Raw genomic sequence first — 72089 nt, 5'->3', positions numbered from 1 at the left:
CTTTGGGCTTTAGTGCCCAACCCCTCCTGTTGTTCTCCCTGTGCATGTTAGTGCACCTTTGTTTCCTGTCTTATATTCTAACAATGATAGCTTAGGTTTACCTTTTTCTTCTGTAGATGCTTCTACAGATATTTCTGGGTTTTATAATTTTACTGATTCAGTTTGTTTTAAGCTTGCTGGTTCATTTATTAGATGTTCTTACATTAAGCTTTATTTCCCTTGTGTTCAACTTTACTATGGAAGACATGCCGATACTTATTGGCTATAGCCAGAATTTGGATATGAATTAATATTTGCTGACCTTTGAGTTGCTGTTGGCTAGTCTAATTTAACTGATCATCCTGCTTTAGTAGAGTTGTCTAGTTGCTCTGAAAGAAGTATTTATTCTACCTCTATAGGTCGTCCTTGACCCTGGGTTTACTGTTTATCTCCTCATCAGCCCTTGCAGGCATTAAATAAACCAGGATTATGAGTCAGACAGCACACTGACCCTGTGGCTGTTGCTAACGGCATACCTATGAAGTATCCATGGATAATGGCCCATATTACTTATTTGGAAAGTTGAGTTGTGTGGATATTAGATCTCTCTGCTTTTTTAATATGACCATTGTAGAAAATGGTACTATGTGTTTTAATGTTATTACAGGCAACCTTTATCAGCAACTCCAAAAGTTAGTCTTACTCTTTCTCCTGCTAAGTTTTGTTTAAAACCACCTTTTTTCTAGTTAAAAGTCCATTGTTATCTGCAGAAATTAATTGTTCTATAGCCTCTTGCAGAATTTCCTCCTGTTGGAATATTACTTACCCCTTTTTAGGAGTTGTTAGAACACCTGCTAGCTTGTGGGTACCAGTTGTTTCCCCAGGTTATTGTCACAAAGTTGGACTTATGACTGTTACTAGATTTAAAACATATTTTGGCATTACTATGGCTGTTACAGCAGCTATTCTAGCAGCCCTCGCAGGAGGAGTTACGGCTGCGGTGGCTCTTCTCAGAATACCATTACTGCTTCAGCATTAAATCAGTTAGTTAATACCACAGCTACTGTTTATCAAACTCAGTTGCTTCTTAATAATCATTTTCATCAGGTTTTGCAGCAACAAATAGATTTGTTGTCTAAATAAACTGACGTAGTCAAAAGCATGTCTAAATATTCCTGTGATCCTCTTTATGGTAAATTCTATCTTACCCCTTTCCCTGTTACTAACATGTCTTTAACTAGACAACAACTTTCTACTCTTATTAAGGGCCAATGGGATTCAAAGTATGTACAATTAGCTGCTCAACTTGCTAATGATCTTACTAAGTTACAGGAAATTGTTGTGGAGCCACTGGATCTAGACTCTTCCCTTCTGACATGCATCTGGGAACATCTAAAGAAGCTTCTTGATCCATCCTGGATTTTCATTTATGCATGTTTGGCTGGTTTGGTACTATTCATCTTTATAATTGCCAGGTGTGTCCACTCAGCTTGACAGCGGCAGCTTAGATTTAATGATACCACGCACAAAGTCCTTTTGGCTATTGAACATCGGCATGCTGTAACTCCCTCGACCCAGATAGGGGTTTGGCTTGCCCAGCTCAAACATCAGCTTTAACCTCTCCTTTCCTGTGCATGGGCTGGTTAGTCAATGACAGCTAACAGATGATTGATAAGTACTCACCTAAGATGGGAAGTCCTCGTGTAAGTGGGATTCTTCCATGATAGGTACAGTATTTATTTAGAATTGCACCACCTAAGACAGGCACGGTCCTTTTGTTTTAATTTGAAAGGGAGGAATTGTGGCAGCCAGAGTAGATTTGATTAACCAAAATGGAGTGCATATTTGCTGTTTGGTGCAGAGCTTGAGTAGTGGTCTCTGGTAAATAAAGTTTTGCCTTTTGACTTTGGCAGTCAGTCAGCTTCTGAAAGACTGACCTTGGCAAGCTTTGCTTTAGGAAGCTCTGTTCGTGGGAACAAGATAGGCAAGCTCCATGCAACCCTGGAGCCAGATAGTGGGTTCTGTGCAACCTTGAGTGAATCCTCAGACGATCTGTCAGCTGATGCAGATGGATGTGCAGTGAGAAAGTTCCTTGTTCTCTCCTGCTTTTATATAGCTGGCTCTCCCTTCAATAAATTGGCACCTTGATCAAAGACTTGGTGTCCTTCTTCGTGTTGCCTTGTTCTCTCTCTCTCAGCCCTCTCTCAGGAGGTATCTAAGCTGCAGGCAGCGACATTTGATGTTAACCAAATGTCTGGTTTTATGTTTAGGTTTTTAATCCATTTGGAATTGAGTTTTGTGCAGGGTGGTAAATATGATCTATTTTTCTACATGTAGACTTCCAGTTATACCCAGCACCATTTGTTGAAGGTACTTTTTTTTTTATTTTTCCATTGTATAGTTTTGGCTTCTTTGTCAAAAAGCAAGTGTCTGTAGGTGTGTAGGTTTATTTCTGAGTCTTGGTTTCAATTCCATTGAGCAATGTGTCTGTTTTTATGCCAATATCACATGGAGTTTATTACTATTGCTTTGTAATACAAATTGAAATCAGGCTTATTGGTACTTCCAGAAGTTCTTTTATTGTATAGGATTGTTTTGACTATTCTGTGTAGGCTTTGATTTTTTTTAAACTTATTTTATTTGGGGTTCCTTAAGTCTCTACATATCTAACAACCTGCCAACCCTATGAAAGTGACAAAGAAGGTCTACAAGAGATGTTGATCTCTTCTGACAAAGGTCCTTGGGACAATTTCACTCTTCATTGTCAGAATATCCATCAGTTCAGCAATCCACAATCCAGCAGTTCAGCAAATCAGCAATCCAGCTATCCAGCAATCCAGAAAATCAGAAAGCCAGCCATCTAGCAATCCAAAGGAACAACAAGGAACAGCAGCAGTATCACAGGCAGCAGCAATCTCCTTGAAGTGTTCTCAGAAGACAACTGACTGATGCAAATCATCACTTCTTCACTAAAAACTCATGTAGAATGGATAGTTTTTGGTCAACTTAACATGTGCGATGGTCATCTGGAAAGAGGGAAACTCAAATTTGAAAATGCTTCTAACTGACCAGCATATAGTCATGTCATGGATATTTTCTTGATTAGTGATTGGTGTGGGAGGGCCTAGCCCAGTGCTGTTAGAGGTGCCAGCTCTGGGCAGTTACTCTTGGTTTGTATAGAAAAGCTGGATAAGCAATCCATGAGGAACAAGTTAGGTAGATGTGATCTTCCATGGCCTCTTTAGTTTTAAGCAGCCATCTATCCTTTTCCCTAGAGAGGCAACTATTTGTACTCTGTACTTGGGCAATGTCTTCTGCCTGTTAAATAGATCACACTAGAAACATATGTTCAGCTTGTATAAAAGTTGTTTAGCTCCAAAGAATACATCATCTGGAGCAAGCATGAAAAGGGCAGCCTTGGACATAGACAATTTTCTGAAAATGCTTCTTTCTCAATATAAGCTATGGAATGTTCCTGGTCAATCATACTCCTTCAGCAAAAAACTAGAGACTGGGTAGCACTAATATAGGTTCTTTGTTTTTTTTTGTTTGTTACCCTTTAACTTTTCTTTCTTCCTTCCTTCCTTCCTTCCTTCCTTCCTTCCTTCCTTCCTTCCTTCCTTCCTTCCTTCCTTCCTTCCTTTCTTTCTTTCTTTCTTTCTTTCTTTCTTTCTTTCTTTCATTCTTGCCTCCTGATTCCTGCCCTAACTTCCCTCAGTGATGAAATAAACCATTTCTTCTCTCAGTTGCTTTTGGTTGTGGTGTTTATTACAGCAGCAGAAAGCAAACTACATGTAACCTAGAGCTCTGAAATCTAACATTGACAACGGGTTGGTTGCTACTCTGGTTTGTTCTGAATTTCAAGAGCCTGATTACATGTGTTCCATTCACCAACCCCACATCTGACAGAGAGCTAATATCCAGAATATATAGAGAACTCAAGAAGTTAAACACCAACAAACTAAGTAATCTAATAAAAAAATTGGGTACAGAGCTAAACAATGAATTCTCTATAGAGGAACATTGAATGGCAGAGAAACACTAAATGAAATGCTCAATGTCCTTAGTTATCCAGGAGATACAAATAAAAGACAACCCTGATATTCTACCTTACACCCATTAGAATTGCTAAGATTAAAAACTCAAGTGACAACATATACTGGAGATGTTGTGGAGAAAGGGGAACTCTTTTTTTTTCTATTGCTGGTGGAAATGTAAACTTGTAGAATCACTTTGGAAATCAATCTGGAGCTTTCCCAGAAAATTAGGAATAGTGCTACCTCAAGATCTAGCTATACCACTCCCGAGCATATAGCTGAAAGATGCTCAAGTATACAACAAGGACATTGGCTCAACTATGTTCATAGCAGCTTTATTAATAATAGTCAGACTTTGGAAACAATCTAGATGTCCCTCAACTGAAGAATGGATACAGAAGTTGTGGTACATTTACACAAGGGAATACTACTCAGCAATTAAAAACAAGGAAATCATTAAATTTGCTGGCAAATGAATAGAACTAGAAAAGATCATCCTGAGTGAGGTAACCCAGAAGCATAAAGACACACATGGTATATACTCACTTATAAGTGTATATTAGCTGTAAATATAGGATAAACATGCTAAAATCTATAGTCCTAAAAAAGCTAAACAATAAGGAAGACAATAAGGAAGATGCTTAATCCCCATTCAGAAGAGCAAACAGGATAGACATTGGAAGTAGGAGAAGACAGGGAACAGGACAGGAGCTTTCTACAGAGGGCCTCTGAAAGACTGTGCCCATCAGGGTATTGAAGTAGATGCTGAGACTCATAGTTAATTTTGGGCAGATGGCAAGGAATATTATGAAAGAAGGGGGAGTTAGAAAGACCTGGAGGGCAGAGGAGCTCCAGAAGGAGACCAACTGAGTCAAAAAAATCTAGGCCCAGAGGAGCCTTCAGAGACTGATGACTCAACCAAGGACCATGCATGGAGAGGGCCTAGACCTCCTGTTTAGATGTAGCCCATGGGGAGGTCAGTTTCCATGGGAGTTCCCTAGTAAGAGGAGCAGAGGCAGTCACTGGCATGAACTTGGTTGCCTGTTCTTTGATCACCTCCTCCTGGTGAGGTGGCCTTACTAGGCCACAGATGAAGATTATGCAGCCAGCCCTGATGAGACCTGATAGGCTAGGGTCAGATAGTAGGGGAGGAGGACCTCCCCTATCAGTAGACTAAGGAAGGGACATAGCAGGGGAAGAGGGAGAGAGGGTGGGACCAAGAGATGATGGAGGGGGCTACAGTCAGGATACAAAGTGAATACATTTAAATTAATAATAATTATTATTATATTAAAAGAGAAAATATTAGATCTAGGATGTAAAAACAATTAATTAAAATAAATAAACAAACAAACAAATAAGAAATAATATGCATGGTTAGGGATACATTTCAGTTGGTGATATGCTTCTCTAGCATACAGGAAACTGAGTTCAATCACCAGGGCTGTACAAGGAAGATGCACTCCACATGTCTCTAATCTTTAGTAATCAAGGTGTGGAGAAAGGATGATCAGTAGTTGTTGGTTATCCTGGGTTATTCTGTGAGTGTGAGGCTAGGCAGGGCTGTGCAAAAACATCCCTCAAAAGAAAACAAAAGCAATGAAAACAACTTCTGGAATTCCACGTAAATATAGATTTTTGAAGATGTCACAAGAGACTCTCACTCACCTCTTGCTGCAATAGTGATTTCTCAACTTTATGCATACTGATAGTGTGTTTCCCCAGAGCAGAGAAGAAACATCCATAGAACATCAGAAAACATGAACTTGAACTTGAACATGTTAACCCAGGGGATAACAGACTTAGCTGACACCACTGGATCCATAAGAGGTCAGAATCTTGGAATAACTGAAAATCAGGACAGAGCAGAGTGTGGATTCTGGCATACCCTGGGTCAAGAGATACTGTGCAATACTGCTGTTGTTTGTCTTTTAAGTTACACAGTTTTTCCTGCACTGAGTGTCAGGAGCCGTGACTCAGTGGCCTGCTTTGATATTTAAATCTCGGCGGAGAGATAGCTTTTAGGAGGCCTTTACTAATGGCAGAGGAGAACTTGCAAGTCCATCTCCTTCTGTTTGTGACAACAGGTGGGATAGCTTGTGAGGGTTATACCTCTTCCTCAGGCTCCTTGTGCAAATTAACCTATTGTTCTGAGATGTTTTACTGGCTAAAGTAACTCCTCAAAAAATAAAGTGGTCAGAAGGCTGGAGGCAGAGGAGGCAGGCAGAGACTTGACACTTGCTGCTGGCACTGCTTGCTGCAGCAGTCTGCCTTTTGCTGTGGCTGTTGAGTCTGGACCTTTAAAAAGTTTCCTGTGTGCTGTGTGTTTATTTTATTAATTTTAATCTTCACACCCAACTCAAGAACCGTTAGACTCTGCCCGGCTGGCTCTGGCACCTGGGATCAAATTAAGGCCTTGAAGTTTCTCTGTCTTAAATCAAGTTTTTCAATTGCTTGCATAAATTTAGTAGCCAGCTGAGTCACTAAAATTAAAGTTCTCACATTACATGAGTCCAGATTCAATAACTTTCTTGTGACACAGAGGTACATTTTTTTTTTTTTTTTGCTGTTCTTAAGGAGAGAAACCCACAGTCCCTGTATGTTTCTCAAGAACTTCTCTCTTTGGATTCACCTGCAACCCTGTCCGCAGTCTTGGTCATGTTATGTGGGGATGATTTTGTAGACTTGTTTTTTTTTTTAAGGGACTGATAAAGTTGGCAAGATTAGAAAGAACTGGGATGATAGAAGAGGAACTATGAAGGAGGCCCATCCAAGATCATGTGGGCTCTAAAAGCTATTTGCCTAAAACTTTCTGCTACCTTGAGTTCTAAGGTCACCTCTAAACTCGAAAGGTATAGTTAGCCTTGGAGAGTGTTTGGATATTAATTGAGCATGGAGGAAGCCTGCTTTAATTTATGTATTTGTTAATTTTTGTATTGATGTGGACCAAGTCCTATTTTGTGTTAATAGGCACCAAGCTCTTAACCTCTAAGCCCACTGCATCCCCTTACTTGGGGATTTTAGGCATGTGTTCTACAATGAGGCAGGACCCTTCTTCTGGCTGGATCCCATGTAATGAATCTGCTACCAAATTAAATTCTCATCGCTGTTTGTTCTATTTGAGATAGTATTTCTCTAAGATTTCCAGGTAGATTTTGATTTGCCCTTTTCTTGCCTCAGTCAATCACACTGTTTTATTCTATCAGTCTATGACATTGCTTTTGTTGTTGTTGTTTGAGAGATCTTGTTTGTACCTCAGAGTGGTCTCTAATTACGACTTTGAACAATGTGTTGGGAATCATCTCTAGATAATCTTATCCTATTTAAAATGATAAACTTGACCTTGACTGAGAGAGAAGGGGTCCTTTTGCCAGAGCCTGGGCTAGAGTCACTTGTGCCATCAGATGGTAGGCTCAGGCTTATGACTGTCTTGGTCTGTCTGTGTTTTTCCAAGGTGTTCTGCTGGCTCTCCCTCCCTGGGAAAGGTACAAGTTTGACCTCTGATCATGTACCTTCATTTACCTGAGATTTAGGATTTAGCAATAGGGATTTGGCACATAGGGTGCTGGTGGCCCCATGAGCCTGCTCTTTTATGATAGGAGGAGGAGCAGGATTCTCATCATTTGCATCTCTTTTATCAGTGGGGTCTGAGCTCTTGAGCTGGTCAGCTTTGTTGGTACCTCTTCGGGAATCAGGCAGTTTGCAGTCTGGCTCTGTCTTGTGGCCATTTGTAGTTTTCACTACAAATTCAGGTGGGTTGGGTTCAGAGTGACTAATCCCAGCTTGACTCCCTGCCATGAGGGAAATCAGGCCAGCCTGCACAGAGCCAGCAGGGTCAGCCTGCACAGAGACAGCAGGTTGATGGCAGCTGCTGCCCACAAAAGAAACATCTGGGTGCAGCTGAAACAGTCCAAGTAAGTCAGGATCATGGTGTGGGATTACCAGGGCATGACCTGGGAAGTGTATGGTACCTCCTTGGACCCAGAGTCACTGCCTTCCAGAACCATATACAAAGACAAATTAGGGAACGTGAGCAGTTAGTTAAAACACAAAGTGGCCAGATTCGAAGATCTATTTCCTCGGATTCTCCTTCAAATAAGAAGCTCAAAGGGAGACTTCCGGGAGCCAAGGCCAGCTAGTGGAAAGTTACAGACAGCTGCAACAAGGTCGTAGGTGAGAGATTTACGTTTCTGGAACCTATGAAACATCTGTGTGTCAGGCTAGACATTTTGAGATATCTTAGCTGACATTCTTGTAGTATCTCTTTTAGTAAACGTTCTTGCCGTGTTCTGCATCACCATTAATCACCCTGTTATGTTTTGTAAACTATATTGCTGACACATTTTCCCTTCCTGCCTTCTCCCTATAAAGTTGTGTGAAATTTTTCAAATAAACAAGAGCGAGATCAGATTATAGACTTGCTCTCATTCTTTGTGTCTCCTTGTCTCTGCTTCATTCTTTTTGCCCCTCCTTAGGAACTTGTTGAACTCCTGCTGGATGGGACAGGAGACAGCAGAATGTTCTGCTAAACTTCCAGTGCCCCAACTGAAAGGGAACAGCACTGGTATATGAGTTGTGAAGTTCCTTGTGACTATCCATGCCAGAGCTTAGAAGTCTGAATTTCTGTTTTGTTTTGGGTTTCTTGTCATTGTTTTCTGAGAGACCTAGGAGTAAAGGCAACTATTAAGTTTAAGAGCTAGCTATTATGAATTATTGGCTCCTCCATAAATAAAATGCCAGTTTACCTTTATAGAAAGAACACAAGAGGTGAGGCAAAGCTTTCTGATGGTCTGTGTTTTACCCAATTCACAAGATGCCAAAAGATCACCAGGAGTCGAATCCATTGCAAAACACATGAGGATCTTTTTATTACAAGCTATAGCTTGGGTCTACACCTTCACTGCTGCACCAGTTAAGAGCAGAGAGCTTTATGCTCAGGTTAGGTGGTTGATTTAAAGACTCTGATCCCTCCTAGTGTGCCCAAGCAGGGGAATTTCTGCCTGGCAAGGGTCTATTGGTTGAAACACAAAAGGGGAATGTTGCATTTTGGCTATAGGAAGGCCCCCAAATCATTAATGGTCTAGTTTTCTTGTTTGGCTCTCCTAGGGGAAAGGGGTGATCTGGGCCAGTTTCCTAGCAACTGTATCTCTAGTGATCAGGAAAGAATGCAGTTAAGTTGGTGTCCTCCAGATTTACATTTCCACAATGGGATCTGAGTACCATTAACTGTATTGTTCCCAAGCATTTATTCATGAAAGCCATCAAGCAATTTAAAATACAAGGCTCACAGGTAAAAATCAAAATGAGTAGTGGTCCCATCAGGGTGGATATAAGGGTAGCAAGCCAAGGAGAACTGTTATCTAGCCTCTCTTCAGGATTTTTGTCCAGTTGCTGCTCCAACTAAGCAGGTCCCCAAGAAAATAGCTACTGTCAGGGAGCCCCTTTTGACTTAGCATTTCAGCCTGTTAGGTGGAATTATGGGTGAAGGTCTCTTCTTTGGAAACTGCTTCACTGTGACAATAGGACCATTGGCATCAGTAGTTAGGAGGGCCTGAAATGCCAGCCAAAGGCTGGGCAATGGGGCAGTCTTCAGAAGTGTCTGGTTAGTTGATACACCTGAAGAGGCAGGGAGCAATTATGTCAGCTTCCAGCAAGTTCAGACTTTGTCTTGAAATCCATAGCTGATCCCCAAATAGATTCTGTCAGCCAGGTGAAAATCTGCTGAGACAAATTCAGACTAGAGACAGAAGTTAAAATTTGTCTAGTAAATGAGAAAGTGAGGAATCCCAAAACCAAGAGAAAGACTCATCAGGAGTCTGTTTGAGCTATGCCAGATCCAGCTCTCATGACTTTTGGTTTCCTGAAATCCATATAAATTTTAGTTTACAAAAGAAAGTATATTAGTATCACCATTGTATTGAGATCCATACTTTAGAAAAAGCAGTTAACAAGTGTCTTCAAGACAGCAGAAATAGACTCATGACATTAAGACACAATCTCTAATTCTGGCATATTCCTTAAATGAGTGTTTTAGGACCATATCTATTTCAAGTAGATCTATATAGGCAAACTTTATAATTACCCATCCTAGGCTTAACCTTGAAAAGATAAACAAGAGACTAGGTAAAGCTCAATCTTGTAACCAACTGCAGTCATTAACATAACTTTAAATATCTTTTTGAACTAAAATCAACGCAAAACTTTCAATTGGATACAGTTCATAGAGGGGCTGGCAAATGTTGCTGATCCTGCCACATTGCATTAAGACTGAACAGCATAAAGCTTAAAGGACAGAAGTTGCACTTAGCACTAAACAGGGAACTGATCACAGCTGGCAGCTCTCAACAAAGATGGTGGTAAAATCATGGTTCCACCGTTTTTATCCCTGAACCAACATGGCAGCGTGGCTATGTGTTGTTACAGACTGTGGCTGGCAATTTAAAACATAGCCATTAGGTGTCGCTGGTGGTGTTGCCGCCTCCCATGGTATAACAGTGTGGAGCATTTACAATTTCCTGTACTAAGTTTTAACATTGTAATCAAATAAGCCTTAAAAATAACTGCACAATAGAACAGTATAGAACAATTTTAAACTGTACTTGAACTATTCTGGCCATACCAAAGCTATCAGCCAGAAAGAAACAGCATTATGTTCATTCAGAAACTGGCAGAAACACAGGCAGCCATGCACACACTTCAAATCAGCTTGTTAATCTCAATAGTCCTTTACAAACCAGGGCTGAATCACACATATAGCATGTTGCAAAAGCACAATCCTGAATTTTATATATATATTTAAAAAAATATCTGATAAACTTAAAATGTTTCATAAACTTAAACACATTTTTAAAAGAAATCTGTTATTGCAATATAAAAATAAAGTACCCTTTTAGGAGTGAAATCACAAAGCATAACCATAATTTTAACAGTCAAAATCAAATTTTACCAGTGCAAACAATCCAATGTCTAAAACCAATACCAATTAAAGTCTAATTAAAATCACATTTGTCTTCTTAGTCTAAAAGGAAATTATAAACAGAATTCATTACAACTAAGAGGTTCTGTAATTTTTCTTTTCCTTTGCTCTGCCCCACACCATGTGGCAATTTCAAGATGGTGGAGTCACATCACATGGCATGGCAGGCCACATGGTTGCTATTTAAAAACATTTGTGCTTCTATAGATCTTACAACACACATGCACACATATATACGTTCCAAACAAGAGTTTGAATTTAACCTTCAAACATATCCAATATCTGTTAACCTATAACCAAGACATATGGAGCATATTAACCATTTAAGATGAGTCAGAAATAAACATGTGATGGCCATACATACATTTATACAGACAGACAAAACTTTTCTTACTCCATCCAGCTGTAATTTCAAGCAATTTATTCCATCAGCCTGGGCAAGCTCCCTCAGCCTGCCCAGCTCTTGGCTGTTCTCTACCTGTCCCGCCCTGAGGCATGCTCCCAAGAGCAACCAAAAGTGCTCCAGTTTGTAACACTGGGAGCATGGGGCAGACAAAGTCACCATGGTGCACAGCTGTTTGGTCACCTGCCTACTGAGACCACCATAAACAAACAAACAAACCCACAAAAGAACAACACAAGAAAATAATGTACAAAAAAGATTCACAAATGCAAGGAACAAAACACGAAGGCAGACATGAACCATTTAGCCGTTCCATGATTGGAAACAGAAGTGGATCCAAAAGTTCAGACTCATGGACTTCCACTGTGGTTTCCCTGCCACAGAAACCAAAAGCAGCACAAAGAGAAGAGTAGGCGGTGGGATGCCACGTCCACTGAAAATCTCTCCAACTCGTGGGTGGGCTTTCCATCAACCACTTCAGGGGTGGGCTCTCCATCAAACACCCCAGAAACAAGGTGGGTGGGCTCTCTGTCAGTCACTCCAACCTCATCCATCAAAAACAGATGGGTGGTCTCTCCCAGATGGGCAAGAATTAAGTTAGGGGTTTAGAAGGAGTCTGTCCCATGTTATACGTTGTCCGAATCCCACCCAAAGAAATGAGAACAGTCACCACAGCCAGCCAGCCAGACAAACACAAAGCCAAACAACAGATTCTGCCAGGTGAGAGGGTAGGAACCCACCACTAGCACATTGGTGACACTCCTGTCAAACAGACTTGGGGCCCCATGTCCCTCACAGTGCTATTGGGGAGCCCTGTCCCTACTGGCCATCCCAGGTCCCCATGGCCAAAGTCTGCCAGCTCATCAGCTAGTATACTATCTATGTGACCACTCCTTGGCCACCCACTGTGTACCACCTTGAGATCTCAGATATACACAGAATGACAGAATAGAGATACAAAACTTGGTCAAGACAAAAGCACTCACCCAGGGTTCTGTTCCTCCAGCTTAGGAGTCCTGGGGGAGGGTTTGGGGATCCTGGAAGAGCCCCCAAGTATGTTGTGCCCGATTCGCAAGACCCCAAAAGACCACTAAGAGTTGAGTCCATTGAAAAACACATGAAAATCTTTTTATTACAAGCTATAGCTTGTGTCCACACCCTCACCGCTGCAGTGGTTGAGAGCAGAGAGCCTTGTGCTCAGGTTAGGTGGTTGATTTAAAGTTTCTGGTCTCTCCTAGTGTACTCAAAGCAGGGGAATTTCTGCCTGGCAAGCATCTATTGGTTGAAACACAAAAGGGGATGTTGCATTTTGAATTAATTGGCTATAGGAAGGCCCCCAAACCATTTACTGTCTGACTTTCCTTGTTTGGCTGTCCTAGGGGATAGGGGTGATCTGGGCCAGTTCCCTAGTAACTGTATCTCTAGTGATCAGGAAAAAAATGCAGTAAGGCTGGTTCCTCCCCACATGTGGCTGGGTATGTCTCCACCTGTCTGGCCTTTGTTCAGGTTTGTGCTTTAAACTTTAATTCAATAACTCAAAAAACTAATTTTTAATTCTTTGGTCTTTCAGTCTGCATCCCTAATTCAGAAGAAATAATCTCCACTGAGGTGTTTTAATACGTTATTGTTTATATACACATATTTTCATTAAACATTAGTCATTTGCTATTTTTACCTCACTCTGTCACAGGGAGCTATTTCCATTAAAACGTCCACTTTACATTAAAACTAGCCAGTACCTCTATTAGCAACACTGATAATTTCTGGTCTTACTGAAGGGGATGCTAATACCACAGAAGTTAAAATATTTTATAAACCTTAATGTAAAAAACTGATACAAATTTGATTTATTCTTGAGGCAAGTAAGATAAAATGAAAATATTCAAAAGTATATATAAAAGCAAATATCAATTGGCTGTAGGCATCTGAAGCTAAGCTTTTTTAAGTGAACAAGTTCTTGTTAGAAAAATTAGCTCCTAACGTGAATACTGCCTGCACCAAACATGAACTTATGTGTGTACATTTCCTGCATTGAAACCAAAGTGCCTCTCTGTCCTTCTGACCAAACTAAAATGTTATTTTCTTTTGGCTAAGTCTGGTGTGGTTCCTTTCGAACCAAAACCTTAAGAAGAAATATTTCAGAGATCCAAGATGGGGTTCTGAAACACCCCCCACCCCCCGCCAGGGTATCTGAACAGGGTGAGAGCAGGGTGAATGGTAGGCTGTACTGTGGACCCCAAAACCCTGATGTCTGTTTCTCAGGTGAGAGGAGAATCCACGGGGATACTTAAAGGTCCATCTTCCGGATCACCCAGCTAATACCGGAAAAAATTCCTGGGCTCCCACCCGGCACTACCACAGCCCTAGGCTACCCTCCCAAGCCCACCACTTGTTGAAACCTTTCTGGGACTAGCAGCACTCCCACTTTGCAGCCTTAGACCACCTACCCAAGCCCACCTTCTGTGAATACTTTCCTGGGACTTGTGACAGCACAGCTCCATTCTGCCTGCTCCCCACTCACCCAGGTCAGAATCAGCCAGCACAGCACAGTCAGCGGAGCTGAGCCTGGCTTGGGACCTGGGTTCCATTCCCCACCATCTTAAGGAGGCCTGTGGGGCACTGGATCAGCTCTAGGCACAGAGATCTATCTGCCCCAGCAGCCAGGCTCACATAGGACAGAAACAGTGAACCCAGCTTAGACAGAGAACCCAGCAGAGCTGAGCCAGGCACCTGACCCAAGTTCCATTGTCCTCCTCCTCAAGGAGGCCTGTGGGGCACTGGAGCAACTCTAGGCTGGGAGATCTTTCTGCCTGCTCACCTAGCCCACCTGGGTTAGAAACAACGCAGCCAGCACAGCCAATGAACCCAGAGGGCTGAGACAGGTGTGGGACCCAAATCCCATCCTCCACCATTTAAGGAAGCCTGTGGGACACTGGAGCAGCACTAGACCCAGAGCTCTTTCCACCTGTGCCCCAGCTACCTGGGACACAAACAGTGAGCCAGAAGAGATAGCGAATTCAGGGGAGACTACTCGAGAATCCAGAGACAGGTGGATCCAGTCTGCAGTACAGGCTCTAGGAATAATCAGTCAAGGCTACAGGCAACCAGATGGCTAGAGGCTGGCATAAGAATACAGGCAACAAAACCCAGACATCATGTTTTCACCAGAATCTCCAAATATCAATGGATATTCGATTTCAGCTGCAACACAGGAAAATGATCTTAAATCTATAATTATGCAGTTATTAAGGCACATAAAGAAGAAATGAACAAAAAAATAGAGACACATAAAGAGGACATGAACAAAAAAAATAGAGGCCAATGGACAGACGGAATACACATTCAAACAGAAGAAGGAAATGGTGCAAGATGTGAAAATAGAATTAGAATCAATAAAGAAAACACAAACAGAGAAAATCCTGGAGTTGGAGAACTTAGAGAATAGATCAGGAACCACAAAAGTAAGCATCACTAACAATACAAGAGATGGAAGAGAGAACCACAGGCACTGAAGATACAGCTGCAGAAATTGATACATCTCTAAAAAAAAAAATTGGAAATGTTCCAAACATAAAACATCCAAGAAATCAAAGACACCATGAAGAGATAGAATCTAAGAATATTAGGAATAGACCAAAAAGAAGATTCCAGGCTCCAAGGCCCAGAAAATATTTTTGAAAATGTCCTAGAAGAAAATTTCTGCAACCTTAAGAAAATGATGTCCATAAACATACAAGAGGCCTATAGAACACAAAATGGCCTACACCAGAAAAAAAAAATACTCCTCACATCACTTAATAATCTAAACACTAAATCTACAGAACTCATTGTATGGTTGTCAAAATTTAAGTTGCTGTAGGTGTGTGGGTTTATTTCTGGGTCTTTGGTTCTATTCCATTGATTTACCAGTCTGTTTCTATGCCAGCACCATGCTGTTTTTATTACTGTTGCTCTATAGTACAGCTTGAGATCAGGGCTGGAGATGCCTCTAGAAGATCTTTTTTTTAAATTGTTATTTTATTTTTATTAATTACAGTTTATTCACTTTGTATTCCAGCTGTAGCCCCTCCCCCACCCCCTACCAATCCCACCCTCCTTCCTTCTTCTTCTCCTATGCCCCTCCCCCAGTCCAATGATAGGGGAAGTCCTCCTCCCCTTCCATCTGACCCTTGTCTATTAGGTCTCATCAGGACTGGCTGCATTGTCTTCCTCTGTGGACTGGTAAGGCTGCTCCCCCATCAGGTAGAGGTGATCAAAGAGCCAGCCTATGAGTTCATGTCAGAGACAATCCCTTTTCCTAATTACTGGTGAACTCTCTTGGCCACTGAGCTGTCATGGGCTACATCTGTGCAGGAGTCCTAGGTTATCTCCATGAATGGTCCTTGTTTGGAGTATCAGTCTCACAAAAGACCCCTGTGCCCAGATTTTTGGTTCTGTGGCTCTGCTTGTGGAGCTCTTGTCCCTTCCAGGTCTTTTTGTCTTCCCCTTCTTTCAGAAGATTCCTTACACTCTGCCCAAAGTTTGGCTATGAGTCTTAGCATCTGCTTTGATATCCTGCTGGGTAGAGTCTTTCAGAGGCCCTCCTGTCCTGTTCCCTGTTTTTTCCCCTCTTTCAATGTCCATTCTGTTTGCTTTTCTGAATGGAGATTGAGCATCTTACTCAGGCTCCTCCTTCTTGATTAGCGTCCTTAGATGTACAGATTTTAGTATGATTATCCTATATTATATGTCTAATATCCACATATAAGTGAGTATATACCATGTGTGTCTTTCTGCTTCTGGGATACTTCGCTCAGGATGATCTTTTCTAGATCCCATCATTTGCTTGCAAATTTCATAATTTCCTTGTTTTTAATTGCTGAGTAGTATTCCATGGTGGATCAATGGAATTGAATGGAAAAGACCCATAAATAAACCTACACACTTATGGACACCTGATTTTTGACAAAGATGCCCAAAACCATTCAATGGGAAAAAAAAAAAAAACAAAACAGCAACAACAAACATCTTCAACAAATGGTGCTGGTCTAATTGGATACCTACATATAGAAAAATGCAAATAGGTCCATACTTATCACCTTGCATAAAAGTAAAATCCAAGTAGATCAAAGACCTCTACATAAACCCAGACACATTAAATCTGTTAGAAGAAAAAGTGGGGAAAAACCTTGAACTCATTGGCACAGGAGACAACTTCTTGAACAGAATCCCAACAGCACAGGCTCTAAGATCAACAATCAACAAATGGGACCTCATGAAACTGAAAAGCTTCTGTAAAGCAAAGGACACTGTCGTCAGAACAAAACAACAGCCTACAGACTGGGAAAGGGTCTTCACCAACCCCTTATCTGACAGAGGACTCATATCCAGAATATATAAAAAACTCAAGAAGTTAAAAAGCAACAAATCAAGTAATCCAAATAAAAAATTTGATACAGAGCTAAATAGAAAATTCTCTATAGAGGATTGTAGAATGGCAGAGAAACACTTAAAGAAATGCTCAATATCCTTAGTTATTAGGGAAATGCAAATCAAAATGACCCTGAGATTTTACTTTACACCCATCAGAATGGCTAAGATCAAAAACTCAAGTTACAACACATGCTGGAGAGGATGTGGAGAAAGGGGAACCCTCCTCCACTGCTGGTGGGAATGTAAACTTGTACAACCACTTTGGAAATCAATCTGGCATTTTCTCAAACAATTAGGAATAGTGCTACCTCAAGATCCAGCTATATCAATTCTGGGCATATATCCAAAATATGTTCAAGTATACAGCAAGGACATTTGCTCAACCATGTTCATAGCAGCTTTATTTATAATAGTCAGAATCTGGAAACAACCCAGACGTCCCTCAACTGAAGAATGGATACAGAAGTTGTGGTACATTTACACAATGGAATACTACTCAGCAATTGAAAACAAGGAAATCATGAAATTTGCAGGCAAATGGTGGAATCTAGAAGAGATCTTTTATTGTACAGGATTGTTTTAGCTATTCTGGGTTTTTTGTTTTTCCATATGAAATTTAGAATTGTTCTTTCAAGGTCTGTAAAGAATTGTGTTGGTAATTTGATGGGAATTGCATTGAATCTGTAGATTGCTTTTGGTAGGATGGCCATTTTTACTATGTTACTCCTACCCATTCTTGAGGATGGGAGATCTTTCCATCTTTTGTTGGTATAACATTCTTTTGAAATGTATACACCTTACTCTTGTTTATTCAAATGCTGATTTCTCTCTCCCACTATCTGGTTTCAATCAGGACATTGCATTGTGATGTTTATTATATGCATCACCTGTCTCAAGCTTGTGTAAACATGCCACCATTTGTTCTCCAATTTGTCAATTAAAACAACCAGCCACAATGTTGAGCAATGGAGAGGATAGGGTGGGACATCCTGGTTCAGGGTAGGAGGAGGGGAAGGAAGCAAGAGGAGAGGAAGGAATAAGAGGGGGAAGAGGAGCAAAAGCTGAGAGAGCAGAGCCTGGAAGAGACGTCTTGAAATGACGTGAAGAAATGAACCAGACCTAAGATATCACTAAAAGCAATATGATGTGCGAAATCTGAATGGTAAGAACTATGTGGACATGGAGGTTTAGGATGGAGTAACTATTGCCCAGTATTAAGTTCTAGGTTAACTAAATAAATCCTAGTCTCTGTGTGGTGATTTGATCTTACAGCTGTTTAGGTTTAACTGCAGCTTTACCAAAAGATATATCAATAGTAAATATATGACGTCAAATACAACAATCTTATGATATCTTCTTCAATTTCTTTCTTCAGGGACTTGAATTTTTATTTTATTTTATTTTCATACAGGTCTTTCACTTGCTGGTTTAGAGTTACTCCAAAGTACTTTATGTTATTTTTGGCTATTGTGAAGTGTGTTGTTTCCCTAATTTCTTTTTCAGCACTTTTTTCTTTTCTATACAGGAGGGTTACTGATATATATATATATATATATATATATATATATATATATATATATATTAGTTTATTTTGTATCCACCTACTTTGCTGAAGGTGTTTATCAGCTGAAGGTGTTCTCTGGTAAAAGTTTTGGGGTCACTCATGTATATTATCATATCATCTGCATATAGGGATACTTTTTTTTAAACTTATTTTTTATTGATTACAGTTTGTTCACTTTGCAACTCAGCTGTAGCCCCCTTCCTCATCCCTTCCCAACCCCGCCTTCCTTCCTCATCTCCTCCCATGCCCCTCACCCAGTCCACTGATAGGGGAGGCCCTCCTCCCCTTCCCTTGGATCCAACCATATCAGGTTTCATCTGGACTGGCTGCATTGTCTTCCTCTGTGGCCTGATAGGGCTGCTCCCCCCTTCATGGGAAGGTGATCACGTATAGTGATACTTTGACTTCTTCCTGTCTGATATGTATCCCCTGGATTTCCTTTAATTGTCTTATTGCTCTAGCAAGGACTTCAAGAACTACGCTGAAGAGATATGGAGAAAACGGGCAGCATTGCCTTATCCCTGATTTCAGTGGATTGATTTAAATTTCTCTCCATTTAGTTTGATGTTGGCTATAGGCTTGCTGTATATTGCCTTTACTATGTTTAGGTATGTGCCTTTTACCTCTGATCTCTCTAAAACTTTAAACATGAAAGGGTGTTGGATTTTGTCAAATGCTTTTTCAGTATCTAAGGTGATGATCATGTGGTTTTCTCCTTCAGTTTGTTTATATGTTGGATCACATTGATGGATTTCCATATGTTGAACCACCCCTGCATACCTAGGATGAAGCCTACTTGGTCATGGTGGATGATATCTTTGATGTGTTCTTGGATTCAGTTTGTGTTTATTTTATTAAGTATTTTTGCATCAATGTTCATAAGAGAAATCGGTTTGAAAATCAGACCAAATATCAAGGCGACCGTGGCCTCATAGAATGAGGTTGGTAATGTTCCTTATGTTTTTATTTTTTGAAATAGCTTGAAGAGTATTGGTATTAGCTCTTCTTTGAAGGTCTGGCAGAATTCTGTACTGAAAGCATCTGGCCCTGGGCTTTTTTTTTTTTTTTTTTTTTTTGATGGGAGACTTTTGATGACTACTTCTATTTCCTGAGGGGATATAGGACTATTTAATTTATTTACGTGATCTTGCTTCTGCCTTGGTAAATGGAATCTATCAAGAAAATTGTTCATTTAATTTACATTTTCAAATTTTCTGGAGTATAGGCTTTTGACATAAGACTTAACGATTCTTTGTATTTCCTCAATGTCTGTTGTCATGTTCCCTTTTTCATTTCCAATTTTGTTGATTTGGATAGTGCCTCTCTGCTTTTTAGTTAGTTTAACTAAGGGTTTGTCTATCTTGTTGATTTTCTCAAAGAATCAGCTCTTGGTTTTGTTGATTCTTTGATTGTTCTTTTTGTTTCTAATTTATTGACTTCAGCTCTGAGTTTGATTATTTTCAGCCTATTGTGCTGTTTTGCTTTCTTTGGAGATAGTCCATCATTCTGGGCATGCTATATATATCATATATCATATATCATATATCATATATCATATATCATATATCATATATCATATATCATATATCATATATCATATATCATATATATATATATCACCAAAAACAGGACACATGGGGATTTCAACTTTTAATAGTGGGGGAATGTGTGAAAATGTGCTTTTAATGTCACTTTAACACTTTGTATTCACTGTTACATTTACTACGAATACATTTGAATTCACTTTCCTTTAAAAAAAATCTATAAACTTGATTGTCAGCAGTGATAAACATAACTCAGAACAGAGACAGATACAATCTCACCATTAGATAACTATAGTCCAGTTTAGCATAGACTCTGGCCACACTGGCAGATACATGTTCTCCATACAGAATGAAAGTGAATTTCCTTACAGCATGCTAAACGACAACTGTCTAGTCTAACTAGCACAGAACAAACTCGAGTTTTACCCTATGATGAATGCATCAAGTACCAACACAGAGTCTGGGTTAAAGGGCCTAAGTACTCATGCGCATTAGCCAGGGGCCTCTAGAGGGACAGAAATTATTAAACGCATCTATACATTTTCCCAGATAGAGGCTATTTTAGAACGGCTTACAGGGTGCGGTCCATGTAGTCCAACAATGGTTGTCTAACAGTGGAAGGTCAGAGAATCTAGCCGGGATTTAGTCAATGACTCTGTATATGTCAGAATCTCAAAGAATTAGGCGCTAATGCCCGGGAGCTAGAGTGAGTCAAGCAAGCAGAGAAACAACTCCCTAGTTCCATATCCTTCATATAGGCCCAGATTAAAAGAGGGTTTTTAATTCTCAAAATATCCAGAGTTAAGATGGGTCTTCCCAATACAACTGAATTAATTAAGAAAATTCATTCTCAGGTGTATCCAGCAACATTGGTTTTATTTAATTCCGGATATGCTGCAGTTGACAAACAAGAATTGCTATCAGAAAATATCACTCTTATTCTGGTCATAGAATCTTTATTTGGGATGAGGAGGTGGTATATTTTTGTTTAACTTTTTTAGTTTTTTAGGGATTTTTTAACATTATGTTCTTTATGTCTAATGCGACAAAAAAGAAGTTGATTACAAGGTGAGGGAAGACGGGGAGGAACTTGGAGTAAAGGGAATAAGAAAACTATAATTATGGCATCTCATACAATGTTGTATGAGAAATATCTTTTCTCATACAATAAAAGATATATTTTCAATATAAATAATATTTTCAATAAAAGGAAAAATTAAAAAATAGTATATCCACTGTGAGTCCTGTAAATAATAGGTTAAATAATATCTTATTTCAAGAGGGAAGAACCAGGATACTGTCGCAATCTGAACACAGCAAAATCAAACTCCAAATCTGTTAATAACTCAAGGCCTTATCTGGTATTCTCTCACACTCTTCTGGCTCCTCCAAAACTATGGGTCACTCTTCAGGTATCCCCTCTGCAACACACATAGCTCATCTTCCAGGCTCTGTCAGGGTCCACTGTACTGCTGCTGCTGTTCTTTTCCAGGCTCTGTCTGATCTACGGCACTGCTGCTGCTGTTCTTGGTGGTCATTGCGTGGTACTAGCATTACCAAAATGGTAAAATATTCTGGTACACTAATAGACTTAATGGTGCCAATCCTCAGTCTCTCTGCATTGACCTCTTAAATCTTCTGCCTTCAACTGCCACTGAGTTTGCATTTTTGCCAATGACCTCTTAGAGCCTCTCACAATGCCAAGCCTTATCTGTTCCTCGTGACTTCCTCATGCCTTCAGATCCAGGACTACCTGGGTGACTCAGTCATGTGCGTAATTGGTAAAGATCTTTCCCACCTCTGTAGCTTGCTGCTTGGTCAATATAATGATTTCTTTCCCATAAAGAACTTTTTGAATTTCATGAGGTCTCACATAATTATTAGTTATTGTTCTTAGTGCCTGTGCTATTGCTGACTGGTTCAGGCAGGCTTTTTCTGTGATAATGAGTTAAAGACACTTCTCTATTTCCTCTTCCATAAGCTTTGGGGTATCTGGCATTATGTTGAGGTGCCCTCTATCAGATGTAGGGTTGTTGTGGGCTGCTCTTTGACATGTTGACAGTATCATTTGACTTACAGAAGATTTTTAGTTTCATGAAGTCCCATTTATTAATCATGTATCTTAGAGCATAAGCTGTTGGTATTCTGTTCAGGAAATTGCCTCCTGTGCCAATGAGTTTGAGGTTCTTCCCTACCTTCTAATAGATTTAGTGTATCTGGTGTTATATTTGAATTTTCTGCAGGGTGACAAATATAAATCTATTTGTATTTTTGTATATGTAGGTATCCAGTTAGACCAGCACCATTTGTTGAAGATATGGCCAATGGGAGACTTGGTCTCCATAATGGGCACCTGGCAAGTGGAGGGGAGCTGTTTCTAACATGGACTCTATTGCCTGCTTTTGGATCATGTCCCCATGGCAGGGCTGCCTTGTCTGGCCTCAGGATGAAGATATGCTCAGTCTTGATGTGCTGGGGAAGGTTGATATGAGGGAAGTGGTATCCCCTTTTGGGGTGGAAAGAGAGAGGGAAAAGGGAAAGCTGAGGAAGTGGGGGACTTGGAGGAGAGAATCAAGGGGGCATCCTTGGGACCTAAAGTAAATAAACGGAGAAAAAACCAACACCTACTACGGGGATTGTATGGGTGTGTGTGCATGTATGTATAAGTGTGCCAATGAGTTTGAGTTACACATATGTCTCCATGTTCAGTGATAACCAGGAGACAACTCTCTCCTTTCAACCATGACAATTTAGGTCATCATGTTGCCTGCAAACACCTTCACCTGTTGAGTCATTTCACTAAAATTTGATGCATTCCTGGATTCATTTAGAAAGTATTTTTGAGACATTTTACCTGTGTTCACTGTGGATAGCGGTACTTTTTTGTTGAATATTTGTCTGTTTTGTGTATCATGATGATAGGCAAAGTACACAAAATGGTGGTGTGCTTTCTTTTCCTTCCTTTATACAGTACTTTGAGAAGTTTGGTATTCTCTGATTATCTCATAAAATTTATCTGGGCCTGAACTTTTTGTTTTGTTTTACCTTTTTGTCTTTCTTTTTATTGATTTTTTAGCTTAGAAAATATTAAGTATTTTTGCAAAATCATTGCATTTTATAGGTCTGCCTATGTTTTATATTAAATACAGTTTATTCACTATTTATCCCAGGTGTAGCCCCCCCCTCTAATTCTCTCCCAATCCCACCCTCACTCCCTGATTTCCTCCCATACCCCTCTCTAAGTCCATTGATATAGGAGGTCCTCCTCTCCTTCCATCTGACCCTAATCTATCAGGTCTCATCAGGACTGGCTGCATTGTTTTCCCCTGTGGCCTGGTAAGGCTGCTCCCCAACTCAGGGGAAGGTGATCAAAGATCCATCCACTGAGTTCATTTCAGAGATAGTCTCTGTTCCCCTTACTACAGAAATTCACTTGGATACTGAGTTGCCATGGGCTACATCTGTGCAGGGGTTCTAGGTTATCTCTATACATGGTCCTAGGTTGGAGTATCAGTCTCAGAAAAGACCACTGGGCCCAGATTTTTTTTTTTTTTGGTTTTGTTGCTCTCCTTATCATGCTCCTGTCCCCTCCAGTTCTTTCTATCTCCTCCTTCTTTTATAAGATTCCCTGCACTCTGCCCAAAGTTTGGCTATGAGCCTCAGCATCTGCTTTGATACCCTGTTGGGTAGAGTCTTTCAGAAGCCCTCTGTCATAGGCTCCTGTCCTGTTCCCTGTTTTCTCCCTCTTTTAATGGCCATCCCATTTGCCTTTCTGAGTGAGGATTGATCATCTTACCCAGGATCCTCCTTCTTCCTTAGCTGTTTTAGGTGTACAGATTTAAGTATGTTTATCCTATATTATGTGTCTAATATCCACTTATGAGTGAGTATATGCCCTGTGTGTCTTTCTGCTTCTGGGATACGTCACTCAGGATGATCTTTTGGAGTTCCCACCATTTGCCTGAAAATTTCATAATTTCTTTGTCTTTAATTGCTGAGTAGTATTCCATTGTGTAAATGTACCGCAGTTTCTGTATCCATTCCTCATCTGAGGGACATCTGGGTTGTTTCTAGATTCTGGCTGTTACGAGTAAAGCTGCTATGAACGTTGTTGAGCAAATGTCCTTATTGTGTACTTGAACATACTTTGGATATATGCCCAGAAGTGGTATAGCTGGATCTTGAGGTAGCACTATTCCTAATTGTCTGAGAAAGTGCCAGATTGATATCCAAAGTGGTTGTACAAGTTTACATTCCCACCAGTAATAGAGGAGGGTTCCCCTTTCTCCACATCCTCTCCAGCATGTGTTGTCACTTGAGTTTTTGATCTTAGCCATTCTGATGGGTGTAAGGTGAAATCTCAGGGTCATTTTGATTTGCATCTCCCTGATGACTAAGGACGTTGAACGCTTCATTAAGTGTTTCTCTGCCATTTGATGTTCCTCTACAGAGAATTCTCTGTTTAGCTCTGTACCCCATTTTTTATTTGGATTAGTTGATTTGTTGCTTTTTAACTTCTTGAGTTCTTTATATATTCTGGATATTAGCCCTCTGTCAGATATAGGGTTGGTGAAGATCCTTTCCCAGTCTGTTGTTTTGTTCTGACAACAGTGTCCTTTGCTTTACAGAAGCTTTTCAGTTTCATGAGGTCTCATTTTTTGATTGTTGCTCTTAGAGCCTGTGCTGTTGGTGTGCTGTTCAGGAAGTTGTCTCCTGTGCCAATGAGTTCTAGGCTTTTCCCTACTTTTTCTTCTAACCGATTTAATGTGTCTGGATTTATGTAGAGGTCTTTGATCTACATGGACTTTAGTTTTATGCAAGGTGATAAGTATGGATCTATTTGCATTTTTCTACATGTAGACATCCAGTTAGACCAACACAATTTGTTGAAGATGCTGTCTGTTTTCCATTGTATGGTTTTGGCTTCTTTGTCCAAAGTCAAGTATTTATAGGTGTGGAGGTTTATTTCTGGGTCTTCTATTCAATTCTGTTCATCCACCATTCTGTTTCTATGCCAGTACCATGTAGTTTTTATTACTATTGCTCTGTAGTACAGTTTGAGATCAGGGATGGAGATACCTCCAGACTTTCTTGTTGCACAGGATTGTTTTGGTAATTTTGGGTTTCTTGTTATTCCATATGAAGTAGAAAAGCTTTCTTTCAAAGTCTGTAAAAAATTGTGCTGGTAATTTGATGGGAATTGCATTGAATCTGTAGGTTGCTTTTGGTAGGATGGCCATTTTCGCTATGTCAATCCTACTGACCCATGAGCATGGGAGAGCATTCCATCTTCTGATATCTTTTTCAATTTCTTTTTTCAGAGACTTGAAGTTTTTGTCAAATAGGTCTTTCAATTGCTTGGTTAGAGTAACACCAAGGTGCTTTTTGTTATTTGTGGCTATTGTGAAGGAAGTAGTTTCCCTAATTTCTTTCTCAGTCCTTTTGTCTTTCATATACAGCAGGGCTACTGATTTCTTTGAGTGAATTTTGTATCCAGCCACTTTGCTGAAGGTATTTATCAGCTGAAGAAGTTCTCTGGTTGAATTTTTGGGGTCACTCATGTATAATATCATATCATCTGCAAAAAGTGATACTTTGACTTCTTCCTTTCCAATTTGTATCCCATTGATCTCCTTCAACTCTCTTATTGCTCTAGCTAGGACTTCAAGAACTATGTTAAAGAGATACGGAGAGTGGGCAGCCTTGCCTTATCCCTGATTTCAGTGGGATTGCTTTAAGTTTCTCTCCATTTAGTTTGATGTTGGCTATAGGCTTGCTGTATATTGTCTTTACTATGTTTAGGTGCCTTGTATCCCTGATCTCTCCAAAACTTTAAACATGAATGGGTGTTGGATTTTGTCAAATGCTTTTTCGGTATGTAAGGAGATGATCATATGGTTTTTCTCCTTCAGTTTGTTTATATGATGGATTATATTGATGGATTTCCATATATTGAACCACACCTGCATGCCTGGTATGAAGCCTACTTGGTCATGTTGGATGATATCTTTTATGTGTTCTTGGATTCAGTTTGTGTTTATTTTATTGAGTATTTTAGTATCAATGTTCATAACAGAGATAGGTCTTAAGTTCTCTTTTTTGTTGGGTCTTTCTATGATTTAGGTATCAAGGTGTCTGTGGCTTCATAGAACGATTTTGGTAATATTTTTTTTCTGTTTCTATTTTGTGGAATAATTTGAAGAGAATTGGAGTTAGCTCTTCTTTGAAGGTCTGTGCTAAAACCACTGGCTTTTTTTTTTTTTTTTTGGAAGGGAGATTTTTCATGACTGCTTCTATTTCCTTGGGGATATAGGACTATTCAATCTATTTATCTGATCTTGATTTAGTTTTGGTAAATGGAATCTATCAAGAAAATTGTTCATTTCATTTAGATTTTCAAATTTTGTGGCCTATAGGCTTTTGTAGTAAGACCTAATGATTGTTTGTAATTCCTCAGTGTCTGTTGTTTTGTCCCCCTTTTCATTTCTGAATTTGCTGATTTGGATAGTTTCTCTATGCCTTTTAGTTAGTTTGGCTAAGGGTTTGTGTATCTTGTTGATTTTCTCAAAGAACTAGCTCTTGGTCTCATTGATTCTTTGAATTGTTTTATTTTTTTCTAATTCATTGATTTCAGCTCTGAGTTTGATCATTTCCAATCATCTCCTCCTGTTGAATGTGTCTGCTTCTTTTTTTTCCCCAGGGCTTTTAGGTCTGCTGTTAAGTTGCCTGTATGAAATGTCTCCAACTTCTTTCTGGAGGCACTTAGTGCTATGAACTTTCCTCTTTGCACTGTTTTTATTGTGTTTCATAAGTTTAGATAAGTTGTGCCTTCATTTTCATTCAATTTTAGGAATTTTCTAATTTCTTTTTTCATTTCTTCCCTGACCAAGCTGTCATTGAGCAGAGAGCTGTTTAGTTTCCATGTGTATATAAGCTTTTTTGTTATTTCTGTTGTTGTAGGTCTAGTTTTAGGCTATGGTGATCTGATAGTATATAAGGGATTATTTTGATTTTCTTTTATCTGTTGAGGCTTACTTTGTGCCTGACTATATGGTCAATTCTTGAGAAGGTTCCATGAGGTGCTGAAAAGAAGGTCTATTCTTTTTAGTGTGTGCTGGTTGCTGCCATTTTGGATTTGGGCCTGCCTATTTTTAAGCTTCATTTTATTTTATGTGTAGAAGTGTTTTTGCATGTATGTATGTATTTATGTATGTATGTTTGCTTTCTGTATGTCTGGCTCGTACAGAGGCTGGAAGAGTGTGTTGTTAGTTACCGTGTGGATACTGGAAAATGAATCCTGGTCCTCCAAAGAACCTTGAATACTTTTAACTGCTGAGCCATTTCTCCATTCCTATCTGTCTAATTTTTTAATGTTATCTTAGCTTTATTTTGATAGTTTTTATCTATGTAGATATTCATCCATATCTTTTAGATTTTTCAGCTTAGTGGAATATGTTTTAAAGTAAACACTAACAATTCTGTGAAATTCACCTGTCATAATGACTCCCTTGTCCTGTATTATAGTATTAATTTTGCCATTTATGCTTTCTTTTGTTTAATTTATCTAAAGCTTTGTCAGTATTGTTTATATTTTGAAAGAACCAACTCTGTTTCATTGACTAAGTATTGCTTTTGTTGTTGTTCTAGTTTGATAATTTCTATAATGATGTTACTTTTTTTTCTAGCTATTGATTTTGGGGTTTGGCTTATCCCCCGCCCCAAGTCCATAAGGTGAATCATTAACTAAACTTTTAGAAATCTGTTTGATTTCCTAATGTAGGTACTTTGAACTTTAATCTTCCCTCACAGGGCTGTTTTTGTTGTGTTTTCATTTGATTGTAGGAGTCTTTCTGTTCTACATTTCTTCAAAGAATTTCTTCAATAAACTGTTAGTAGTTTATTCTCCATGAATTTATTTACAACCTAGAGTTTCACTTACTGTTTATTAGTAGTCATTGCATTGTTGTCAGGTAGAAGATAAAGAATTATTTCAATTTCCCCATATTTGATAAGACTTTCTTCATGTCTTAATATATGATCTCTTTTAGAGAAAGTTCTAAGGGATGAGGACAAAGTGTATCCTTCACTGTTTGGATACCATTTTCTATAGATGTCTGTTGTCCATTTTATCTGTGATGCCATTTGATTCCGTTTATTTTCTATTTGGGATGGCCTGTCGGTTGTCGAGACTAAGACTATCATGATGTGTGTGTTAGCAGTAACTTTATATCCAGTAACTATTATTACTATTTTTTTTAGCACAACACAGTGGAACTATGTTCGGAATTGTAAAGTTTTCTCCAGGTTTGTCCTCTTACTCAGTAGAAAGTGACATTTACCATTACTTTCTAGATTTGATTTCAAGTCTATTTTGTCAGATTCAGAACAGCAACAGTTGCTTATGTTTTTGCTCCATTTGCCTGAAGCTCCTTTTTTTCCCCCACGTTTCATGGTAAGGTAACACCTGTCTTTTTTGACGAAAAAAATGCAACAAATATATTCACTCTACTTTTTGATCCAGTCTACTAGTCTTTTGATGAACAAATTGGCACCATTGCTATTTAGAGTTAGTACTGAAAGGTATCTATTAATTCCAGTCATTTTGATAATTTTTGCAAGGAGAAAAATCATCAGCAAAACTTGAGCTGTTTTTCTTTTATTTCTTGTTTAATTAGTGTGCCAGTTTACCTTTTGGTTGCTGTGGTCAAACATCTTGCCAGAAGCAGCATAGGGGAAAGAAAATGTTTCTCTGGCTTACATTTACAGGTCACAGCTTACCTACTGGCAAAATCAAGGGAGAATCTTGAAAAGGAGCTGAAGCAGCAACCATTTTACAAACTGGCTTGATAACTCACTCCTCGTCTCTTGCTCATATTAGGCGTTGCTCACTTGCCTATGCTGTAGTCTCTACCACATTAAACATCAGCCAATCAAACACATGATCAAAGAAAAATCTGGTGGTGGCAATCTCTCAACTGAGATTCTCAGACAACTCTGGGTTGTGTCAAGATAAATGCTGAAGCTAATTTTTATTTTTTTGTGTCCTTGTGGATACATTTATTTTTCTCCTCAATCTGAAAGTCTTCTACAAGTATATTTTGTAGAGCTGTTTTAGTGGACACAAATTCATTTTGCAGGTTTAAATGTATACTTTTTTTTTATTTTTATCTCCCTTATTTATGACAAACATCTTCCCTAGGCACAGCAGCCTGGGTTGGCAGTGGTTGTTTTCTTAGAACTTGAAATTCAGCATTGTAAATCATCTGGCCTTTTAAAGTCTCAGTTGACAAAAACTGTCAGACCTTCCTTTACATGTGACTTAGTGTTTCTCTCTTGTCAGTATTTATGTATAGTCTTTATTTTAATACAATATTATGAAGGGATGTTCTTTTCTGTTTTTTTTTTTTTTTTCTAAGCAGTGTCCTAATTTCTCATGTATTTGAATTGGCATCTGTTCTACAACAAAAAACTTAAAGGAAAAAGGTTTTGTTTTGTTAACAGCTCCAGGGTAAAACTTATTACTGAAGAGGAATAAGGAAGGAAGTTAAAACCCCACACTCGCAGTCAATCACACAGAGAGTAGATACGTAGACCCTAAGCTAGCTTTCTCCTCACTTACAGTGTTCTGCACAACCACCACCCTGAGTAGAGAATGGCGTTGCCCACCATGTGCTTCTTCCTCCTATCACATCAATTAACAGGACAATTTTTTTTCAAAGAGATTCCCACAGGCCAATTTGATTTAGATTTCTCATTAAGGCTTTTTCCAAGATAATTATAGATTATGTCAAGGTGACGGTAAAAACTAAGCAACACAGCACCTCTTTTTCTAACTATAGAAAGTGACTTAAAAATGTTTTCTGTGCCTATGAACTTTAGATTTAGTCTTTTCATTGAATTATTGACATCTTGGATTTCCACGTCTATCTTCTTATTATTTTATATTTTTTCTTGTTGAATTGTCCCAAGTCCCTTGCCTTAATTCTGTGATGTTTCTTTTTTCCTTTAAAGGATATTATTTCTTTTGATCTGGTGTAAATATGTGCATGAAGATACGTATGAGTGTTCACATATCACAGAACATCTGTGACGACCTGGAGAAAACTTTGTGACATCAGTTGTCTTCTTCCAACTCTACATAGTTTACAGGGACTGAGATCTGGTCATCAGCCTGTGCTAGTAACAGTTTTACCCCTCGTGCCTTCTCATAACTTACCATTACTTTCTGTATCTTTGTTACTTCATTTAATATTTTTTATATAGGTTGCTCATGCTAATTTCTTTTTTGTATAAAACACAAATATATTTTTATTGATCTCAGAATATATGTAACATTACTTATATATTTCTTTTTTCTTCTCTTTTTTAAATTTTTATTTTTATATTAATTACAGGTTATTTACTTTGTATCCCAGCTGAAGCACCCTCCCTCATTTCCTCCCAATCCTACCTTTCCTCCCTTATCTCTTCCCTGTCCCTCTCTAAGTCACTGATAGGGGAGGCCCTCCTCACCTTCCATCTGACCCTAGTTTATCAGGTCTCATCAGGACTGGCTGCAATCTCTCCCTCTGTGGCCTGGCAAAGCTGCTTCTCCCTCAGGGGTGGGGAGAAGGTTAAAGAGCCCACCATTGAGTTCATGTCAGAGACAGTCCCTGTTCCCCTTACTAGGGAAACCCACTTGGATGCTGAGCTGCCATGGGCTACATCTGTGCAGGGATTTTAGGTTGTTTCTAATTTCATTGTCCAGTAAAGTTCTTCTTGAATTTATTCTTTAAAAATTGGTCATTAGGGACTAGAGAGATGGCTCAGTGGTCAATAGCACTTGCTGATTTTTCAAACATGTGGATATACATACAAAATATCTCAAAACTTTATTTAATACCAGCTTCAAGAGAACTGACACCTCTTTTCAACAGTTAGTATACCAACCCTCCACCACACACATATGCACATTCACATAAAAATTGCACAAACAGAAACATAAAAATAAAATAAATATTTAAAAAATGATTCTATTACAATCAACTTCCCAGGGTCTTGCATTTCTTTGGAATATACAATTGTAAAACAAGCCATTCTTTTAATTGATCTTCAATACTTTTGTCTTGTTTCATTTATTTAGTTGAAGAAATAACGTTGTTTGACATTCATGCTGACTCTGTCATCTATCTTTGCATGAATTTTCTTTAAATATATCTTATTAACTTTTTGATAATTGCATCCATTGTATTTTGATTATATTCATTCTCCTACCACCTTCCTCCCATCTCCTCCTTTCATTCCAATGCATCCAGCTTTGTGTCCCTGAGTTTTTAAGATTTATTTTAATTTTCTATATAGGTGTGTTTGGCCTACGTGTATGTTTGCATGTACAACACCATGTTTTATTATTGTTTTATTTTTTACAATTTATTAATTTTATATCCTGATTGAAGCCTCCTCCCTCAATTCCTCCTGGTCCCTCCCTCCTTCTGCCCCCTATATCTTTTCCCTAGTCCACTGACTCTGTCATCTGACCCTAGCTTATCAAGTCTCATTAGAACTGCCTGGGTCCTCCTCCTCTGTGGACTGGTAAGGCCTCATTGCCAGGGGTAAGTGATCAAAGAACAAGCAACCAAGATCTTGACAGAGGCAGCCCCTGCTCCCCTTACTCAGGAACCCATATGGAGACTGAGCTGCCCATGGGCTACATCTGAGCAGTTGGTGTGGGGTGGTCTAGGTCCTCTCTAAGCATGGTCTTTGCTTGTGCATCAGTCTCTGCAAGACTCTGTGGGTCTACTTGTGAAGCTCCTGTCCCCTCCTTGTTCTATACCCCCTTCTTCCATAAAACTCCCTATGCTCTGCCCAAAATTTGGCTGTGAGTCTCAGCATTTTCTTCGATCACCTTTAGGGTGGAGCTTTTCAGAGGACTCTTTATAGTGGGCCCCCATCCTGTTCCCTCTCTTCCACCACTTCTGCTGTCTATTCTGTTTACCATTCTGAATGGGATTTAAGCATCTTCCCTAGGGTCCTCCTTAGTGTTTAGCTTCTTTAGATCTTTAGATTTTAGTATGGTTATCTAACATTATATGGCTAATATCCACTTATAAGTATATACCATATGTGTCTTTCTGATTCTGGGATACCTCACTCAGGATGATCTTTTCTAGTTCCATCCATTTGCCTGCAAATTTCATGATTTCCTTGTTTTTAATAGCTGAATGTATTCCATTGTTTAAATGTGTCACAATTTTCCTCCTTTGAGGGACATCTAGGTTGTGTACAAAATAAAGATGCTATGAAAATAGTTGAGCAAATATCCTTGTTGAATGGTGGAGTATCCTTTGGGTATTTGTCTAGGAGTGATATAGCTGGGTCTTTGTATAAACAGGACCCAACATTCTGCTGAATATTAGAGTGTACCACAATGTATGCATTACTATCAGAGGCCATAGAGGACATCAGGTCATCTGAAACAGAAGTTAAAAAAGATTGTGAGTCACTATGTTCGTTCTGGGTACTAAATTCAGGCCTTCTGCAAGAGTAGCAAGTGCTCTTAACTGCAGAGCCATCTCTCCAGTTCTTTTATTACATCAAGGCCATCCAAGCCAATTAATGCTTTCTTCACACTATAGAGTGTGTAACTATCCAGTGGAATTTTGTCAGTTACCAGGGACTACAGCCTTAGAGAAACTGAGTCACCTCAGGAAGCTATTAATCATCAGTATTTCATCAAAGATCTAACATAATTTCCACACTCCCCCTCTATTCCTAGATTTTGTCTGGTTTAAACTTGCACAAATCTTGTGTATATTGTCACAAGTGCTAAATTCATATGTGCAACTGCCCTAAAGCTTCAAGAAAACTTTGTTTTCATGTAGTCACATACCACATTTCACTTCTACAATACCCCTCCCTTTTTTTCCAAAATGAGCCCTGAAATTTGAAAGGGAAAGGGGTGATATAAATGTTCCATTTAGTGCTTCTCACTCTATAGTTTCTTATTGTTTGCCTATTTAACGCCTGTGGGCTTCTGTGGTAACACCATCTACTGCAAGGAGAAGTGATTCTTGTGATGGACAAGAAATACACTCACTTATAGGTGTAATGAAAAGTCATTATGAGTTGGCATCTATGGCACTTTTTAAAATGTCATTCTTGGAATAAATAGGACACCTTCAGGGCTTATGAGAATTACTCACACTGTTATTAATAGAATTATCTGCTTTTAGAACTTCAATTAGACTATCATTGGCTCCTCGTATGTCATTTTTCTGCTCTTGATTTACTTTTTCTTTTTTCTTTTTTACATATTTTATTCTCTAAAAATTTCCTTACTGAATATAATGTATCTCAATCTAATAGGCTTGCTAGTGCTGCCTCCAAGTCATTATAGGTGTCTGACACAACTTTAAATCCTTTTAAAAATACAACTGTGTGAGGCCGTCTATGACGCCTCCATGTGGGTGGAAGTATGTCCATCCATATGGACATGACAAATCTTACAGTGTTTTTATACCCACAGGAGAAAAGGACTCTTTCTCATCCATAATCCATCTACTGAAAATAGCTACTCAGACAGGAATGGGGCCTCAGGACACTGTTTTCTATCAAAGTTGGACTTCTTTTTCCATTTGGCAGATCTGTACTTTTAATTTTATTTTCACACATGGCTAGTACTCACTAGACTTTTTTTTGTACAACTATTCTTTTCTCAATTTTGCCTTCATTTTTTTCTCCTCACTCAGCTCATTCCCATCCTAAAGCATTATGAAGCATCTTACCAAAATGTGATGTGACTATTTTTAAAATTTATTTATTTTTATTCACTTTACATCCTGGTTGTCGCCCCATCCCACCTTGCCTACCAGGCCCACACTCTATCCTGCCTCCCTCTCCTATTTCTCAGAAAAGGGGATCCCCTTCCTGTCCACCCCCGAGCCCATCAAGGCAGTTGTGTCAGGAAGAAGTGATCAAAAGCTGGCAGGAAAGTCCTTGTCAGATGCAATCCCTGCTTTTCTCACTTGAGGACCCACATGAACTAAGATGCTCATCAGCTACATTTTGAAGGGGTGATCCAGCCCTTGCTTGATGCTTGAGCCTCAGCAAGCCCCTCTGGGCCCTGGTTAGTTAGGTCTGTTGGTCTTCCTGTAGAGCTTCTGTCATCTCCAAGTTCTACTCTTTTTCCTCCCACTTTTCCACAAGACTCCTTACTCATTATCCAATGTTTGGCCATCAGTTTCAGCACCTGTTTTGAGACTTTGCTGGGTAGAGACTCTCAGGGGACAATCTGACAAGCTCCTGTCTGCAGGCTTAGCCAAGTATCACTCATACTGTCAGGAGTTAGCACTCTCCCATAGGGTGAGCCTTTGGTTGGGCCTGGTATTGGTTGGGCATTCCTTAAGTCTTTGCTCTACCTGCTCTATCTTTATCCCTGCACATTTTGTAGGCAGCATAGATTTGGGTAAAAGTTTTTGTGGTTAGGTTGGTGTTCCACTCCTTCTGCAAAGAGACTAGTCTAGTTAGAGAGTGTCCTCTTCAGTCTCATGCCCTCTGCTACTAGAAGTCCCTCTCATATTCTTCCAGGAGCCTTCCCTGACTTAGGCCTTCAGTTTGTCACAGAGATGCCCTCACCCTCAGTTTCTCTTTTTTCTAAAGGCCTTCTGTCCTCTCATCCCCACTCTCCCAGGTCTGACCTACACCACCATATTTCTCTGCACCCACTCTTTTAGCTTGTTCCCTCTCTTTTACCACTACCTCTATATATTCTATTTTCCCATACTTTTTACAATAAATTTTTAAACTATGTTGCTTCTTTTATTAATTACAATTTATTCACTTTGTATCCCAGCTGTAGCCTCCTTCTTCATGCCATCCCAGTCCCACCCTCCTTTCCTCTTATCCTCCCATGTCCCTCCCCTAGTTCACTGATAGGGGAGGTCTTTCTCCTATTCCATATGACCCTAGCCTATCAGGTCTCATCAGGATTGGCTGCATTGTCTTCCTCTATGGCCTGGTAAGGCTGCTCCCCACTCAGGGGGAGGTGATCAAAGAGCCAGCCACTGAGTTCATGGCAGAGACAGTCCCTGTTCCCATTACTAGGGAACCCACTTGGAGACTGAGCTGCCATGGGCTACATCTGTGCAGGGGTTCTACATTACCTCCATGGATGGTCTTTGGATTAAAAAAAAACAAATCATGACTGTTGTTTAGGATATGGAGAAACTGAAAAAAAAACCCAGTATGTTGCTAATTTGCCTGATTGCCTAAGTATTAATATTCTCCTGCCTCCGACTCTTGAACATTAGAAGACTGGATAGTTGGGAAGATAAATGGATAGATGAATAATACATAAGTAGATATACATGTAATTTAAAAGGTAGAAAAAGTACAATGAGTACACACATACACATATTCTTAAAATGCACCTTCTATGTGCAACTTTCTTGTGGTTTTCAATATAAAAGATATACTATGAATATGGCACCAGGTTTTTACAAAAGCTCATTAGAGCTAAGGACATTTTCATACTTCTGCTCAGTGTTACCTCAGGACTCCTATACACAGATCCACAGCAAGGTAAGAAACACAAGTGAAGATAAACCAAGCAGGTGAGCTAAGACACATCCAAACTGATTACATGGGAGAAAGGATGGTTTCCAGAAAAACATCGAAGTCACTCCTCTGTCCTTCAAGCTGATTCCCGTAGATCTATCCTGTAGTGTGCATGCAAAACTCCATTGTTCCATGCAGCCAGAAAATAATAGGAAATTTAATAACTTTGAATCTCCAACAATGATTCAAGCGAAATAGAACAGAACAAAACAATTCTCTATGAGATCAGACAGATTACAAGATGATTATACCTAAACAGAGCTTATTGCAAAACAAAGCCAACTCCGGCCATCACATCAGCCACCCTTCATTTCTTTCTCCTTCTGCTCATCATAGAAATCAGACACAAACACTCACAATTTCTCCTTACAAAGTTTATGACCCAAGGTCATGGTACCTATTTGTTCTCATAAATTACTTGATTGCACAAATAGTGAGACCCAGTCACTGACCTTTTTGTCCTCATTACAAAATAGAATCCCTGGGCATCTGCCACCACCTCCAGCAGTAGATATAACTGAATCCCAAACAGAAACAGTCTGATCTTATGATCAAGACAGACAACTACATGTGGATAGAAGGAATTCCTTCTTTCTGTAATGCCCAAAATTAACCTATAAGTCCCATCTGCTTAGGAACCCCGTAACTTCCCAGAATTCTGAGAATTGCAGTTTTTGTTATATAACAAAGTGTCGTAGGAGAGTTCAATGGCTTATAGGGTTGACCTTATAAACACCTGGAACGTGACTCAGGGCCATTCTTGGGTGAGAAGTTTCAGGAAATGGTCCTGACCAATTTATTATTTATTATTTAATAAAACTTGCTCCAAATTTGGCACAAAATGGTGGAGTTGATTTTTCTGGCAAATCTCAGGTTTAATGTATGGGGTCTCTAAGTGAGATTACTCTACCTCACATTTGCTCTTCACTTTGTCATCCTGAAAAAGTAGGCTGCCAGGGTCAATGGCATCTTGGGATAGTTGACCCAGCTGACCCCAGGTTCCTGGAAAATGCTTTCCACTTTGTGGACTCCAGAGGTAAACAGCCACAGTTGGAGAAAAACAGCAAGCATTTTTAGCTAGCTTGCTCTTTTTTCTGGCTTCTGATTATGGGGTACCATCTCTGATGAACAGGGGAAAGCTGATGTAGTCTGTACACCCCTGTTTCGGCACATGGAAGTGTCCCATAGCCCACTGGTTATTTATAGCTATTCTTATTTCTGGTTACCTGAGTTTGGAGTCCTGTGTATTTTTCTGTGCTTGAAGATGCCCGAAACCTTCTGATCAACAGAATTCCAAAACTTAGGGTGTTATGACATAAAATGCCAGTGCCAAGGTGTGCCCCTGAGTCCATCTGGGACTCTTCCCTTTGGGAATAAGTTCTCAAAACTTTTAAATCTTGTGTGGATACTGGTGTTTATTTTCCTGTTGTTAATGTGAATGACTGGGTCCACGTAGGGTTAAGAGAATGCAGGCCCAGTTAATGCAGTCTGTGAGGTTGGTCAGAGCTGAGGGGCTAGCTGTTTTGAAGCTGTCCTGTTTTGAAGTTTGACACAGATTTTGAAGAAACACCTGGAGTTGGCAGGATGCTGGAACAGATTATATATACAGAAACAGGTAAACAAATGGTGCTGGTCTAACTGGATGTCTACATGTAGAAAAATGCAAATAGATCCATATTTATCACCCTGCACAAAACTCAACTCCAAGTGTATCAAAGACCGCAACATAAAACCAGATACACTAAATCTAAGAGAACAAGGGGAATATCCTTTAATTCATTGGTCCAAGAGACAACTTCCCGAACAGAACACCAATAGCTCAGGCTCTAAGATCAACAATTAATAAACTGGACCTCAGGAAACTGAAAAGCATCTGCAATGCAAAAGTCACGGTCAGTAGAATGAAACAGCAGCCACAGATGGGGAAAATATTCACCAACCCAACATTCAGCAGAGGGCTGTTATCCAAAACATAGAGAACTCAAGAAATTAAACACCAACAAATCAAATAACCCAATTAAAAATGGGATGCAGAGCTAAACAGAGAATTCTCAACTGTGGAATCTCTGATGGCCAAGAAACACTTAAAGAAATGTTCAGTGTCTTTCATTTTCAGTGAAATGCAAATCAAAATGTCTATGAGATTCCATCTTACACTTGTCAGAATGTCTAAGATCAAAAACTCAAGTGACAGCATATACTGGCGAGGTTGTAGAGGAAGGGGAACTGTCCTCCATTGCTGGTGTACAACTTCTACAACCACTTTAAACTCTATCTGGCATTTCTCAGATAATTAGGAATAGTTCTACCTAAAGACCCAGCTATACCACTCCTGGGCACATACAGAAAAGATGCAGTCATCATAAATCCTTGCCTACTCAGTACATGTGTGTTTATTCTCTTTCACTCCTGGAGTTTCCCATGCCTTCTTGAGCTCCTGTCACACATCTCTGTGTCTCTCTGGCTCCTGAAGCCTGCTAACTCTTCTGGGCACTTGTTGAAAGCCGCGTGATTGTCTCACCAGCAAGAATGCACACGGACAAACGGATCCTTCTGCAACAGGCTTTATTACAGTCAAGCGATGAAAGGAGGAGAGAGCTAGCCCCGATGTGGCGCTGTTTATATAAGCCCTGGTCGCACCTAAGTGACGTGTCATACCCTGATTGGCTGCTCACTCTTCACCCCGTCTGACAGCCCCGGCTTGGGCAGTGGCTTGGCGCGCTTTCGCAACCCGCACATGCGCCCAGAGGTTCTTTACAGTTCTGAGGGCGGATGTCAGCGCCACTAGATGGCGTCTGAGTCTCAGCTCTCCACAGGCACTCAGTGGATGGGCATTTCTCCGCCAAGACCCCTTGTTCCCCTTGGAAACCCATCCTTACCCCAAAAGCCTCACCTGGTCCACCTCTTCAAGTTTCTAACTGTGGTATCTATTAGTATACTGGACTCTGGAGCTTCTCAGTAATACCTGGTACAGAGACCATGCTAGCATCCTGGCTCCTCTGAGCCATTCTCTCCCATCCCACTCCCCTAAACTTCTCCAGCTCATGGACTGCCCTTCACCCAGCATCTGATTCCAAATCACCGTGCCATTTCATCCACGTGCCCATTTGGCTGTCGTGGTCTGCTTGTCCTCACTCTCTTGTCTGTCTCTCTCTTGGTCCTTGCCTCTTCCTTCCCCATTATGGGCTGGCCTTTTCTGCTGGCTATGCTCGCTTTATTGCTTTTCTCTTCCTGCTCTGGAATCTTCCAGGTGCCCCTGGCCATATACTCCCTCATATCTGCAACAAAATCATCCCTTCAAGCATAAAAAAGAAAGACAATATTGCACTTATTCTCCTTTCTGCACGTCTAGATTTAAGTGTAAGTGTGTCTATATGGCATTCAAATTGAGGGATGCTGTGTTGGAGGAGAAAGTACTAACAGGAGGCGAAAGGACAGGCTTGGTGAATAGAGGAATAATCTTGAGTGCTTTACGACGATATGCACATATAGACATGTTTCATAATGAAACCCGTTATTTTTACACTGATTAAAAATCACCAAAAAAGAATAAAAAGCAAAACTCAACTAGAAGACACTGTAGCAGACATGGAAGTTTACAAACATTTTAGCCCATATGCTATTCGTGTGAGGTTTGAAAGTCTTTATTAATACAAATTTCTGTCACAATGTCACAAACTAAAAGAAACGAAGCAACAACAACAAACTGCTCCTCAGTCCAAAACAGCATCAAATCTGAAAATCCATGGTGCTAAGAAAGGGTGGCTTAGGAAAGTCTAGATTTTGTGTCATATGTTAAAATTTGACAAAACTTTAGATTATTTTTCTATAGTGCTTTTTATGTGTAAAATATTACAATGACTGTTTTTAGGCCAGGTGATGGTGGTGCACATCGTTAATACAAGCCGTTGGGAAAAGAGACAAGCGGATCTCTTAGTTCAAAGCCAGCGTGGTCTACAGACCAAGTTCCAGGACAGCCAGAGAGAAAGACAGTCAAAAAAAAAAAAAAACAAAAAAACAAAAAAACCAAAAACCAAAAAACAAACAAACAAACAAAAAAAACCCCAGATCATTTTTAATCTGGAATTCCACGAAGGAAAATGGAGTTTGCTGATAAGACATAACAAACCCGAAATAAAAGAAGCAAACATTTGATGAGTCAAGACTCCAAGATTCTGGGCGGGAGAGAGCACAGAGGTTAACAGCACTGCAGAGCTCAGGCAGAGGACCTAAGATCAGTGCCTGGACCCAAAGCAGGCAGCTTACAGGTACATGGAACTGCAGCTCCCTAGAGACCAGAGCCCTCTTCTGGCCTCTGAAGGCACCACAAACAGAAATGTACACACACACACACACACACACACACACACACACACACACATACACACAAATACATACTACTACTATGACTACTATGTAAAAAACACACCACACAAAACTTTCACAGTCCTTGAAGAGGATTTATTTCATGACTCTACCCAGCCATCCACATTACCGATAGGAAAGTAAACACCGGTATCCACACAAGATTTAAAAGTTGTGAGAACTTATTCCCAGGGGAAGAGTCCGGGCGGGAAACCGGCCATTTTCTCCTGGTACACTTTCTCAAAGGCTTCAGCTTGGGCTACTGTGAAGTGATTCTTCCAGTCCCCAGTTGTGCCTGGAAAACAGAATTGGACACACAGATGGGTTAACAATGCCTAACACTCTTCTGCTCCTCCCTTCTCGTGCTGTTACCATCGGTCTGGCACAGCGGAACTGACAGTTCTGGAAGAACCCTCCTTCTGCCTTGACCATGCCCATACAGACTTCTCCCTCTGTGGAAACTGTGCGGCACCGTTTCCTCTCCCAACCTATCTGCCGGACTACCTGAAAGCAGCATCGCCGGCTCTGCCTTTCTGTGTCCAGAGTGTTCCTTCTTCCCGTCACACCTGCTTCCATCCCACTATCCACCCACACAGTGCTCATCATCTCAATGATCCAAACGGACCAAAATTGTTCTTTCTATATGTCACTGTTTACTTACAGAAGCTCTTCACAACAGGCAAGCAACTTTTAAATAATATTTTAAATTGCTTCTACTTATGTGTGTATCTGTTCACACGAGTGCAGCAGATGACACAGCTGTGATCAGTATGTCAGCCATCTTGCTTCTTCCAGTAGATACAGGGGAACCAGCCCCTTCCAGCTGAGAACATGCAGAGCTCCTGTTTTCACAGCCATGGTGCTTTGTGGTGCATGAAGATCTATATAGTTTCACCTCCCTGTTCTTTGTAGCACCACCATGAGCTCATAGGCTGATTCTCCTCACTCCATTCCAGTAGGTGTTTAGTTTTGGCCTTAGAGATGTCAGATTGTCCAACTTCTCACTCTGCACTGTTGTTACACTAACTCCAGTGTCGTCAGTGTAGCATATCAATAGATTGTGCTACAAGATGGAAGACACATTTCCTACGGGAATCAGCTTCCTGGAAGTCCCTAGCAAGAACCCTAACATGGCCATCTAAGCCAAAAGACGTATTCTAAGTCCCACGCTTACTTGGTTGCAGGATTAAATTGATGAGCTTTTTTACTGTTTCTCTATGATTCTCGAAACAGTACAATTAACTATTCAAGGAAACATTTCTAATAGATCACTAAAAGCTTTAGCAAATAAGAATAGAAGGAAAATAAAATTTTAGGAGAGGTAATAAATCAGATTCAGCATCAAGAATTGCTAGTGGAAAAACCAAACATTGTAGGTAGTAAAAGGACAAGAGTTTTAGGGCTTTCTAAAGAAAATGTTTAATCAGGATCTGTTAAGATAAATGCTCTGGATATTCCCACTGCAGTAAAGCTACTACAAAACCATTACCTAACACAGGTATTTATGATGAGGCAAAAGGAAGATAGGCAAACATAGAAGGTCAGAGAGTTTTGTATTATACTATAAGTTTTACAGACAGGCTAGCTCAAGCATCTTATCTCTAAGGAAAGTTTATATATCCTTAGCAAGCCAAACAGCAGGAATTCCCTTCAGTGCTTAACTCTGGGGGGGGGGTGGGTGATGTAAAACTTTAGCCGACTTGGTTCAGAGGGCAATGACAGCCCCTGGCCTTCCACTCACTAATTAGTAGCAGTAAACTGTGTAAACACCACTAGTTCTATGTTTGCTCTGCTTTTAGGCCAAAATTTTTTTTGTAGACACTGCCTTTTACCAGATCGCCTTCAGTGAAAATATAAACTTTGTAAATGTTCTGGGGGATATGTCAACTTTAAGGTGCTTCTTTGTAAGATCACTATAAAAGTGTTGGCTTGACTTCAGTAAAGCGCAGAAGATCCAAGTCAACATTACGTGGTGTGGTCTCTGTCACTTCACCTCTCTGTGCCTTCCTGACATCCGAATTCTATGATCTTCCTGAGGGGCACCCGATGGGGCTGGTCCGTGACACACTGTGTTCCTTCACCCTGGAGGGCTGATGCCTTTCATAAAATTAAATCTTTTTCTTCTGTCTCCTTCTTGATGCCACTATAACCTTCTCTTTCTGTCTGCCCTCTATCTACAACCCAGTGGCCCCTGTCCTTGCTTCCTTTTATTTCATAGCTGTGGCACTGTGATTGCTCCATGCATTTCCTTTTTAATCTATACATAAAATATGTGTGTAATATATTTGAAAAGTAAAGTGTTTCTTAAATTGCCAAACAGTCCATTTCTCAAAGAGTGCCAGACATACAGAACATTCTCAGTGTGCGATTGTTGAATGTGTTCATGGGTAAGTGAGGAAGGTGCTGGCATTGGTGCCTCTTTGCTGATGAGGAAAAAATTATTCTTTGAGATGTTACCCAGAATGACAGTAATGGAGATGGATTTCAACTATAAGATTGACAATGGAAATCATTCTTTTCTGTATAACATCACTCTCTTTATGTATCATCTAAGTTAATTTTAATCCTTCAGTGGGCTGTATTAAAGAAAATATAGAGTTAATGGATAAAAATAAAAAGCGTCATCAGTTCAGATGGGAACGTATCAATATCCATTGCTGTTCTGAGGTTCCTTATGTTCTTCATTATTAGAACATGTGTTGTCATTGTTTCCCACACCATGCCTGGGTCCTGATAAGCCAGAATAAATGCTGTGCTATTAGATTCTAAGCAAGTTCAGTCTGGCTTTCTACTGGAATCAATCAGTCCATATGTGAAAACCACATCTTTGCAGGTACATGCATGGTGTTGTAAGTCCATCTCTGTCAAAATTCTGCGCACCTCACAGGCACACATTTCCCTCTATTCCTTCTTTCTAAAAGTCTCCCCAAGTCTTGTGTGTCAGGTGACAGGATAACCCTAACACCTGGTGGTTTGACTCTTGTTGAAAAGGAACTGCCCCATAGTTCAGGATGCTGCAGGTTCTCACATTAGTATGTTCTCCAGACCTGTCAAGGCTTTTCTTTTTGTCCTGCAGATGGCAGGCTTCTCCCTCTGTCCTCAGGTCATTTTTCCTCTGTGTCTCTGATTTAATGACGTCTGAAGAGACCAATGAAAGGATTAATGGCCCAAGCACTGTGTCCAGGAAACACCCACTATTTAGGGCTAGAGCTTCTGATGTTTGTCAGAAGATATTTACCCACAAATGCCTTGATTGTGACATTGCTTTTACAATCATCCTGTGGCTAACAGTGGCTGAAGAAGGATGAACAGTCTGCATTTCCTGTGCTATCCAAACATAGATTTATAATGATTACAATTGTATGTGGGAAATTATTGCTTGGAGCTTAAAACCAGGTAAATCCCACCTAGGGATGATTGAGTCTCCCAGGTAAAGCTGATAAAGTATCTATGCAGAGGCAACAAAAATTATTTTAATTGCCTTCTGAGAAGAAGAGCAATTAAAGGATAGGGAAAATAAGTCTAGGAATCCCCTCCTGTCTAAGGCCAGTCGAACACTTTACACAGCTTTTTGATGCTTTATGATTTAGGGAACTAGGTATCTAATAGTAATTAATAACATTGATTTGAAAATTAATCTTTTATTTGCTCATATCTTGCTGATTAAAAAATAGCACCAATCTGATACAGGAATTTAAAAGACTAATACTAACCTTATGCACTTTCTCAAAAGTGTTTATGTACATATCCATTTCCGCATCCTCTATAATGAAGCAGTTAAACAAGTGGGTAATGAAGATGACCATCCCTGTTGTTAGGATTTTGGAACTAAACCTGCTCCTGGGTTGCCTAGCAACTTATGATGTCATCGTGTCACTGGCCAGGTGGCCATACCTGGAAGGCGTGGTTACTTTTCCCCTTAAAGGGACCAACTGGCCATGTGGTCCTTCTCTTGATCTCTTTTGCTCTTGGCCTCTTGCCTTCTGGCCTTCTTCCCTCTTTCTATCAGGGCACCCCTCCTCTCTCTTTCCCCCATCATGTCCTGCCCTCCATTCTTTCTTTCTCTTTATATCCATCTAATAAACCTCTTTCACATAAAATCTGTTTTAATCGACTTTATTGAATTCATCCCCTAACATTTGGTGCTGAAACCTGGGAGGGTCCCCGGGCTTTGCCAGACCCTTTTGAACTCCTCTGGGACAAGATGGATGGCTACAACAGATCTTCTCTGTCCTATCTATGCCTAAAAATCTTTACTTTTCCTCAACTATCTTACTGTGTACAGCACATCTGTCCCACTGCCTACGTCGGCAGCGAAGGTGACCTCCCGGCATCTACCAAGGCGTTATCTGCTGCTCGAACTAATTCTAGGCCCACAGTGATGGCCGGTGGTCCAAGGCATCCAGCTGTGGCGCTCCTGGTGCGGGCATCGGCAGCAGCTCAGATTTGTCCCCTGCCAGTCGCCAAGCCCCGGGAACTCCCATGGCACCAAAATCAACTTTAAAAAGTTGCTGGCGCTCCCTAACCTCAGCCTAAAAACCTTTCCTTTCTTTCACTGCTTTATGTGCGCAGCTGCTCAGTGTACCAATCCCCTGGGACACAGTGATGCGAAAATTGGCTTGGGAAAATCGCGAACCACTTCAGGTAAGAAATTGCTGGGAACCCTGTACACAGATTTGCACAGCTGCCTGAGCGAGATTTTAAATCTCCCGAGAGACGATTGCTGCCATCTTGGTTTTGGGAGGAAACGGCCGAACCATAGCTTCACTATGATTCCACATGGCTTCGCGGCCATTTGGCTCCGCCTTGCCATGGGCTCTCCCTCCCTCCCTCCTGCAGAACTCCGAGCCATACCATGTGCTCACCCCACCCCCACTCCTGTCTCTTTCAATATTCTGCTTACTCTAAGGTGTTACTTTCACACTTTACAAAATCTTTTCTTCCTGATTTCTGTACACTCTGCTCTTAAAATACATACATACATTTTTAAATGCTTTAAATTCTTAATCTAATGATTTATATAATTTTCTCATTGGGTTTACATTTACAAGGCTTTCTTAATCATAACTAACTTTATTTTATCTCCTTTTAGACCAGGACAACAACAAGCCTCATTTTAAATTGGTATGGATTTTTATAGAAATTCAAAGTTACATTTTACTATCTATAATTCAACCCTGCTTCAAAATAAATTTTATATAATAATAAAATTTAAATTTATAAATGTCTATTCAAATTAAGTTGGTTTAAAATGTACCTCTAGATGCTCATGTCTTTTCAATTCCTGGATTAATAAATGCTGTTGCTGTTTCTCCTGCCACGAGCTGCCTGTGATTGGTATTCACCACCAGGCTTTCTGGCTAATAGGTTTGCTTTAATAAATTCAAATGTAATTTGAATTTAATTAAAATTAAAATTAATTAAAAAAATTAAAATTGCTTTATACTGTTCTACTAAAGTGTTGGTTTTAAAACTCCTAACTTGGGTTACCACATATAGCATTTTACCAATATTCTAAATTAAGATCTATTAATTTTAGAGATATCTATGTTAAAACTTGGTGGCTGTGCTATATCTCTACTATCAAAAGGTTAAAATGTGCTTGGTCTTATTTTCTAAAAATGCTGTTATTATTAATCTATACTATAGCCTTAGACTTCTATAAGCTATATACTTTTTATACACCTAGTCCTACAAAAATCTCTTGTGCTCTCACTTTAAGGGACTATATTTATGACTTTTAAGGCTCCAACTTAACAAGGACAAAACCTAAAGTCCTAATATTTAATGGCTAACAAATACAAATTATTAGTCATCTCATAGATGTCCAAATATATATTTACAGTCCTACAGATGCAAACATGGTTTCACTGCGGTTTTTAATAAATAGCTGAGGATGGTCCTTGAGTCACCATACGGAGTTGGTAAAAATAAAATAAGAACCTTCCCGACAGCCCCATCCAGAGCAATAACTATGCTCCAGACCTTAGCTGCTGCTCTGAGGCTGTTGACATTCCTGCACAAAAGACAAGAGGTCTGCAGTGCCCCATCCCACCAGGGTATAGCCAAAAGTCAGTTCCGCCAGGTGACTGTTTCAAATACAGCCAAAGGAGACACTGGCCCCGCTGCTGCCTCAATAAGCCATACACTGCCTGCTAGAAGACTGGCCTCTGGAAGTCAAAATTCTCCCAAGCAGGCTTGTCCTCTGTGCCCAGCCATGGAGGTTCAACCAGCACAAGAGCCATAGACACTTCCAGCCTTCTAGCTCCTTGGCTTGGGGGAAGACAAATAAATGGCTCCTTGATTCAGTGACCTCCACCACTCTCGCCCAGCCCAGAGTAACATCACAGGTCTGTTTTGGCCTCACACTGGGGTCCCACGGACATGTTGCCAACTTCTGTCTTGGGAGACTTCAGATGCCTTCTCAGTTCTCTTCAAAATGCAGAAGACCAGGCCTTAAGCCTAAGTCAGAGCTGCTATTGTCAGGCCTAGACACAATATGCCTAGTTGCTAGACTCAAGAAACAGAGCTAACTGTAACCTTTTACCATCCTTTAGCTAAAGGACAATAAATGTTCGTAGCAGTCTCATCTATGCCTTAAAATTGATAAACACCAGTTATGTGTCCAAGAAAATGCCTTAATATTGGTAAACGTAAGTTATGCATGATTGAGAGTCTAAGAAAGTGTCTTAAGGTTGGCAAATGCAAGTTATAAATGTTTGAGGATCAAAAAAATGTTTTAAGATTGGTAAATGCAAGTTATAAAGGTTACAAGGTCTAAGGTGATTTAAGATATCCTAAATAGGTAAAATTGCTTAATAGTTCCTCCTGTTTCTATGCTACTGTTATATTGGCTGTCCAGAACTTTGACCTTTATCAATAGAGCTCTGATTTATTAATCTCACTCTAATAAAAAAACATTCCGATATCACCCACTATCATAGTTCCAAGCTCAAGATTTTAAATCTCTATAATGTTTGCTGATATTAATGTTTAAGATCAAATGAGTTTCCACTTCTACTTCACAAAAGGCCTCTGCCTTTTCAGTGCTCACCTTAAAGAATGCTTGTACTGTTAATACAAATGTGAATGTCTACTGCCTTTTCTACAATATATATTTCAGTGCAGGTTACAATTGTGATGCTAACATGTCTAAAGTTTTATCCCCTTTGTAAAACTTAAGAGTAATTCTTGTAAGCTGCAGGAAATCACCTGAATCCACCTTTCAGGTCAACTGGGCTCCAGATAAGTACTACATTTATTGCCTATCTTAGAAGTTGGGATTTCTCCCCTTTCCCTGGTTTTGGGACTTCCCTTTACTGGCTACCAGATTGCTATCTACTGCATGCAACACCGGCTGCCAGCTAGATTGGTGCGTTCTCCTCATTGGCCAGCCACTGGATTGGTGAGTTCACCTCATTTATCAGCATAAAATACCTCTCTTGATAGGGGAAGCTTGACTGTTCAGTGTGGAGCAACTTACCACTATCTTTAGAGATGGAGGGACCCCTCCTCAGCCATAGTTTTCACTGGCTACGGTTGGCCCTCTCTGCTGACCTCCATTTAGGGCTTCCTTTCCCTTGGGAGAGCATCCCACATGCACAGTCTCCTCTCCTCCCCCTCACGCTCCCATGGAAAAATCCTAGGTGGACTGTGCTCTCTCGGGCAAATGTGCCCCTGGTCTCTGGCCAAAAGCTGACGAGCTATTGGATTAGGTAGGACCATTGTTACTGAGTCATACCTTGCCTTTGGGAAGCCTCTAGAAGGTCACCGGCTTCTCTGCCTCCCAATGAGAAATGCCCAGAGACCTGTTCCTCCAGATTCTCCTCTGGGATGTCTTCTGAAGGATTTCAGGTTTCGGCACCTAGTACCCACTTTAAGGGCCCCTAAGTCTGCACACTTCTCTAACCAAACTTCGCCTCAATGACAGATCCAGAACAAAGCCTTTTTAATTACTTTTTAATTAATTAGTGATTGGGTCAATAAAGGTCCCTGCAGGTAAGCAGAGGTTCCCATGTTCAAGTCTCTTTGATCCAAACCATCCACATCTGTTCACTCTCCCAAACATTTTAAATATGTACCTAAAGGATTTTCGCCATAACCTACTTAACCTTATCTTCCGCCTATATTTATGTTTCAGTGTCCAGCCAGACAAAGATATTTCCTATAGTCACAATAGTGCCAAAGCAGCTACCACAAGTGTTCCAGTCTGACCTCACAGACTTCCAACAAGCTGGACCTGCACTTTCTCTCCCAGCCATGTATGTTCTCACAGACCCTGGACAACATCAAAGCAGCCTGTTCTTCCTGGACTTGTCCAGCATTTCAGCATTTGACCTCCCTACAGCACCCCCAATGTCAGCAGGAAGTAGCCAGAAGAGAATCTACACCTGTTATTCACTTATTAACAAAAGACTGGAATGGTGTGCTTCAGGACCAGGACAAGCAGCTCCAGGTTCTCCCAGCATTCCTCAGTCCCCACCTGCTGCCTTGCGTGGCTAGCAACTCTCTCTGACAACCCTCTGCCCTAAATTTTCCAGGGCAGAGGCCTTTTGACATGTAGTCTGGATATTTTGTTGCTATTATTTCTTTTCTCTCTCTTCACCCCCTACATGACAACCAAGAGCTGCTTCCAATGAACCGAAATTTATATATTTTAACTTACCTTACATGAGAAGCAGCCCAAATTCCTCATTTTTCAATTATAGAAAAAGGGAGGAATGTTAGGATTTTGGAACTAAACCTGCTCCTGGGTTGCTTAGCAACTTATGATATCATCGTGTCGCTGGCCAGGTGTCCATACCTGGAAGGCATGGTTACCTTTACACTTAAAGGGACCAGCTGGCCATGTGGTCCTTCTCTTGGTCTCTCTTGCTCTTGGCCTCTTGCCTTCTGGTCCTCTCCCCTCTTTCTATCGGGGTGCCCCCTCTTTCTTACTCCCCTCTCTCTTTCTCCCTATCATGTCCTGCTCTCCCTTCTCTCTCTCTCTCTCTTATATCCATCTAATAAATCTCTTTCATATAAAATCTGTTGTAATTGTTTTTTTTAATTTGTCCCCTAACACCTATCAATGATCTGGTTTCCAGTGAGACTCATGGCTTATTAACTGTGTGTCACACTAGTATAAGGAAAATAATTTTCAAGAGTAAAAGTTGTCTTCAAATGCAAAAAACCATATATGCCACATATAATCATTAGGAAAATTAAATTTCAATAACTATGAAGTTAGATCAAATGTTTTATTAGAACTACAGTAGAATTACTGTTCTTACATCATGTATGTATGTGTGTATGTATGTATGTATTCCCCTATCATCTATGCTACATGACAAACACTATATGCATTTGGAAGAGATTAAATCCAAGTGTAATTTCATCCTAGCAGAATTTTCTTGGAAAAGAGGAAATGAAAATGGTTCTCATGGAATTCTATTGCATTTGCTCCAATTTGTCTTTGCCAAAATTTTCCTTGTCAGTTTCCATAGCCCTGCTCTATTAAGAAAGCCATTTAATTCCTTGAGGTCTTTAACAACAGCCTTTGATGTTCACTATTTTACCTCTGCTGAATTCAGACTCCTTACAGGAAACCAAAGAATGAGCCATTTCTCTTAGCTGAGACCTTGCTTTTAGTACAGAAAATTCTATCTAGAGCCCAGGAATCAGAGGTCAGCTGCATCTTTTAGCGGCCTTGATCCTTAGTGTATAAATACCTGTTTTCTTGTGAGTGATAGGGCATTATGCTTAAATCTCAGTCCAAACTTACAATTGTGAGTTCACCAAAAGTATAAAATTAAGTACATTCTAGTAACTATTTTAACTTTATTATCTCTATGTAAACTTCTGATGTCCTTACATTCTTAGTATCTGATTCTCACACTCTGAAGCAGAGAAGGACTCAAGGTTAAGGCTGGATCATTTAAAGTATAAAGCATTTAAAAGTATAAATTAAACCCATAACTCTCTACTTCCTTCATCCATATCCTTGTTTGTACTCATTGTTAGATATCCAACATCTGACTTTCAACTCTGAGTCCCATCTCATTTATTATTTTCTAATCAGGTATTGGTGAGACTCAAGGTATGATTCATTCTGGCAAAGTTACTTCTCAACTGCATAGCTGTAAAACGTCACCCACAATCTGCTTCCAGCAAAGAGGTCGCACAGACATAGATAGCATGGAACTTCCTATTTCAGGAGAGACGATTCAGAAAGAAGAGAGGCCAGGAGCCTAAAGCAATCCAAACAGAAGTTGGTAAATACCATCAGATTTTACACTGGAGAATAATTTTCTTAGCCCTTATTGGGTTTCCTCTCAACCTACTTTCTGGGGCATCAATATCAACCCATTTGACATCTATGTAATTTCCATGGTGCTATGGTTATCATCTTTGTTTTACTGCTCTAAACGTTTTGTTTTTAGAGTTGAGGTCTACAAGACAGGGAGCTTAACCAACCCTCATAGAAACATGATTACTTTTCATTTTCCATTGAAATTATTGAACATGACGCTCTGCAACCCCAAGATCATCTCCCAGAACAAATGATCTTTTTGGAGGCTGAAGCCCCTATCATCACCATGGAAAGATTTCCCTCTAAGGTCTCTGAGAAAGGAAGAGGGATGAGCAATGACTGCTGACACATTCCCAACATGTCTTAGAGGCTCATTGACACAACAAGCCCTCCACATGATCTGACATATTCTGAATTTTTCTTTTTACCTTTTCTCATGAGCTTCAAACCATTAGTAACCGTGTCTTCTGTGACAAGACTAAAATTGGACATGTTGTTTTCCTTCATGGCTTGGAAGGAGCTGTGCTTGAGAACCAGATCCAGCTCATCTGGCTCTAATTTCTTTCCTAGGAAGTCACAGATCTTCTCTATAGTTCTCCTTGGATCCTAAAAGAAGAAGAAAGAAAAATGAGCATTATCAACAGAAAGCTCTCTCAAGACAGATGCAGAAAATTAACTGTGGGTGGAGGATCAGAAAAAGGACATGAAGAAAGAAATGGCACCATCAAAAATGGGATTAATAAAGAAACAGGCCATGAAGACAAGCCATAAGTCACACACACATCAATATAGCTGACCTTTGGCCCCTAAAAGACAAGAGGTTGGATTTTCTTTTAGGGAAAAGAGGATATTAAGGTCACATAAAACTCAGGTTAAACTTAAACTTTCTTTGCAGAGGAAGATGACCTTGAACTTCAGATCCTACTGCCTCCATCCCATTAAGTACACTCAGATGTTTTTTACTTAAGACAGGGCTTCACTATAAAGTCTGCCTTGTGGGATGGAAGTTGCTATGGAGACTCTGTCTACCTAGAGTCCACAGAGATCATCCATCTGGCTTTTCCTCTCAAGTGCTAGCATTGAAATTACATAGAACAATATGCAACCTGCTCTGAGATATTTAAAGACACTTACAGAAGTACTAGACAATGATCAAGGAGAATGAACTTTCTCAAGGACCTTGACAGAGATTATGCTTATGTCAAATATAATCATATTTGACATTATATATAATTATATAATAATATATCATCCATTATAATTCATTATTATTAAATTGTTGTTAATTTATTATAATTATCTATATATAATTATATAATAATATAATTTATTTCTGTAGGCTAACTGAGAGTAACACAGCTTTACAATAGTTACATAAAAATGTTCTCAATACTTATTACTTGGAGTATTTCTGAGAGATTCTGCTTTGTTTTGAGTAAGAAACTCATGCTGTACCTCAGATAGACATAAAATTCCCAATCTTCCTGCCTCAGATACCCAATGTTTGGAAGTTCATCTGTTAAGTTAAGCTAACACAACTAGCTTAATCCTAGGTGATAGTCATAATAAGGCAAAATCTTGGAACACTGAACATTTTGCTTTGAATTCTAGCTCTTTTTTAGAGGCCATAAAATTTTTTTGGGCATAAAACTTTTTTATTCATTTCACCACACCTCCAGTTTATGTTTTGTATGAAGGCAAATAACCATGAGAATTAGAAAGAATGTGTTAAATGGACAGAAAAGAGACTGTTGGGAATCCTCAGCACTGTGCAGCAGAGATAGCTAGGTAATGGACCTTCCTAGGGAAAACTTAATTTCATAATGAGAAAATAAAAGATTTAATACATAACCAAAAAGGTGTGATGAAAAGCTTTGCATTCTACATGTAAACTTACTGTTTTCTGAAAGATAACAATATAAGGTCAAATGATTTTTAAATTTTTTTGTTATTATAATTTATTACAGTTTATTCACTTGGTATCCCTGCTGTGTCCCCCTCCCTCATCTCCTTCCAATCCCACCCTCTTTTCTTCTTCTCCCCCTATACCCTGCCCTGGTCCACTGATAAGGGAGGTCTTCGTCCCCTTCTCTTTGATGCTAGCCTATTGGGTCTTATCAAGACTGGTTGCATTGTTTTCCTCTGTGGACTGGCAAGGCTGCACTCTTCAGAGGGAGGTGATCAGAAAGCCTGTTACTGAGTTCATGTCAGAGACAGTCCCTGCTCCCCATATTAGGGACCCCACGTGGAGATTGAGTCTGTGGACTACATCTGAGCCAGAGTTTTAAGTCAAATTATGTTTGAATAATGTTACTTTTCTCTTTTTTTCTTTTTGCACTTTAAATTTTTTCATCAAAATTTTCCTCAATCTCTTCATGGAGGAAGGTAGGCTGACAGTAATGCTTCACATTTCCCTGTGATTCTTAGGATCCCATTCCCCCATATCACCCTTAGGTCTGCAGCAGAAAACCTGTGGCAGCGCTCCCCATTTCTAATGGATCCAAAGAACTTTACCTTCTAAAATTGTTGGCTCCACTTGTATTATCCCATCCCCCAAGTTCATCACTCCCTAGGAACTCACAGACCACTCTGGCCAGGAAACAAGTAAGCTAACTACAGATCTTCACCTCTCCCCACATTTCTCAAAGTCCAGTCACCCAGTCTCATACTCAAGTCTGCATCAGAACACCTGCTGCAGCCTCCCTTCCATCCTTGCCCCAATCTTCAGTCAAGCACAGGTATTCAATCCCCTGAATTTCCTTCTTCCCATTCTGGTTTGTCCCAGCCCCCAACTCTAGCACCCTCAGAGAAGCCACAGGACATTCTGACCAGGGAAGCAACTTGGCTACAACTGCAACTCTCCCTCCATCCTTCACCTCCAATTTTTGAGTCTCATCCCCAGCTCTTGAATGAATCTTCTGCTGTGGCCTCTCCTCATTATCTGGACCCAGTCCTAGGAGACAAACTAAGCAGATTCTGGTGTAACACCCTGCTTTTCTCCTGCTGTAAAGTCCTACCACCAACTCCAGTCCCTATACTTACTCCTAAGTCTCAGGTCCCAATACCAAGAACCACAGTTTACTTTCTAAAAGGCAGCACAGAGCAACCACATTCTCCTAAGAACTAGAGCAAAAACAGAAGCAAAGGTACAAAACACCCACCCAAAAAAGACAAGGCCAGATATCAGCACCTAGAATTTTAATCTTGCCAATCTAGGATGTCCAAATGTGAGTATAAAAACACAATCAATAACAGCCTAGACAATATTAGAGACTAGTGATCATACCATAGCAGACCCAAGATATTCCAACATAGCTGAAGCACAAGGAAAAGTCTTTAAAACACTCATACAAATATGATAGAGGTCCTTTTAAAGTAGATGAATATTTCCTTTAAAGATATCCTTGACATCATTAAAAAAAAACTTTTGGAAAGAAATTGATTAAAAATATCTCCACTTTAAAGTGGAAACAGAATCAATGTAGAAAATCTAAACTGAAGGAAATCTTAAAACAAAAATTTTAGAAACTCAAACAGGCATCTCAGAGGCAAGCTTCACCGACAAGTATAATGGATGGAAGAGAGACACTTAGGAATTGAGGACATGATAGAAGAAATAGATTCACTGGTCAGAGAAAATGTTAAATGTAAAAACTTCCTGGCATAAATATCCAGAAAATCTGATGCCCAAATATAGAAATAATAAAATAGATGAGGAAGAAAAAACCCAGGTCAAAGGCACAGAAAAAGTTTTCAACAAAATTATAGAAGAAAAAATTCTAACCTATAACAAGAAGATGCCTATCAACGTACAGAAAGCATACAGAACACCAAACAGTTTGGACTAGAGAAGAAAGTCCTCTGAGTACATACTAATCAAAACACTAAATGTTACAGAACAAGTTATGGAAGGGTGGGTGAGGGCTAGGATGGGAGAATCAGGTGGGAAGTAGGAAGGGAGAGGGCCTTTTGCAACAGAATACAGGAAGAGACAGGTAAATTTAGGAGGTATTTGAAGGGTAGTATGGAAACCTTAAACTGTAGAAACTTCCTAACATCTATGCACATATGAAGGTGATCAGAATGAATCACCAAATAATGGAGGAGACACAACCCTAACTGGCCATCTGTTGTCACCAGAACATGTTCCAGTAATAGGATTGGGCTACATCCAATTGAATTGTTGGCCGAAAGGGCTCCAAGGCTCCCTGAACAACCCAGACTCTTGCTAAGACTGTTAGGTTGCTCTCCACAAACTGACAGCAATGCCCTATTGCTAAAGACAACACCTACACAAGATGTCTAGACGGTGCCTACAAAGAATGGTCACCCCTAAATTTTGTGTCTGTGGTAGGGGAAGGCATTCTTCATGCTCCACAAAGAGAAATATAAACACCAAGGTAGACACAAATCCTTTGATCTACAGTGACATGCTGCTTGTAAGAGTTGCTAAGTGAGTGATGGCTCAGAATTTGTGGGAGGAACCAACCAAAAATTGATTGACTTAACCTTATAACCCTTGCCCTACCCTGACCAAGGACCTGAGACTACATAACTGTGGGACCTATGGGAAAAATGCTCTTAAAATAGTGATGAAATGACTCCTGGTGATATTCTGCTGTACACATAGAACAATGGCTTGTTTAAGCACCACCAGGAAAGCTTCCTCTTGCAGCAGGTGGGGACAAATACAGAAACCCACAGCCAAATACACAGACCATGACACACCTTGGAACCCCCAGCCCTAAATGGGCAGTCCCCATTAACACCCTCTCTCCAGAGCTCAGGGGCCCTGCAGAAGAAGAGGCTGAAAGGATGTAAAAGCAAGAAGGAGTCGAGAACCCCAAGAAAGCTAAGCCAAAACAATAGGAGCAAAGCTGATATGAACCCCCAGAGACTGCAGCAGCAGGCACAGGACCTGCCTGGGTCTGCACCAGGTATTCTGTGTATGGATCTCATTGCTTCCAGTTTGGTGTTTTCATGAGTTTCCTGAGTGAAATAACGCGTGGGTCTCTGATTCTTGTGTGTTCAGTTGGGTCTTTTCATTTGTTGGTTTGTCTGGTCCAAGTTCCATGTGATAGTTTTGTTTTGTCACATGTTAAAACCTGTTAGGATTTCTATTGCTGTGATGAGACATCCTGACCAATGAAACTTGGGGAGTAAAGGGTTTAGTTGGCTTACACTTACATATCACTGTTCATCACTGAAGGAGGCCAGGACAGGAACTCAAATAACGCAGGAGCCGGGTGGCAGGAGCTGAGGCAATGGAAGTGTTACTGGCTTGTTCATCGAGGCATACCAGGCCTTCTTACAGAACCCAGGACCCGTCCCAGGACCACTCAATGTCTGAGCCCTCCTCTATCAACAATTAATTAAGATTGTGCCTTACAGGTTTGCCTGCAGCCAGATTTTATGGATGCATTTTCTTAATTGATGTTCCCTCTTTCAGATGACTCTAGCTTGTGACAGATCGATATAAAACTACCCAACAGGTCATTGAAATTTTATTTTATTATTTGGAGTGTTTTCCTGTTGTAGCAGATTTTTTTTTTGAGAAGAAAACCTTAAAGTTGGTGGGTAAGGAGGTGCAGAAGATCTGAAAAGCCTTTGGCACAGGATGAATATGATCAAAATATATTCAAATTTAAAGGTTGTTTTAATTAATAAAATGTAATAAAACAGAGATTGCCAAAACAAAAAGAAATCACACTCTCAGCAGCCTTCCCCATGACCTGGGTCTATTTCTATAGGTAATCAGGCTGGAGGACTGCTTCTTCTAGTCCTTAACTGTGTGGGGCATGTGAGAATGATGCTTACCCTTTTCAGGTCTTCATAGCTCAGTAACAGGAAATTGTCCAGTTCTCTAATGGACAGCCAGCCACGGATGTGCTCAAACCATGATCCATACAAAACTGTGTGAGGGGAGGAGGAAAGTGTCAATTTCAAAACATGAAGTCTGCTTGTTTTTTTTTCCACTTTTCTGCAAACAGCTGATAGCTTTACTAAGAAAAATCAAACTATTCTTTATTTACAGCATTCGACATGTTTGAGACAAACATACACACACACACACACACACACACACACACACACACACACATCACCTCACAGACTTACCACTGATGCCATAAGGAAACATTCTACTGGGAGGTTGCAAGGACAGGAGCATGTGCTGGGGAAAGCTCGCACACCAATGCAGAAATCCAAAAGGGCTTGGGCACAGCCTGGTGTGGACTTTTTATTACCATTCTGTCTGGAGAATTGTCTTAACCCCCTCTGCGGGAAAGCCCCTGTGAATAGCATCCCCATGTGATGCTTTAATATTTCTCAATAGTGTCTTCTTGAGACCCAAGCCTCCAACACACAGATAACTGGAGATTCCAAGAACAGCCTTCTGCCCTCATGCCAAGTCTTCCTGTCCATTCCCAGTGCTACTCGGATCTGCTCTCCACAGTCTCAGTGTCTCCACTGTTCCTGCTCTGGCTGTGCTCACTCTTTATGTCTCCTCCTCCACCACTTACTTGCAGTGTTCCCCATGACCTGAAAAACTGAATCAAGTCAGGAGAGAAGGCAAGAGTTCATTCAGTAAGGGTCAGAGCAGTAAGAAGCCGGAAGACAAAGACTGGACTGAACGCTAGGGTGAATTGACCTACAGAAAATTTCTAAAGTGGAAGTGAAATGTGCAACACATGACAGAGGTATGTAGCTTCAAGAGATCAAAATGTGGACTCGAGATGGTGTTGGAGAAAGTGTTTTCCACACATGTGTAATGACCTGAGTTTTAATCCTCAGACACAGTGCAAATCCAGTGATGCAGTCTCTAGTTGTCACCATAGTGCTCCTTCCATGAGATATGGATGGAGATAGAAATATTCACTGCGGCTTGGGACCAGCTAGTCACAGGGATGAGCAAAGTGAAAAAGACACTGTTTCAAACAAAGTAGAAAGCAAGGCTGAACACCTGTTGTTGTCTACTGACTTCTACACTTGGCACAAGCATGCCCACATTCACACATTTGTGTTCGAACCACCATATACACACATGCCTACATGTGTCAAAAGAAAACTAAGCCCAAGCCATATGATTAGGCACACATCTGCAATGCTGAAACTCTGGAGGCAGACACAAGAAATCCCCAAATTCAATGTCATTTTCAGGTCCTTGGTGAAATTTGGGCCCAGCCTTGACTCACCCAGACCATGTCTTCAAACAAATAAAAGAGCCAAAAGCATGTTAGTGAAGACACCAATAATAAGTCTATGACATATACCTAGGTGATAATCAACAGTAGTTCTGCCATGGAAGTGGTTAACATTTGTTTGGAGATAAGGATTACAAAGGGCCAACAAGTCTGGTCCAGCCTTGCTGCATAGACAAAGATGGCGTTGATCTGCTTGTCTCCACCCCATGAGTTCAACTTTCCTGCAGAGCCTGGATAATTGTTATTTGTGACACTTTAATGGATAAGTATCAAGTGGTGGGGACTAATTTCTGGATCCAACAAGAAATACCCACAAGCTATGTGTTAGTGGGGAGTTATTTTCAAGAAACAGACAAGTAAGCACCTGCCTACTGATGATCTGTACTGGAAACACATAAAGATTTGATGACAGAGATGAGAAAGATGGTATTTTATTTGGTGCTGAAAAGAAAGATTCTTATCAATACAGCAACCTATTGGCTAAAATCAAGAAAGTATGAACAGAGGTTATATGACACAATTAATAACCAGGTCACCGGAGTGATTAAGTGAACTAATGTGTGAGACAGACCCTGAGAGTGAATGAAGGCTTTTGAGGTTTTATAATCACCTTAGCATATGTGTGGAAATCAGAGCTGATGATTATGAGAAATATATGATATACTTCCACGTGAGGAAGACAAGACACAGAAGAATTTGTTCTTCCTTTACTCAGCACACCCATATCTGCAATTTCCTACAATGCCATCCTTCTCATTTCTTACTTTTCAATTTTCAGTCTCTGATTTTGCACATAATGCTCTTACACTGTACTGTTCGCACAGGCTACAGACACATCTTCCAGGCCAGATGTGCCTAGCAATGCAAAATGACACAACTATTACTGTGTAATTTAAGTGCTGTGTGGTGAATTTGAGGCTGGATTCTCTGGCGGGAATTCATGCCTGGTACTATAAACGTGGTCATGAACCCATAGCTGGAGAGGCCATGGTCCCACAGTGGGGTTACTACTGTTGTTTACTAAATGGTCATGTTGTCAAACCGCCTTCTAAATATTTCAATCATTTGTGCATTTCTTTAACTTTGTCACAGAAGATAAATTTTTGCAGCTGGCATTAGTTAATGCAGAGATTTATCAGTGATCAAAATACAGAAAATGATTGTGAGTCCTCAGTCATTGATGTGATTTCTCTATCACCCCCCTACACAAGGCTCAGGAAATACCACAGAGCAGGGAGTAGAAAGAAGGTAAAAGCCAGAGGATGGAGAGGAGAGCTTTGAAATTGTCCTCTGTGAATCTTGCCCTGTGGATATGACTTGGCTGTTGTGCAAATGATCTCACGTCAGTGGTTGCTTACAAAGACCTGCATAAGATAAAGCCTGTTAATATTTCATGATGCATGGGGAAGGGTGCCCTGGTTGAAGAGCTATTTGCAATGGATTGCAGCTAGATGAGTGGGTATTTTTTAATCCCCTTTGGGTATGTGACCCCTATTTGGTATCCCATGTCCGTGCGGATGACCGCACACCCATGCACAAATGAGCACCACTAGTTAGCCTCATATATATATTTATTAGGATTTGAAGTTGCGATGTGGAGGCTTTGGAGGAACTTACATGTTGGAGGGCATAGGAAAGTTGAATAGACAGATCATATTCACTTTTTAAAGTTTTAAAGAATGTAAATATTATGTAAAAGAAGCAAAAAATATAAAAAACAAATCAAGAACAGAAAAGAACATAGGAAGATGCTTGTCTTGTCTGGTTGAAACTCTAAAAGAGTTAATTCAGAAAGAATGAGCCAATGTTTGATGCCATTATATTCATGTAATTTCCATTATTTCTGAAGGACACCGGTTCCAATATCTAAGACTCATTTTTTCCAAGATTATTTTTTTTTAGTTCTTCAGAAACCAATTCATAATGACTTTTCACTATATCTGTAGTTTAGTTCATCTCCCGTCCATCATCAGAAAAGCTCATCCATGTAGTGGATGGTGATTAATTAAAAAACCCAGAGCTGCTAATGGTGCAGATAATTAGAGACTTTGAAGTTATGAGCACTATTTAGGGCTTCTGTATCAAACTTTTTTTCTCCCAAGGTTCGGGATCATTTTTGATGGGGAGGAACACACTGTAGAGGCAGAGGTGGCAGACGACTACTCTAAAACAGTGTTTTCTGGACGCTTCCTGGCAGTTGGACTTATGAACTCAGCAGGTGTGACTGCAGCCACAAGACCTGTACAAGCTTAAGCTAGACAAAATCCCAGCTAGGAGCAGGAGGTTGGTCAAGATGTCCTACCATTGAGGATCTATTGGTGATTGGTATTTTCCTGAAGAGAGTCAGTTTGCTTTATGAGTATTTACTCAACTCTGCTGAATATCTATCCACCCCAAAGTGTGTATGCACCATTCATTGGAGTGGATGGCTTTAAAAAATGATGGGGCTGGAGAGATGGCTCAGAATTTAAGAGCACTGTCTGCTCTTACAGAGAATCTGGGTTCAGTTCCTTATACTGACATGGTGACTCACTATATACTGTAACACCAGACCTGGAGGATCTGATGTCCTCTTGGCCTCTGCGGGTAATACATACATTGAAGCTCACATACATACATGCAGGTAAAAGGCACATAGACAGAAAGGAAAAATAAATCTTTAAAAAACGCCTATGTGGCTAGGTGTGGTGGCACAAGCCTTTAACCCCAGCACTTGGGATGGGTGAGGCAGGCAGATCTCTGTGAGTTCAAGGCCAGCCTGGTTACAAAGAGAGCCCAAGACAGCCAAGGTTATACAGAGAAACCTAGTCTCAAACAACAACAAAAGCTACACAAAGTTGGATGGTGTGGATTGAGAGGAGTACACGGGAGGAACGGGGGAGGGGAATGATTATGTTAAAATACAATGTATGAAATTATCAAAGAGTTAAAATATAATGAAAGATACTTCATACAAAGACAGATGATAGATAGTGAACATCAAAGAACAGTATTCTTTCAACCAAGTAGAGAGAAAGAATAGATGCGGTGACGATTAATGAAAGGAGCGCCTCATTTTACAATTGCATACGTGGAGAGCCAGAGAAAACCAAAGGCCCAGATACTGCTAATTAATGAAATCATTCATAAAGATTGATTTTGTTTTTTTTTAATTTTGTATACACTCGTGTTTTCTGAAATCTGTATTTTTTTTAATTTTGTCAAAATCAGGTGCCTACAGTTGTGAATGTATGATTTGGTTTTTGAATTCCATTAATGTACATGTCTGTTTTTGTATCAGTGCAATGCTGGTTTTGTTAGTATACCTTTGTAGTATAACATGAAACAAGATATTATGCATTCCAAGATTGGTTTGATATTCTGTGGGATTTTGCACTATTTCATATGAATTTATTATTGAACTTTTTCTTTGGAAATTTCATACATGTTAAAATTACATTCTGACTATTGAAACCCTTCACCCTTTCTAATCTCTCTCTCATCTTTATTAACCTCCATTCACTAAACTTCTATTTTAAAACACTGTTTCCTAGCCTATGTCTTTTGATTAAAGAACTGACATTAATATTCAGTTACTACTGAAAAGCGTCTATTAATCCTGCCATTTTGATGATCTTGCTAAGGTACTGAAGCTGTTCCCCTTTTATTTCTTGTTTAAATGCTGGTCTAGTTTGGTTTATGGTTTCTCTAAAAACATTCCCACAATAAGCAACCTAGGGAGAAGAGAGTATTTATCTGGCTTACATTTTCAGGTCAAAATCTTCCAGGCAGAAGGAATTGAGGCAAAAATGCAGCTAACAAACCAGCTTGCTCAACCACTCAGCATCTCACTCTCTGGTACTTTTCTCGTGCAGCCTGGGCCCACCTTCCTCTGCTGTGGTCCTCCCACCTCAGGCATCCGTCAAGACAATACACAGCCGTGGGCCTTCTGATGGGTACAACATCTCAGCTCAGATTCTAGATGACACTGGGTTGTATCAAGTTGACTGATGAAGTTAACTTATGCTTTTTTGTGGCTTTATGGATACATTTGGTTTTTCTCTTCAGTCTGTTATGGAGAGCTGAACTGGTGATCATAAATTCCTTTTAACATATAAACTTCTTATTTCTTCTTCAGTTATTACAAGCATCTTTTCTGGGTATGGTAGTCTGAGTTGTCACTGGTGGTCTTTTTACAACTTGAAATACAGATTTCCAGTCCCTCCTGCCTTTGAAAATCTTAGTTGATGAATTCATTATTCTGGCAGGCCTTCTTTTAAATTTGACTTAGTTATTCTCAATTTGTTTTTCTGATCTTGTCTATGTGGTGACCTAAATTCCTGCTAGAATTGGCCTATTGTAACAAAATGCATGAGAGAAATTGGTTTATTTTGGTTATTACACCAGGTTACATTTTATTTATTTATTTATTTATTTATTTATTATTTATTATTTTTATTTTTTTTTTACATTTTATTATTGAACGAAATCCTGGAAGTAAGTTGAAGCACTACATCCACAGTCAAGGTCAGAGAGAGAATAAATATGTAGGCTGTTGCTTTCTCGCCTTCACTTCGCTTTCCCCTCTCTTATACTTTTAGTCTTGTATACTCTACACCCTCCCTCCTCGAGTAAGGAATGGTGCATCTCCGAGTACTTCATCATTCTACATCATCAATTAGCAATCAGGACACTCTTTCCAAGACATACCCACATGCCAGGATCATCAACATGAGTCCTTAGTTAAGACTCTCTTCCAAGGTGGTTATAGGTTGTGTCAAGTTGACAGTAAACACTAAGCAATACAACATCTCTTTTCCTAACTATGGAAAATAATTTAAAAACGTTTTTTATATCTACGAATCTTAGGTGTAGTTTTTTTCATGGAGTGATGGATTGCTTGAAATTCTCAATTCTTTCTTTTTATGATTTTTATGATTTTATCCTAAGTCTGTCACCTTGCCTTCAGGATGTAGTAATCCTTCTTTTTTCCTTTTAAAAACATCTTATTTAAATTTTTTATAATTTATTCTCTTTGTATTCCAGTTATAGCCCCCTCACTCATCTCCAGTCTCAGCCTCCCTTCCTCTTCCTCCCCTATCTGTCTCCCTTAGTCCACTGATAGGGGAAGTCCTCCTCCCCTAGAATCTGACCCTAGACTATCAGTTCCCATCAGGACTGTCTTGGTTCTCTACTCATCTATTAAAAACAAGGAAATCATGAAATTTGCATGCAAATTGATGGAATTTGAAAAGATCATTCTGAGTGAGGTAACCCTATTGTTAATGACACCCCCACACTCTTGTCAATGGGCCTAAAGGAAGCAAGCTGGGAAAGGGTTAGAGTATGCCTTCCTGCTGAAAAGCCTTCATAGTACTAGAAGGTGTTTTGCAGGCTGCTTGTGGGAGATTGTCATCAGCAGTTTTACTCATCTATGGACATTGTGATCTGTGTTTCAATCAGCCTTTAAAGACATGCTCACTGGTCAATAATGATGATTGTGTTGTAGGGGTAAGTAGTCATTTTCGGAGCATTATTGAGAAGAATTCATGTCTGGTGCAGTCAACTTGGTCAAATGCCCATGCTGTGTAAGAAATAGGTCCTAGTGCTGAAGCTATCACTGCTCATCTGCTAAATGGATATGATGTGCACACCAAATTGTCTTATAAATAGCTTTTATAAGCTATTTGATTTTCCTTACATATCTCTGCTGTCAGCCTCGTCAAAAAATATTCTTCTTGTAGTAGGCTGTGGTAATTTCAGAGACTCAAAACTAGACAAAGGGCTGAGAAGAGGTATCCTTTCAGTGTTCAGCCTAAATGAGACATCTACACCCTCCAATACAGGCTTAGGAATCATCAAGGAAGAAGTGATGAGATTGTGCAACAGCCTAAAGATGGAATAATGAAGAGTATTATTTTCTAGACATGACATGGCCACAGTGCTCTTGATCTCACAGTACCTGTGATTAGTGATCAAGGCCCACAAAAAATAAATAAATAAATAAAAAATAAAATAGCAACCTGGGCCCTTCACCATTCCATGAAGGAGAGAGAAGGTGCTACCAAAGCCCAGTCCTTTCCCTGAGGATTTATAGGCAGTCAACAGCAGTTAGGGAAGCAGGTATTTTGAGACCCTCCCCTCGTAGGATCTATAGGCTCTTTCTGGTTGCTGGTGGAGGGAGATTTTTTTTTCACTAGAATAGCTACTGGTAAGATATTCATGTTCCTGCAAACGACTCATTTCTTGTTCTCATAAGCAAACCCAGTGGAACTCAGTGAGTCACAAACACACACATGAAGAACAAAGAACATGATAGTATAAAAGGGAGATAGTTGGAAAGAGAAAAAATATCAGCAAGAGTAGGAACAAGACAAAAGAGTTTATTGGGCTATTATTGTTATCAAAATACCTGCACACATGTAGGAAATAGCATATTGAAATCTTTTACTATATATAATTAATATATTTCAATAAACATTAAATAAAAACAAAGCATAAAGAATTCCCTCCATGTGCCCATGAAAATATTTTTGGACAAATAATAAATAAGGATTTATAGTATCTGGAAAGATGCATCTTAACAACATGGTGGATAGTCATGTGGATGGTCTTCATTGGAAGCCAATGAAGAGAAGAAGGAATGTAAGAAGAAAACAGTGTTTGTTATTTTTCTGTCTCTGTGGTGAAACATGATGAGCAAAGGCAACTCAAGGAAAAGAGAGCTTATTCTTGGCTTATGCTTCTAGAGGGAGAAGAATCAAATGGGGGAAAGGAGGCAAAGGCAACAGGTGGCAGGCAGGGCTACAGGAACAGGAAGCTGGGATTTCATCTCCTCAGCCACAAGCAGGCTGCAGAGGGAGTACACTGGAAGAGGCTGAAGGGTTTAACTTCTCATAGCCCATCTTGAATGGACTGCTTCCTCCAGCAAGGCTGTGCCTCATCAACATTCTGAAAAAGGGGCGACCAACTGGGCACCAAGTGTTCAAATGTGGGAGCCCCTCAGGGCATTGCATATTCAATCCACCACAAATGCCAACAGCATGCATTAGTCCTAGAAAGACTAGATATTACAAATGGTGCCAAGATGGTGTGCCATGTGGGGCAGGCTGTGGCTGTGCCCTGTCGGTGGTGGACTTCACCATCAGCTTCCAACTGGTGATGAGTCTTGGGCCCACAGATTGGCTGAATGTAGAGGGATAAGATGGAGCCAGGTGAAATCACAGAAGATCCTAAAAGGCCAGTCATGTAGCAAAGCTAGATAACACACAAGGAATTGTGGGTCTGCACCCCAGCATCAAATGAATATAGCATGGCAGTAGGTTCCTTTAGTCTCAGGACTAAGGGAGCTGGAGCTGAAGGAGGAGCTGAGCTTCAGGGTTATCCCTGGCTATAAACAGAGTTCAAGCTCAGCCTAAACTTATCTCACCTTGATTTTTAAAAAACATCTCTAAGTTTCTTCCAAATCCCATGTTTCTCAGCACACTCACCGTTTCCTTTGAGGAACCATTTGATATAAGTTCCCAGAGAGCCTGGGTCCTTCACAAGGTTTGTTTCCCTGAAGAAAAAATAACTAGATAGAAGCGCATCTCTGGGATTTCTGATGAGATAGATCATCTAAAATGAAAAAAACATGTAAATAAGAGTTAATACATTTATTCCTCACCTTTTAAATGGCCCAATTTATATGAAATGTCAATCAAAAATACATGGGCTTCCTAAAATCATTTCTTAATTTTATTTAGAGAAAACATATACATAAGTGCAAAAATTACGGTCATAATATTTTTTATAATTTTATTTGACTTTCAGAAATGTAATAGCCAAATGACTAAGGTCATTAATAACATAAAAACAAAACAAAATGAAACACACGCTGTTTCAAGAGTTCTAAAGATCACAATAATAACTGGTTATGCAATACCAAATGCCCAGCCCTTAAAACGTACACACAGGTAACATAGTAATGACTGAGAAAGTTGTCCTGAAGTATTAGGAATATGCAGGTACATATATAAGTATAGACGTAACATGAGTTAATTAAAAAAAAAAACCCATAAAATTGAAAGAGAGAAAGGGTGGGTATATGGGTAGGCTTGGCGGGAGGGGGAAGGGGAAAATGACATATGTGACTGTGTTTTAATTATAATCTCAAAACATGAAAGAAATGAATTAAAAAGTAATCATTTTAATAGAAAAGGAACATTATGTTTTCTAGAACTCATGTATTTAGACTCCATTTCTCACAGCCAAAATCCAGAAGGCAAACGCACATAAACATGAATGGTCACACCTTCTTGGAAACACTTTCAAGAGTGAATGTTTTTTTGATGTTTGTCTTTGTTGTTCAAGAATAAAGGAGTTTTGAATTCCAGCATGGAAGGAATCCAGAAATCTTTCTTATAACTAGGAACTATGGTAGGTTAGAATCTGCATATCTCTGATCCCTTCTGTCGATCCTCTATCAGTTACAGGGGAGATTCCTGTGGCTACTGATCTACATTGACAGCGACACACAGTAAGACTCTGTGGGTACAAGTGACTTTTGAACCATCTCCAGGATTAGAGCACTGAGGCCTGGTCAGGCTGCTTCCCTTCTGAACAACTGTGCCTTGGGTGATTCACCCACAGGACATGGGTATTTGCAGAATTAAGATTGGCTAATTGGCTTTGACAACAATAACAGTAATATCCACGGTACACTGGAGTCTGACCTCTGCTTGACCTGTATATGTAGCGCCTGAATGCTCCAGTGTGATAAGTCAAAATTCTGCCAGGATCACTGTACAGTGTTGGACACCCTGGTGATCTAACGTAGTCCGAGGAGGGGACACATCAGCATCATCCAGTGCATAAGGATCCCGGCTTCACCTCCCCTGACCTACACAATCAGAGTGCATTTCAGCATCTCCAGGACGGCCAGGATTGAATTGTTCAAAGAGCACTTGGTCAAAAATCTTAACCACTGCACACTGACCTTGGGCTTGGAACTGAAGACAGACTTGGGGAAAAGATGGATGGGTAGGTGGGAGGTGATGAGTCGTGGTCCCTCCTTATTGATTAATGCTTCATATCCTACTTTAGTCTCTACCCATGGTGAACGGTCCCAGATGGGCACAGATTGGACCCACTTGTTATCCCCATTGGTCTGAATCAAGCAGACAATCTCAATCAGCCAGTTTGTTCCTGAACGAGAAGGACAGGTGATCATCACACATTTCAAGAGTACTAGTGAAATAGCCTCAACCAGAATATACAACATACAATTTCCTGCGCAGCTGTTTTAAGCACACAGACCTGCAGTGTTCACAAGGTCCACACAGGGTAAGTACAAAGTCTATTCACCCAGAACATTCTCCAGGCTTCATCTTGCAAAACTGAAAGTAAATACCTCAATAAACACCAGACTGCCTACAGAATATCCCTCCCCCAGCCCTGGCCGTCATTATTCTATATTCTGGGGCAAAGAATTTGACTATCCAAGGTATTTCACAGGGACGACGTCATAGCATCATCCTTTGAGACTGGCTCATTTAATTTAATACAGTGCCATGGAGGTGCAACCAAATGCAGTGTGGGACTGAGGACTTCCTGTTAAGGTGAACAAATCTCCTTGTGTGTATTTACCACACACACACTTGCATTTGTGTTCGTGTGCTCTTGTGTCAGTGGATGTTTCTCTAGCTTCCCTTCTCTGGGCTGTTGACTGAATTTCTTCCTGTGTTCCCACAGCCTTTGGTCTTTCCAAGTCATTGATCTTTCAGTGTGAGCAGCCTAATGCTTACCCAACGTACAGTTCTTCTTCCACCCAGCAAACACCCCCGTCCCCCCAAAATAAACCCTCCTTGATGCCCTTTTTTGTTTCTTTATTTTCAGTCTCTTTCCAGTACCTGGACAAGGCCCATGGTTACTCTTCTACCTGACACTGTCCTCTCCTCCCCATTTTCTCACATCCATGCTTTAATGTCTTGATGCTATTTCTTCAGTTTCTTCTCATAACTCTCCCTCTTTCACTCTCTCTTTCCTACACACACAGGGAACAATGCCAGATTCTGCGTCAGAATACACTGTCATTGCTCTGGTGTCTTAGCTGATCCCCTTTGCCCACATGTAAGTCAGATTAGATACTCTCATGCTCAGCTCTTCATGCCCACAAATCCTTTTACACATCAGATATATAGAGCACCCGGCTCATCACCCAAATGAATGGCAATCCAAGTCTTAACCTTTTTTCATACAATTCAAAATCATTCTCCCTGATGGTCCTTACCTGACTTGGGGTATGTCAGTATGACCGTGTCTTCTTCTCTTATCAGAAAGTTATTGCGAACCTCTTCTATGGTTTCTCTTTTAAACCCTATGGTAGGGAAAGGTATTCCTTCAAACCAAATGTAGTCGGACATGGCAAAGAGCTCTTTTGTGCGTGCTGTTAGGATTAAAGCCTTGGGCACCTGTACAGCCAGCTCTAGCCAACACTGAGAGGTAAAATTTGTAATGCAGGCCGAAAATCATTAACATTCCCTAGTCTCTTATGAAATTAACTACTGATAAGAAGAAATCAATATTGTAATCTTCAGTCAAAGGTCACTGAATTAAGCAATTTTGAACTCATATAGAGATCATTTTGCAGCATTTGTGAGCCTGAGTTCATGACCCTAAACCAGAAAACTCAATAACAAGTAATAGGGCATAGAAATGCAGCTTAACTTGAAATGGTTTCTAATCCATTTTAGCTCTCATAATGGCTTGAAATGTGCAGAAAAGTGACAGAGATCATGATCAGCCACACTACTCCACTCCTCCCAAAGTCCTCTCCCCTCTCACCCTCTCTCACTTCCCCATGTTGATGAGCTCTTCTTTAACTTTCATTGCTCTTCGTATATGCACACATGTATATGCAACCTACGGGGTCCATTTAGTTCTGCTTGCATGTGAATGCATCCTGAGCAGTTGAGAATGGAAAACCAATGTGGCATTTCATCTCCAGACACAGCTTACTCTCCCTCTCTCCCCAGCATCAATGTATTTCCGCATCGAAGAAGACCATGGAGTTCCTGGCGTTACTGCTGTGCCCAGTGATGTCACTATGTTGGTTTCTTTGGTAACTGTGTTGTTGAGAGTTCGTGGATCTATTTTTTATGCCATATCTAGGAGATATATTCTATCAACAGGCACCCTGGGACTCTGGGAGCTTTCTGTATCTTTTGTCTTTCTCCATGAGTCTTAGGTTGAAGGAATTTGTTGCAGATACCAGTTGGGGTTGGGCCCCTTATCGCCAATCATTATTTGCCTTTTAACAGTTGTGGATCTTTTTGATAGTCTCCACATTTTGCAAAAAAAAGAAGCTACTTTACTAAGGGGTGGGGGTGGGAAGAATTGCATGTACCCATGGGAGTAAGGACAGGATTTAGAAATATCCGGGAATTAAACTCATTTAGCAAACTGACAATACTGGATTCTCCTCTTGAGTTTTGCCCTTTCCAACCCCAAGTGCTTGTCTATGTTACAGAACCAGATATGGCTTCCCTCTTTTTGAGTAGGCTTTAGGGACAACTGAATAGCTCTTCATTCCCCCAAGATTAAGATGGCAGCATTGTGTCACTCTAGATGTCTTGCCAGTCCTGTCAGAGACAGCCCCTGCTCCCTTTACTAGGGAACCCACACGGAGACTGAGCTGCCTATTGGCTCCATCTGAGCAGGGGTCTAGGTTATATCCATGCGTGGTCCTTGGCTGGTGTATCAGCCTTTGCAGGTCCTCTGGGCCAAGATATGTTGGTTCTGTTGATCTGCTTGTGGAGCTCCTGTTCCCTCCGGGTCTCTCTGTCCCCCAACTCTTTCCTAAGACTTAATGAACCCTGCCAAATGTTTGCCTGTGAGCCTTAGCATCTGCTTTCTTCCCCTGCTGGGTGGAGTCTTTCAGAGAACATCTATGGTAGGCTCCTGTCCTCTTCCCTCTCTTCAACCGCTTCCACTGTCAATTCTATTTGCCCTTCTGAATGAGAATTGAGCATCCTCCCTAGTGTCCTCCTTGTTGTTTAGCTTCTTTAGGTCTGTATGGTTATCCTGCATTATAAGGCTAATATCCACTTATAAGGGAGTATATGCCAGGCATGTCTTTCTGCTTCTGGGTTACTTTCACTCAGGACGATCTTTCCTAGTTCCTATCCATTTGCCTGCAAATTTCATGATTTCCTTGTTTTTAATAGCTGAGTTGTGTTCCATTGTGTAAATGTACCACAATTTCTTTATCCAGTCTTTCTCACTGTCTTCATATTGTCCAGTTCTGAGTCCATTTCTAATTACCATCTACTGCCAAAATGACCTTTCTGATGAGGGTTGAACAATGCACTGACAAATGGGTGTCGTGATATGGCATTAGGAGTCATTTTATTGTTATGTTGATTTAGAAGACTAACCATAGGCCCATAATCTATCTGGGGTCAAGTTCCTTTCTCCATTGCTAGGGTCAGGTGTGGGTTCCATCTCATGATGTTGGATTTAATCCAATCAAATAGTTGTTGATTTGATTTATGCCATATTGCACCAATATGACATTGAAGGTGTCACTGTTGCAGGTCATAGGATTGTAGTTGTGTGAGGCTGAGGACACCTTTCTCCTCCTATAGTGTGCATCGTGCCTTCCAGTGGATTCATGACAACAAGTAGAAATGAAGCTTCTTGTTTGACACCAACTCAGTTTCTCCATGTTCAGTGATGTAAGTTAAGTTGTATCTTCAGAAATAGGGCCTCACTATCAAGTTATGGAATGTAACAAGTAACATTGAAAATGGCCTATAATGTTTGTGCATGCCTGTGTGTGTGTGTGTGTGTGTGTGTGTGTCTATGAGATCCCTTTGGCCAACAACTCACAAGATGTAACCAGTTCTGGTACTGGAGATTTTACTTGGTAGCATAGGATTTCTAGTTAGTGCCTTGTGTGCCACATATGTTATATAAGTTAATACTTTTTATTCATTTTAGGAAGCTTCTAATGTTTAAAGTTTCCATATGCCTTTTTACTCTTTTTTTAATTAATTAATTTACTTATTCATTTTACATCCCACTCATAGCATCCTCCCTTCTCTCTTCTCAGTCCCTTCTCCCTCCCTTCCTCACCCATCCTTATTACCCTTCCCCTATTCTTTAGAAAAGGAGAGCCCCCCTACCCATCCTCCCCAGTTCATCAAGTCGCATCAAGATTGAGTTCCTTCTCTTCTCCCGAGGCCTGCTGTGGCAACTTCACCAGACAGGAATAATCAAAAGCAGACAATAGAGTCCATGCCAGAGTCAATCCCTGACACTCTTAAGGACAGTCTGCTATGATGGCCTAACATAGTTGTCCACTGAGAGGCTCCACCCAGCAATGGATCAAAATAGATGTTGAGACTCACAGCCAAACACTGGGCAGGGCACAGGGACCCTTATGGAAGCATGGGGGGAAGGATTAAAAGGATCTTGAGGGACAGGAGAACTACAAGAAGAGCAATGGAGCCAAGTATCCAGTGGGGCTTTGTATAATGAATCACCAACCAAGAACCATGAATGGACTGGACCTAGGTCCCCTATACATCTATGCCCGATGGGTATCTTTGTCTTTCTGAAAAGGGAAGCTCATACTGTGTCTGACAAAGACTGCTGTATGCTTTTCTCCCTGGAAGGGCTGTCTAGCCAAGCCACTATGAAAGAGGATGCACTCAGTCCTGGTGTGAATTGATGTGCTGGGGTGGGTAGATAATGGGGGGCTACCCTTTTCAAGAAGTAAGGGAGGTGGATGGGGAAAGAGGGAGGCAGGAACAGGGAGTGGAGGAGGGAGAGGCCCACAAGTGGGACGCAAAATGAATAAATACATTAATTACAAATATATCCCCTAGATATGACAGAGAAAATAGACTGTGAACTCTCGCCAGTACAGTCACCCAACAAACCAGCATAGTGACACCACCGAGCACTCCAGGGAGGCCAGGGATGTTGTAGATGCTCTTACCTAGATGAAGAAATGCATCATATGGATGGCTGCTGCGAGAGGGAGAGTCAGCTGTGTGTGCAGAGGAAATCCTACATTTGTGTTCCAATCTCAACTGATCAGCCCAGGACACATTTACATACAAGCAGAAGTAAACAGACTCAGTAGGACAAAGGCATTTGTCCTAACAGCGTGCTGCTGTATCTAGCTGTCTATTGAGATCAGGAGCCACAGGAATCTTCCATGTAACTGACAGAGCATCACCGGAAGGGATCAGAGTACCAGGTTCTAACCTCTCAAAGCTCCTGGTTAGTAAGAAAGGTCTCTGAAGTCCCTCCACTGTGGCATCTAAACATCTTTTATGCTTGAACCACAAAAACAAGGTTAAGAAAATCTCTCTTGAAGATATGACGGTGAAGTTGTGGCCATTCACCTATATGCATGTGTCTTCTCTGGATTTGGTAAAGGCAGCACCCTTTTCAAACTATTTCATTTGGGCTTCTTATGCCTCTACCTCCCTTCCAATCCCCCAACACTAGGCATGAGAGAAAGGTTAGTGGTTAGTGAGGAGAGAGACCATAGTTCTCTGCAGCTACGTTCTGCTGCTCAGGGTTGTTAGGTTTCTTGCTGCAAGTCCAATCTTCACTTCAGGATGTCTCCAAGTTTCCAACTTCTTTTCATCATCAAACTACAACAGCAAGCAGGAGCAGTGTGGGGAGCTGCTGGTCTGCCAGGCTGCTCTGTTACTTTGATCTCAGTGGGAAGACATGCTTTCACCCT

The 72089-nt window shown here is 40.3% G+C and overlaps 1 protein-coding gene across 1 annotated transcript; it reads right to left on the bottom strand.

The window, feature by feature from the left end:
* Nucleotides 1–39948: 39948 nt before the first annotated feature.
* Nucleotides 39949–67867, bottom strand: Sult2a1 (sulfotransferase family 2A member 1). The gene is made up of 6 exons (XM_060367820.1): nt 67617–67867; nt 66324–66532; nt 64837–64963; nt 55983–56077; nt 50594–50771; nt 39949–40169 (listed from the first exon to the last, which is right to left on the bottom strand). The coding sequence occupies exons 1-6, from the start codon at nt 67747–67749 to the stop codon at nt 40057–40059; spliced, it is 855 nt and encodes a 284-aa protein (XP_060223803.1). The 5' UTR covers nt 67750–67867; the 3' UTR covers nt 39949–40056.
* Nucleotides 67868–72089: the final 4222 nt, after the last annotated feature.

The sequence above is a fragment of the Meriones unguiculatus genome, chromosome 1 (genome assembly GCF_030254825.1).
Source record: "Meriones unguiculatus strain TT.TT164.6M chromosome 1, Bangor_MerUng_6.1, whole genome shotgun sequence".
Lineage (NCBI taxonomy): Eukaryota > Metazoa > Chordata > Mammalia > Rodentia > Muridae > Meriones > Meriones unguiculatus.
The sequence above is the reverse complement of the archived record's forward strand: the minus strand, read 5'-3'. Positions and strand labels throughout refer to the sequence as shown.

Excerpts from the sequence above, each read along its gene's own strand:
- Sult2a1 (XM_060367820.1), bottom strand. The coding sequence starts at position 67,749 with ATGTCCGACTACATTTGGTTTGAAGGAATACCTTTCCCTACCATAGGG. Across the intron at positions 66,533-67,616 it reads ACTGACATACCCCAAGTCAG|GAACAAACTGGCTGATTGAG; the intron begins GTAAGGACCATC and ends CTTCTCGTTCAG. Across the intron at positions 56,078-64,836 it reads ATGGTTCCTCAAAGGAAACG|TTTTGTATGGATCATGGTTT; the intron begins GTGAGTGTGCTG and ends CCCCTCACACAG.